General features: G+C 38.8%; 3 protein-coding genes across 12 annotated transcripts in view; 1 reads left to right on the top strand and 2 right to left on the bottom strand.

Moving 5' to 3' along the window:
* notch1a (notch receptor 1a) overlaps nucleotides 1-6724 on the bottom strand; it is a 36179-nt gene extending 29455 nt beyond the window's left edge. For both annotated transcript variants that reach the window (XM_061733735.1, XM_061733736.1), the window contains exons 1-2: nucleotides 6479-6724; nucleotides 4396-4477 (exon numbers count right to left, since the gene is read on the bottom strand). In XM_061733735.1, the coding sequence (XP_061589719.1) occupies nucleotides 4396-4477; nucleotides 6479-6536 (140 nt within the window). In that variant the 5' untranslated portion in view covers nucleotides 6537-6724. The remainder of the gene's footprint in view (nucleotides 1-4395; nucleotides 4478-6478) is intronic.
* A 27133-nt stretch (nucleotides 6725-33857) lies between these two features.
* Nucleotides 33858-64827, top strand: sec16a (SEC16 homolog A, endoplasmic reticulum export factor). 6 transcript variants are annotated; one of them, XM_061733732.1, is made up of 32 exons: nucleotides 33858-33943; nucleotides 38723-40765; nucleotides 40904-42156; nucleotides 42302-42453; nucleotides 44454-44542; nucleotides 44704-44821; nucleotides 44959-45157; nucleotides 46939-47122; nucleotides 47247-47389; nucleotides 47550-47611; nucleotides 50407-50545; nucleotides 50633-50875; nucleotides 50955-51052; nucleotides 51166-51247; nucleotides 52069-52186; nucleotides 52286-52397; nucleotides 52513-52618; nucleotides 52764-52904; nucleotides 53016-53129; nucleotides 54480-54681; nucleotides 55798-56258; nucleotides 56353-56397; nucleotides 57788-57952; nucleotides 58047-58121; nucleotides 58251-58307; nucleotides 58420-58549; nucleotides 58682-58819; nucleotides 59820-59902; nucleotides 60051-60122; nucleotides 60506-60565; nucleotides 62441-62509; nucleotides 63371-64827. In XM_061733732.1, the coding sequence occupies exons 2-32, from the start codon at nucleotides 38794-38796 to the stop codon at nucleotides 63443-63445; spliced, it is 6957 nt and encodes a 2318-aa protein (XP_061589716.1). In that variant the 5' UTR covers nucleotides 33858-33943; nucleotides 38723-38793; the 3' UTR covers nucleotides 63446-64827. The 6 variants fall into 6 exon arrangements, with proteins under 6 accessions (XP_061589716.1, XP_061589718.1, XP_061589717.1 ...); XM_061733734.1 differs by having other exon boundaries at nucleotides 38723-41040; nucleotides 41812-42156; XM_061733733.1 differs by having other exon boundaries at nucleotides 38723-41040; nucleotides 41641-42156.
* A 2764-nt stretch (nucleotides 64828-67591) lies between these two features.
* LOC133454570 (uncharacterized) overlaps nucleotides 67592-72089 on the bottom strand; it is a 10929-nt gene continuing 6431 nt past the window's right edge. For 2 of the 4 annotated variants that reach the window (XM_061733294.1, XM_061733295.1), the window contains 3 exons: nucleotides 70839-70938; nucleotides 70511-70630; nucleotides 67592-69007 (listed from right to left, as the gene is read on the bottom strand). In XM_061733294.1, coding sequence (XP_061589278.1) covers nucleotides 70528-70630; nucleotides 70839-70938 — 203 coding nt within the window. In that variant the 3' untranslated portion in view covers nucleotides 67592-69007; nucleotides 70511-70527. Of the gene's footprint in view, nucleotides 69008-70509; nucleotides 70631-70838; nucleotides 70939-72089 lie in introns of those variants that run through there. The other 2 variants (XM_061733296.1, XM_061733297.1) reach the window with 2 other exon arrangements.

The raw sequence follows: 72089 nt of genomic DNA, 5'->3' as shown, positions 1-72089 counted from the left end.
TCTCTCACGGGACATCAGCTTAAAAGAAAAAAAACACCCAAGTTGTAACTTTTTTCATGTGTAAAAGAGTGATATGCTCTGCTGTACTGGTGGCAAACTCATATAAATGTCCGTACCCCTGTCACCTACACTTTGAAGGCATCCCACCTCACACTCAAACCCGTAAAAACACCTGTCCCTCCCCTACCTCACGTGACGGGTGCCATATAACCTGCAAGGATTTGTAAAGTGATATAGGGGCATAATAAGGAGGTCCTATCTGATAACATTTTTCTCTCATGGATGTATTTAAAACACAGATAAAGACACACGCACACATATGTACCGAGGAGGTGTCAGTTCAACATCTGACAGCCTGTGCTGGTGAATGTGAACTTTCAGCACCCACTAGAGTGAAATAGCCTCTTATCTGGCTGCCCTGACAGCACAGCTTTGATTCTCTGGCTCTGAGCAACTCCAGAGCTGTCTACTTAAAAGCCAAGACATCAATAATTGTTAGAATGTGTCTCTTCTTTTTACAGTCGCTTTACGAGAACTGTCTAATACTGACCTTCCTTCCATGTTGATCAAGGAGGATTGGACCTGTCTCCACAGCTAGCATACCACAAACCTCCTGTGAGGCTGAACCAGGGGGCCCTGGCATCTTGGGAAAGGGCCCAACCAGGGGAGGTAGAGTCTGTAAACTTTAAGCCCAATAAAACCCCAAGACACCAGCAGATACACGTAACCTTGTCATGCACTTGCACTTCCTGATTCGCTTAAGCCCACATGGAGCTGAACCTTCACAGAGGCCTGCCAAGTAATCCCATAAAAGCACAAATGAAGAACAGAATTCCTGGAGGGAATTCCTGTCATCTCTTTGGTGGTGCTGGACTTGCTTCAGAGAGTGCTGATTGAGACATTATATTATAACTATGCAATACCGGACACGCATTTGCAAGGTTGGAAGGGTGTGATCACACCGACTGCTGTCTGTTTCTGCATGACGTCTTGCAGTACTTGAGACATGGATTCAGGGTTTTAGTATTAAAAGTTACAGTACCTCTTAACATATCGGCCACGCAGTGGCGTGCTTGAGGTCATGGACCTTTCAACCTTGCTATGCTCTTATTAATATAGCACAAATGGATACTAAATTTGACTCACTGTGCCCTTCCTTGCATGCCTTCAAGCTGCCCACATAAGCAGTCAGCTCGAGCTTACAGTATATAGGAAACAGGAAGCCCCGGACCTTCAAGTAACCCCGTACTTCAAAGAGTCTTGACTGAGTGCTTTCCTGTTAGACAAAACTGTGTTTCTTTGTATTTCACAACTGATTATTAAACTGTGTTTAGACTGAAGTTACTTGGATTCCCCAATAACTATTACCGTATTTTCTGGACTATTCTGGACTATATACTTTTTTCATAGGTTTTGAACCCATGCGGCTGTATACAAAGGTGCGACTATTCTGTGAATTTTTCAGGGCGCTCTAACCAGAATTAGAATCAAAAACTAAGACAATATAAATGCAAAGAAGAATACGCTACTTTTTCTTTAGCAGATAGAAGTAGGTAGAAGCAGATTTCAAACAGATAAATAGATAAATAAATACCGGTTATTTTCTCTAGGTTCTGTCCCGTTTTAATCGACAGCAAAGTTGCTGCCGTGTTAAAAGGATCTATTTAGGTACAAACATGTACATCATTTACAGTTCGAATCCTTCTGTACATGTAGTAAATATCTAATCTGACAACATAAATATCTGCGGCTTGCATATCTTTTTTTTTAAATAGAGCGGATGCGGCTTGTATGCAGGTGCGGCTTATAGTCCAGAAAATACGGTATATGTAATTCATAATTAATAAAGTGAAGTGAAGTGAAGATAACCTAATGTTTTTAAGTTGTCAGCGCAAGAAGACAGGTCTTCAAAAAGAAATATCTAACTCCTGCTAGAAGCTTTATCTCTACAGCTTCACACTGTCCTTGATTTATCGTGGTTGTCATGAACTTGTATCATATGACCTATCAAAACAAACTTCCTCTTGTTGAACATATGAAGACATTGTGTACTGTTATTGTATAATAACCCCACCCCCTTTTCTGTGTTATAAACTTAGGTCAGTAGCATTAAAATGCCATTACAGGCACCAATGGTGGTTGTAAACCAAAAGCTGAGCCCAATCAAAGTCAATGTGATAAATATAGAATAAATACAGAGAGCCTGGTCCTATTTAAGGAATGTTCAGAGTCCTAAAGGTTTAAAGGGAGGAAAGCTATTTTTACGGTATGAGGAAAACATCCACGCAGAGAGAACACCAAGTCTACACGAACACAATCTCAATAAATCCATGCATACAATTTCTGATTACCATAGTTTCTATCCCGATCCTAACCCAATTGTCTATGGCAACATGTGATATTATCCTTGCACTCATGGGAACTGTGCTAAAAGAGGATTTAAATCTATCATGCCACTCACAATCTATGCCACCATATGCTTACACGCAACAGCTAAAGCCACAATGTACGACATGACTCACAGGTGCCTTCGATATTTGTGCGCATGGGCGGATTGAAACCGTTCTTAAACTTTGAACTTTAGTTTTTTCATGCCATGATGGGAACTCTACGCCTGTATGAGTCAAAACACCTCGACCCTCATGAGAATCTGAAGCACTGCTTCCACCAGTCATTGCAGCGTCAGTGTCTTCTTATTTCTCACCGCAGGCGTATTTTCCAATCATGTCGTCAACAAACCCAAAAAGGGAACTTGATGCCTACGAACGTAGGGCACAGAAATTCAAATTTGTGTCATTTAGTTGAGGGCATTTATGGAAACCCCTCCCTGCCACAGACGCTGCACTCTGACCCCTGAATGTCCCAGTGCACCCCAGGACCCGATAGCTGCTTGGCTTGGCAGGAATGAATGATTAATGAGAAGAAAGCAAGGAGGACGAGAGGAGTGCGGGTGGGTTGAAGTGATGCCCTCATCCTTGTCTGTTTTTAATTGGCACTGAGCAGACATGGAGACCACAATAAGATCTTTGTAGGGGTGGAGGGAAAGTTTCTGTGTGCCAGTGTGTCCACACGTGCGGAGGTCTGTGTGTGTGCTGTGTGTGTGTGTGTGTGTGTGTGTGTGTGTGTGTGTGTGTGTGTGTGTGTGTGTGTGTGGTGTGCAGATTAAATATTGTGAATGAATGGCCCCGGACCAGTAGCACAGGCTCTCCAGTAACTCCCCCTGTCCCCACAGACCCAGAGCAGAGCCTATCATGACCATATGCCCCGAGGGTAAACCAGGCCATCCCTTAGTTTCTTTACAAAAGGAGACAAAAAGTTATGCCACAACTTCAAAGCAGAATACACATTTACTGTGTTCGGCCACTTGGCTCAAGATAAGCAGAAGCTAGCATCTTCTTCTCTTTTGTTTTTTTTACGCTTAAAGATCCAGAGCTTAATCAGCAGGTATTGCCCATATGACGGTCTCGTCCACAGCCTATTAACATCAGTCCCAAAGTCTAAACAAGCAGCCCACAATCTGCCTCTGTGTCCATCCCCACCTGTTTGCCTGAAAATTTGTGCTCTTTATTCCAATTAATCCTCACTCTTAACATCCAATCCAATTACATTTCACAGCCATCTGGCTTTCAAATGGAGATCACAAGAAGTAAAGTGTGTGTGTGTGTGAGTGTGTGTGTGTGCGCGTGTTGGGGGGGGGGGTGTTCATTGAAAATGAAGGAGACAAGCTTTTGTGTGGAAAATGTGAAAGGGGGGTTGTGGCAGGGCTTTGGTGTATGTTGCGGTGTTTGGGGTGGCTGTGGCATGATGGGAAGCCCCACTCAGATTAGTCACACAGCATTATTCTGACTGCAGGACAATGGGTGACGGGCGACGGGCGAACCCCAGCTGTCGCCCATGAAAAAGCAGAACAACAAGATTTAGGACTGGACGCGTCCGCAAACTTCGCAGGCGAGGGGGTCCTGCATTCATTAACAGGCTGCTGTTGGGGAGGGTGGGCTTTTGTCCCGCTACCCCTCCATCACCTCTCCAGGATTCTGGATATGCACTTTCTTTTTATTTCTTCCCTTTTCAAAAGTCCTCTCTTTTTTAGAAACTGTGTGTGTATGCAGATCTCCTACACCGGTCCTGGAGGGGTTACAGGAGCAGGACCGGGCTAGAAAAAAAGTTGAGGGCCTGTGGTTGCTGGGCACAGAGCCCACTCAAAGGCTGGAATGAAAGAGAGGATATGTGGCCCCCTTTCTTTCCAACTAAAACGGCACTTCTACTAACAAAAATTACCATGCACTCCACAACTGACACAAGAAAAACTTATTATAAGACAAAAATATAGGAGGTGTATGCAGTGTAGCATCAGGTTCAGCACATGTTGCTGGGTTTTGTGTCATTGTTACTCACTTGCAGTCTCCATTTCCATTTGAGGTGGCTTCGCATCTTCCTCCGTTCAGGCATGACTCCGTGGGTAAGGAGCATTTTAGACCTGTGGAGTGTAAATATAAAAACATACAGTGAACTCTCTGAAAAAGAAAAAACTACCGGGATTAACAAGGATTAGGGTGTTGAAATTGTTCTTGGGGATTTTTTAATCAGTTAGACCTTCCACGTGTTTAGTTTAGTTTAGTTTAGTTTAGTTTATTTGTTTTCACATACAAAAAACATTTGTAACACAATATAAAAGTAGAAAGAAATGTGAAGGAGAAAGCCTAAAAACCCTCCGGGGGCTTGAGAAGTGGCTTTCTCCATTTACATACATCCAGAGCATAGGAAAGCAGATACAATTAATAACAAATGCTGCAAATACTGCAAAAATCAATAAAAATGATAAGATTGGGTACACCTAGTTAAGTTGGAAGACCGTATGGGAAGTATTTATTGTTTAAAAGAGTTGATTTTAGAGCTTTTTTTAATTGATTGGATGAGAATTGCCATAGGTATGAAGGTAATGAGTTCCATATTTTTGATCCTCTGAAACCAATATTAAACTGAGATTGTGATGTGCGAGTCTTTGGGGGTCTGAGGTGATTAGAACTGCGTGTTGGATAGGTATGTACTTGTGAGTTGTGACTAAAAATATTATGGAAGAAAGGGGGTAATCGTTTACAGGAGTTTGATGCAGACACGAGCTGGAAGAGCTTGATCTATTGATTGATTTGTTACAGGGGGTGTCCTTGGGGAGCCTGATGTGGACACTGGTGAGGCCAGCGCGCGTGGTGCGGGGCTTTAGGCAGCGCACGCTTGTGCGGGGGAGATGCGGGGGAGATGCGCGGCAGCTGCGGGGCTCAGCCGCGGAACAAAAGAAATCAGAGTCCAGCACGAGCCATAAAACACTCTCCTCGGGCATTGTTTACCGGCAGACGGGAATAACAGCGCCTCCTCCACCCACCCCGCCCCATCCCATCCCTCACAACACTCTCCCACACTTGTAGACAAAAGGTGCCCTCCCTCCCCATCTTGCGCCCCCTTCCCCCCCGCGTCCCCCTGTTTGAACACACGCACCAACTTTCATTATCTCCAATGTTATTTCAAATCACACCGCAGAGTTATTTGAAACAAAACGGAAATTCCCCTCCAAAAAAGTTTAATTTCAAAAGAGAAAAAGAAACCAGACCAGATGGAGTTTGTGACTGATTCATAAATAAAAAATAAAAAGTACCTGCAGTCACCAATCCTTTATCAAATTCCATGGCCCTCAACTTTGGAACTGTTTAGAAAGATCTCTTAAGTTAGCGTCATCCTTAAAAATGTTTAGGACCAGCTTGGTGGGGTATCTTTTATTTAGACAAAATTAATCAGGCTATTCTTACTGAAATGAAATTGCCATTTCATGGATATTTTTGTTTGTGTACTTATTGTATTTTTCTTTGTTTCTTTTACCTTTTCTTTTTTCCTTTCTATTCTTTTGCTATTGACTGATTTGTTTTGGTGATTTTGTATTGAGGGGAGGATTTTTTATAAGCCCTTCGGGCTTCTTTTCCTCTCCTGCACAAATTATTTGTCCTTGTATGATAAAAAAAATATTGTGTTATCACTGTGCAAAAAATAAATAAATAAATAAATAAAATAATTGTTATTCTACTCTAATGGCTGGTGAATTGTTAGAAGACACAAGCTTGTGTAACCCTAATTCTGTGTCTCTTTTACCACAGACCACAAGGGAAGTTAGCAGACAGTGCAAGCATTTCAGGTCATGACTCTTTCACTTACAGTGAAGATATTCCCACGATCAATACAAACTCAAAGCCATTCAAATGTCTAAAGCATCTAAAATAATTCGCCATTATCTACAATAGTTTGATACTCATACCCGCAGATATGCATCATTACAATGTTATCAAAATATCATGGTTGCATAAATCAACTTAATGTTTTTACTTGTTTTTTTTTCCCCTTATCGTTTAACTAACTTCTTCTGATCTTGACTGCTCAAGTGTCACGTTAACATGCCCGCATCTCTACAACAAAACTCTAGGAGAAAGTTTACCTTGTGAGAGGACGAATGCCGGAATCAGAAATGTTAGTTTCACAAAGAAACGATACATTCCTCCTCCTTAACTTCACAAAAGTGGTTGACTCCCGCGTTGGGTTCGCATAGATCCGCAGTGTGATACTCCAGATGTTGGTTTGAAATAAATATCCTTGGTTTCAGTTCAGAGGTGTTAATCCAGCATTGGAGTGAGAGAGTGAAAGTTTTCAACAGGACTCAGCTCACAGATGTCAACCTGCTGCTTTCCGAGTTCTGAATGAAATCTACGGGCAAGTCTGCAAGGTCCTCCTCCTCTCTTCCTCCTCCTCCTCCCCCTCCTCCTCCTCCTCCTCCTCCTCTCTGTCCTCCCCCTCTGGCCAAACAGAGCGTCTCCATTCGTCCCACTCAATTTCCATAAAAAGTTTTCTGATAAATAATGGGGTTTTCATTTAGAAGTTCTCCGTACTATATACTTTCCATGTAGTTTTTGGTTTAATACAGATAACAGATATGAACAGTGGCATCAATTCAGTGGAAGCTAAGGTATGGCAAGGTTACGAGTCACAGAACTTAACTAGAGTATCAATCAACACGTCCAGCAAATACTCATCACAGAAGTCTGCTATGTAGTTTATCTGTGTGGTCAAGAAAATTGGAACTTTTTCAAATGCAGTCTCGCTCTCTGCAAAAACTCAAAATCTTACCAGGAATATTTGTCTTATTTCTAGTTAAAATGTCTCATTTTTAGTCAAAAAATCTCATTACACTTAAAACAAGAGTCATTAACAGAAAAATAACTTGTTATTTGACCATTTTCACCTGTTTCAGGTAAATTTTCACTTGAAATAAGTAGAAAAATCTGCCAGTGGGACAAGATTTATCTTCTCATTACAAGCAAAAAAATCTTGTTCCACTGCCAGATTTTTCCACTTACCGGTATTTTAAGTGAAAATCTACTTGAAACAGGTGAAAATGGTTGTTTTTGAGTCTTGTCTTAAATGTAATGAGATTTTTTTTAACTAGAAATTAGTCATTTTAACTATAAATAAGACAAATATTCTTGTTAAGATTTTGAGTTTTTGCAGTGTATATAGTGAAATCGATCATGTTGTTCTGATTTGCATTTGTAGTTATTCTATATGTATTAAGTAATAGAATAATCAATACAAATAGACAGAATAATTCCATAAATGTATTTAAAAAACAAACATTTACATTTTCCCTTGAAGCCAAGGTGTGGCGGCTGCCATACCTTGGCATACCCAATTGACGCCCCTGGATGGATATGAACAGATATAAATATAGTGGATTTACTCAACAAACCAAGGAAAGATTCACCAGTTTCAAACATCAGTGAGCCATATTCACTGCAGCTTCACCACATAATGTAATTCAGACACCATCACAAAACCCATCTGAGTTAACAAGTGGGCTGTTGGATAGAGTCCCACCTGTGTTTGCCCATATGGGCCGCGAGTGGGCTTTACCTGGATTTTACATGTTAATTTTACGATGAGGGACACATGTCATTGAAAGTATACGATCCTTTTGGTCCTTTCCTAGTCCCATTAAGTACACTTAGAGGCCCCACCTATTTGGCCCACACATTTGGGGCCCATAATACTGAAACAATAAGCGACCCATGACATTTGCTGCTTTCAAGCCCAAGTCCCCAAGATGGGGGCCACATGGACATGCTGGCTGGGCAGTCAATAAATCCACTGGCACTAGCACTATTCAAATCAAACTAGAGTATTTTTACACTGGCTCCCATTTACAAGCAGAAGTGTCTCAGTCTGATTAACTGATGTTACCTAATGATATAGGAAAAATGTTTTTAGTCACAATTATTTTTTTTTCTTTTAAACTACTTGAGCTTGATAATTGTTATTTGGGTGATTTTAATGGGCCAATAGCACAGCTATGCTCTGTTAAGGCTCAACACAAGCGTTCCTTGAGTAATTCTCTTTATCTTCATCATCTTCCTTTCATTTATCCATCTATACCCACATATTCCCAGCTCTCTTCAGGCGAAAGGCAGGGATAAACCCTGGACAGGTCCCCTTCAATTTAGATACTGAAAAACATTATTTTTTTTTTTTACTATTTCTATTTACTAATAAGTCTAAGTCATAGTTCGGTTAGATTTCAATGCCTACATTTTGAATGAGGACATGGTTTTCATTCTTCTCTGCATGTCTGCAGGGACCCCAGTGAACTAAAAACATCTAGTGTGTTGTTACAAGGTATTAATATGTAAACTAGCTGTAAGGTAGCACACATTTATTTTCTTTAATGTCATCATTGCACTTGAACAGATTGCATGCTTGGAAATATATGCTGATGATTATCATTGACTCATTCCTTTTTCTTTTTTTTCCAGAATAACTGAATGCTACAGTTCGGGTTGGCCCATATCCTTTCATTTTAAACAGAGGTGTCAAAAGTATTCACATTCATTACTCAGGTAGAAGTATAGATACTAGAGTTTAAAAATACTCCTGTAGAAGTTGAATTATCAACTCAAGTTTTTCACTCAAGTAAAAGTATAAAAGTACTGGTTTCAAAACTACTTAAAGTATAAAAGTAAAAGTAATGTAAGGGTAAAAAAAGCCATTAAGGACAAAAGCCATTGAAAATGAATGCATCTTAGTATAATGCAAATATATTAAAGAACCATATATGTGTACTATTGAGCATTAACATGTGTTTCAGGGAGCAGCAGATATGATGACTAGTTGCCTATAAGTATTGTAATGGTGCACAAAGTCAAACTTCAGAGGCATGTTATCATTTATCCTAACCTTTATTGGAATGTACATCCAAGTTTAGATGCAGGAATCTGAGGGAACGGATGTAAGAACAAAACTGGACAAGAACATCTGAAACAACCACAACCAAATTCACTCTATCCGGATGGAGCAATTTAACTGGATAGTTTTTTTTAAAGGCCGAAATGAAATAGAGTAACGAGGCTGTTTTTAAAATGTAAGGAGTAAAAAGTACAGATAATTGTGTGAAAATGTAAGGGGTAAAAGTAAAAAGTCGTCGAAAAATAAATACTCCAGTGAAGTATAGATAACCAAAATTTCTACTTAAGTAAGGTAACGAAGTATTTGTACTTCGTTACTTGACACCTCTGATTTTAAATAAGACAACCCATCCTCTGACTTTTACTCAAATACTGTAGCTCAGACTGAGAAAGCTGTGCAGGATCACTACACTGATAAAGTCTTAAAATAACAATTCTAGTAAAACCAAAACAATATCTATACATAGACAACTCTGCTCTATTAAATACTACACAATTGTTGATTTGGCTCTTTATTTCGATCTCCAGTTGGCCCAGACCATGTCCTGCAAGTGGCTCTACAATATTCTAATGATAATGTTGCAAGAGTGGATCATCATGACATCCATCACGGTGTCATTTTCGAGTCACTGCCATTCTTGAGTCACCTATAAATATCTCCTATGTCAAATCAGATATGGCAGTAATGCATCTTATCGCAGCTATGCGGGTGACCCCAGGCTAACTTCTACTTTTGAATTTGGTCCAACCAAATCAATCTTTTAAATCATCTGAGCCATGAAATAACTTGAATTATTTACATTTCATGCAATAAAACATGGAGGGAAGGTGGAAATTGTCAACTCTAGCAACATGGATCGCAAGTTGACATCAATTAAACACCATTATCTCAAAAGGTGATACAAATTGGAGCCCTTTTAATGCCTCTCCCTGCAGCAGGGTAGATGTTTCTATCAGCACTTTGTGGTTTACCCCAAAAGAACAATTGCAGTCATTTGGATCACTGTTGCCGAAGCTGAAGCAAAGGCCAGGAGAAAGCACTACTCCCACTTTAACCCTTAAGTGCCCCAGCAACACTGAACAGGATGAAGACTGTAGAAATTAAATAGAAATTGTCATCAGCCTGGTCTCCATTCAGACACAGCACTGGCACAATAAAGGACCCAAACATTTGACGTATTGTTTCAAATATGTCAGAATCTTATGTGAAAGGTTGAACCCCACCTTTTATGTTTTATTGTCTAAACTTACCCACACATTCTACCAAACCCAAAGCATTTTGAGTAACAGCAAAGTTGAAAAGTGAAAGACCTCTAAGAAATGTTGGGTCAGAGCTGACTCAAGGCTGAAGTGTTCTGGTTGGAAGTCCAAGCCTCATATTATCACCTTCTCCATCTAAATGAGTGTTTTTTTGTATCTTAAAAGACAAAACTTTTTTTGTTTTGATAGTTTGGTGAGGCATGTCATGATTTGTTATGTCAAATGTAGGTATATAAGGGTTATTTAGCCTCGAAACTGCTGTCATATTGTGAAATTTGAGCTTTTTATCATGAAATACAGTTTGCACTGTGGACCAGCATAGATATTCCACCTTCTTACTTGTATTGTATAATAATGTACTTATAATGAAACACTTTATAACATAAAGCGGACTGCAGACATTTAGTTGCATAACCTGAAATACATTTAACCCTTTACACTCTGAGGCTTATATTCTTTTATGGCATTTGACCCCTGTCTTGGGGGTTCCAGGGTATAAAGTTTAAGGCAGAGTTTCAGTCTCACATCATAATTCATGACATACGTCTTTTTGTTTTTGATTGGATCTTAAACACATATAATCACCTCTAATGCTTTTACTGCACAAGTGTCATCACGTATGCCTGTACGCTATATCGTGCTTTCATAGTATTTTAGCTACAACATAGATTACTGCTGTGACAGAATGCATGTCTGGACCAGAGTCCCATTATTCATTTTTTCTTCTCTCGGGGAAAGTGAAACTCTCAGGGAGTAACTGCAGAGTTTCGGCACCCCAGGGCAAAGATTATTTTATTATGAAGCCCACGCACATGCCGGTTGCTCCACTGGAGTGGCTGCCAATTGGAATCATGCCAAGGGGGGATAGGTCTCTTGAGGTGCGTGAAGTGTGGGAACACGGGGAGAGCAAGCAATTAGCTACAAATGTATTGCACAACGGAAAAAGTAAATGTGAAGTGTTAGGGGAATCTGTTGGACATATTCAAATAAAAGAAGATGTGCACAGGCACGCAGTGAAGCACGTGACCCACCGTGAGAAATGTCAGATCTTTCAGGCACACGCTCAGCTCAAGTCACGGTAGGTGTTAACACTTGCCCTCCTGCATCCCACTACACACAGAAAGGTGTGGTTTGGTTCAGAGATAGTGTGTGTTGTCTTTTATCAGTCATAAAATTTGAGTTTTTTTATTCTCTCTGAGTGATGATACTTATTCGGGTATAAAATAAAAACATCTGAAGCCATGAGAAAGTGCACTGACACGAATTCACAAGATTGAAGAGGGGAAGACCAAAAGCTAGAAAAACAAACTGTATCAGGGCTTAATATAGAAACAAAACCAAGAGAGGTCAGTGCAAAGCACAAGAAAACAGAATCTTTTCTTTGAGATTAATACGAATGTTACTGCTCTCTGCAGCATGAACTTTGACTGCCAAGGACTGCGACGTCTGACTCCGAGCACAACCAAGCCCCTTCCTTCCTTTTGTGGGACCAGAAATTGAGCGAGGCCAAAGGTTTTGATTAAAAAAAAGTAGCTCCTTTTAACGTGAACTGTATGATGTCATCCTTTTATCAGGCCTCAAAGCCAGACCAGAGTTAAAGATAGTCTTATGGGTTCACACCCAAACAGTTGCTCTGCTCCAGAGAAGCACAGTGACTGCAGTGTAGCCACGCAAAGTCACACACAAAAACCAAATAAGCTTGAATTCATCCAGTTCCTGACTACAGTTTCACAGCAAGTTAATGCTACTGTTGTGGTAAAGTGGTTCATAATTTCCTATTTCTTAGGCCCCGTTTACACGGAGCAAAAACTGAGGCGTTTTCATGCGTTTTGGCCGTTCGTTTACACGAAAACGGAGCTCAAAGTCACCAAAAACGATCATTTCTGAAAACTCCGGCCAAAGTGGAGATTTTCAAAAACTCTGTTTTCACGTTTGCGTCTAAACAGAGGAAAACGGAGATTTAGGCTTCAGAACGTCACATTATGTAACAGAAACGTCACCAGCGTCATGTGTGCGACCTGTGTTTGTAATTTTTTTGGCCACCGTCAACATTTTCTTGTATTTTACCTGTTTTATATTCTAAAGTCACACTTAAAAGTAACTCCACTTCTCTGTCACTCCAAACGAAAGACTCTCGTTCCGTCTTGGAATTAAAGCCTGAATTATGGTCCCGCGTTAAACCGACGCAGAGCCTACGGCGTAGGGTACGCGGCGATGCGCGCCGTACGGTGTGCGTCCCCGCGTACCGTACGCCGTAGGCTCTGCGTTGGTGTAACGCGGAACCATAAATCAGCCTTGACTGCCAGTTACTTCCAATACGGAACGAGAGTCTTTCGTTTGGAGTGACAGAGAAGTGGAGTTACTTTTAAGTGTGACTTTAGAATTTAAAACAGGTAAAATAAAAGAAAATATTGACGGTGGCCAAACAAATTGTAAACACAGGTCGCACAAATGATGCTGGTGACGTTTCTGTTGCATAATGTGACGTTCTGAAGCCTAAATCTCCGTTTTCCTCCGTTTTCCTCCGTTTTCCTCCGTTTACAAGAAAACGTGAAAACTGAGTTTTTGAAAATCTCCACTTTGGCCGGAGTTTTCAGAAATGATCGTTTTCGGTGACTTTGAGCTCCGTTTTCGTGTAAACGAACGGCCAAAACGCATGAAAACACCTCCGTTTTTGCTTTGTGTAAACGGGGCCTTAACGTCATACTTGATTAACAAGTCAAATCTCCTGATGGTTAAAAGTGCATTGTTTTAAATAGCGTGATATCTATAGGTGTCAATTGCAAATAAGTGTGTGTGGGGAGGGGGCTCATAACCCGTAATGATTAAGATTCGAAATGAAATCATATCCTTGAAAATAAAATACTGTCTCAGAAAAAAGATATATTGTTACTAATGTACCTTTACTTAAATTTACTAATTTAGCTAAAAGACAGTCACATCTTTGCCTCTGCTTGTCTGATTAAGCAGCTAACGGTGGGGACGGGGACTTATGTTAGTGTAAAAACAATCCCTTTGTTGGTGACTTGGAGATTTGCAACTGAAAAAGGGCATCACTCTGCCGAGCGGAGCATCACCCCCTCCTACGGTGCAGCCTCTGTTTATTTGTTTTCGTGGTCCTGGGTCATACAACAGAGGTCCTCAGGTGTTCCAATTATCACCTTCCTCCTTTAGGTTTCACATCCAATCCTCAGATGCGCCTCTCGTGTGTATGTAAATGATGCTAATGTCAAACATGTCCAGACACTTAGGAATGATCATGTCTAACCCCCAGAGGCAGGTCAGCACATACGTGGGGCAAGTTAATTTAACAGCTGACAGTATGGGATAGAATTTGAACTCCATTTACAACACATATGTATGAATTAATTGTGCATACACACTTCAAATCTTCACCTATTTAAGCTAAATTGTTAATTGGGTATTTCTTGATTGTATTTCAGAGCTTAGCATGGAGAAGAGGGACTTCTTCAGCACAAACTTAGGTGTAAACATGCATGTGTGTGTGTGTGTGTGTGTGTGTGTGTGTGTGTGTGTGTGTGTGTGTGTGTGTGTGTGTGTGTGTGTGTGTGTGTGTGTGTGTGTGTGTGTGTGTTAACATAATTCACAAAGTACAAAGGAAGGCAGGAAGTTGCCAGCCCTGTGCTGTTCATGTGGACAAGGCATGCATACCTAACAGCAGTTTTTGTGTTTGGGGTCCTTCCCCCGCCTATGTTGCCCAAAGTGAGAGGACTGCAGGAAACGGCAGCTAATTCACAACCTACTGACAGAAACGACAAATGGACGAAAGGAAATGCAGTTTAATTACTTTTACTTGTATGGGTCTTTTCCTAACATAATGCATTGCTTTAACCTTCACTTAACCCCAGTTTTTCAAAACTGGAGTCTAATCCCAAAGTTTAGGATTGAGTCTTAACATTAAATGGTTGCGGGAATACCAGAGCAAAAGTCTTCCCTATCCAAGGTCTATAAACTAAAACAAATAAAAAGTGAACACAAGCAAGCTCAACCCAAATGAAGAAATCACTTAAATCAGCAAAGTACTGGAACAAAGAATAAATTAGATTTGCTGCCCCACTAAGCAGAGATCCCTAGCCTTTAATGAGGGACACAGCCCCGGCGGAAGTTTGGCCCGGCAGTTGGTCTTTACAGGCGCAGTGATGCAAACTTTTAAAGCATTTGAAGTCTGCTCTCAGTGGGTCACAGAGAAGACAGGGCACCTCCTGTCAGCCATCACATCTATGTCTGTACCTGGACCTTCACATCAATCTTACCACTGGGCCTAGGGTTGCCACCTTTCAGAAATAGAAATAAGGGGCGCCCTGATTTCAGCAGCGCAGGAGCCAAAAAAAAAGCCCTAAAACTTCTAAACTGAATAAAAATGTGTTTATTTTATATGAAAAACAAAATGCTTTGATTTAAAGTTTAAAATGCTTTAATAGCATTGAACTTTCATGACTGTAGAGACAGACAACCATATAGCAACTGAAATAGCCTCCTATGCTACGTATGTCCACATCAGCCCAGATGTATAATATACATACAGGTGAAGAATATGGTGTAAAAGTTAATTTATTTCAATAATTCAACTAGAATATGTTGTAAAAGTTAATTTATTTCAATAATTCAACTAGAATATGTTGTAAAAGTTAATTTATTTCAATAATTCAACTAGAATATGGTGTAAAAGTTAATTTATTTCAATAATTCAACTAGAATATGGTGTAAAAGTTAACTTATTTCAATAATTCAACTAGAATATGGTGTAAAAGTTAATTTATTTCAATAATTCAACTAGAATATGGTGTAAAAGTTAATTTATTTCAATAATTCAACTAGAATATGGTGTAAAAGTTAATTTATTTCAATAATTCAACTAGAATATGGTGTAAAAGTTAATTTATTTCAATAATTCAACTAGAATATGGTGTAAAAGTTAATTTATTTCAATAATTCAACTAGAATATGGTGTGAAAGTTAACTTATTTCAATAATTCAACTAGAATATGGTGTAAAAGTTAATTTATTTCAATAATTCAACTAGAATATGGTGTAAAGGTTCATTTATTTCAATAATTAAACTAGAATATGGTGTAAAAGTTAATTTATTTCAATAATTCAACTAGAATATGGTGTAAAAGTTAATTTATTTCAATAATTCAACTAGAATATGGTGTAAAAGTTAATTTATTTCAATAATTCAACTAGAATATGGTGTAAAAGTTAATTTATTTCAATAATTCAACTAGAATATGGTGTAAAAGTTAACTTATTTCAATAATTCAACTAGAATATGGTGTAAAAGTTAATTTATTTCAATAATTCAACTAGAATATGGTGTAAAAGTTAACTTATTTCAATAATTCAACTAGAATATGGTGTAAAAGTTAATTCATTTCAATAATTCAACTAGAATATGGTGTAAAAGTTAATTTATTTCAATAATTCAACTAGAATATGGTGTAAAAGTTAACTTATTTCAATAATTCAACTAGAATATGGTGTAAAAGTTAATTTATTTCAATAATTCAACTAGAATATGGTGTAAAAGTTAACTTATTTCAATAATTCAACTAGAATATGGTGTAAAAGTTAATTTATTTCAATAATTCAACTAGAATATGGTGTAAAAGTTAATTTATTTCAATAATTCAACTAGAATATGGTGTAAAAATTAATGAAAATACGGGACAAATCGCATCCCATATTAGTTCAATACGGGACGCAACATTTTTTTCTCAAATAAAGGACAATTCCGTATTTTACGGGACGGGTGGCAACCCTACCTACCAGTCCCCCCGCCATATTCTTCAAGCAGCAAGACCGTGTGTGCTTTATGCTCTGAGTTAAGAGAAGTCATAACAGTCGGACAGCTGAAACAATGACAGTGAGAAGTGAGAATGAGAATGTGACCCCCGCATGCATTTCCTGCTGATGTGCTGCTAGACCTCAGCTGAGAGAAGAAGCACACTGAAAGTCTGAATCTGTGACAGGGATCAAAGACAAGACACAGCAGGGGAAACTAACCGGAAACTTGTGCACTCACAAGTTAAATGTGTGTGTCTGTGTGTGAGAATGTGAGGAGATATTTGTTCAGCCGCGAGGATAACATAAGATTAGATGCTGGTGCTGTGGTTCTGGGCAAAAGACATTGAAATGTAAACAAGAGCCAATGAGGGAAAAATAGATTTTTAAAAGATTCCCTGAAAGCTGCTCGCAATTAGTGGCTTTATGTTAATAAATAGGGAAGTGGGAAAATAATAAAGGGAACACAGACATTTGGCCCAGTTAAACTCAGCTGTGAATGCCGACACAGGCAACAAAAAAAGGGGTAGTTCATGCATGCAAACTATAAATTGTGAACCAGGTGAAAATAATTTGGTGAGTACAAAAAGATTCATACTGTGCCTCCTACCGAGTATCCAGTTGCAGCATTTAAGTCTACAGATCCTGTCACTCTCCACTTGCATGCATGAGCCTTTTGTATTGTTGTGAATTTGGCTAAGGGCAAGCTGTTGGAGGGCTAAATGCTCTCCAACAGTGCTCAATTCAACATCAGACTGGCTTTGAAATGTAATGCTAGCCCCTTTCCCTGAGAGATTATCCTGTAATACCACAAAGAATATATTTTGTTACGCACCATCGCTCTTCTGGTTTTTCATTCTGACCAAACTGTTTAATTAAGTGCTTTAATGTAGCGTTCTGTATGTCTAAAACAGCCAACTCTCTCTTATATGCAAATATTAATATGTAACTACTCCCTTGATTTTTGTGTAGTGATGCATCCGTCCTGTTTGTGATTTATTTTAACTGCTGTTACAATCAATAAAGACAGTGGTTATTTGTGTTTCTCCCAATCTTCCTCCATGTTTGAATTCTGAAATCAGCGCTGATCTTTTTCACATTTCAACATTTTTGTACAAGTTGTGAATCAATAAGTTACAGATAATGGATGCTAAGTGCCTTAAATTCTTTACTCTCACGCATGTTACTCAGATCAGAACAACAACTACCATCAGGCGGTGACAAACCCAATGTGACTGTTGCGGCTGGATAGAACATATTTAATGCATTACTTTCAGCCTCAACATTGTTCGCATATATCTTCTTTTTTTATTTATAGATATATTCTTATAACTTTAATTTACCTTATTTTCATTTACTACATGTCAATACTTTGTAATAGAAATAAGCTTCCATCCATCCATTTTCTATACCCGCTTTATCCTTTGCGGGGTCACGGGGGTCTGCTGGAGCCTATCCCAGCTATTTTCAGGCGAGAGGCCGGGGTTACACCCTGGACAGGGTTATCCTGTCCATCGCACATATACATACAAACAACCAGACACACTCACACTCACGGGCAGTTTAGAATGATCAATTTACCTAGCATGCATGTTTTTGGACTGTGGGAGGAAACCGGAGTACCCGGAGGAAACCCACTCGCCAGAGCCGGATTAACGCAAAGGCAAACTAGGCATGTGCCTAGGGCCCGATTGACAGGGGAGGGGCCCAGAAGGAGGCCCAGAATGCCGGTAAAAACCTAAGGCATACTATATTTAGTATATATACATATATATACGCATACATACGCATACACATACATACATATACACATACAAACCCAGTTTTTTTTTTGGGGGGGGGGTGGGTGGCATCCACTGCAAATCCAGGAAGCAGGAACACACGGAGGCACACGTACTGCAAATTTTATTTGTCTTGGTAACTATTCAATTTAATCAACACATTTAATTAAGATTTTCTGCAAAATGCAATAGCTTAAAACATTTATCTTATTTTACTCTGTTTACATAGCAATGCTGACACCTATTGGTGATTTACTGGTACTAATACCTTAACAATGACACTCGCAATCTATAAGATAAGGATAATTTAATAGCATTTAATAGAGCGGTGTAATAACGTATAAATAATAAAAATCAAAAAATAGTCTGATAGACTGTTTAATATACAACACATGACTTATTTTGGAATACAAAGAACCAACTTGACTATGACTATGCTATGTAAAATGTGAATTAACTTTTATTAGTAACTTTGGTAAGTTTAAGATTTCAATTCATAAATAACATCGATGGAGGGGGGCCCAAAAAACACAGTCTGCCTAGTGTAGTCCATTTATTTAATCCGGCTCTGCCACTCGCATATATCTTCTTATATCCATATGCTCACACGAGTAGTGTGTGTACAAACATTCGAAAATAGTGACTAGTGAGTCTCATTTGAGACTCGCTGAGCCCCTTTTTTAATTTTAGGACACACCTGATATGCAGCTTTACTCTAGTGAAGGAGGGAAACATTCACCAAGGCTCTCCAATTATGATCCAAGCCCCAGGGGTGAGTGGGTGGGGAGGGATGTCTGCAAGAGAGTGACAGGCCATACCTCAGTGATTATGATTGAAAGAGTTATGGGCACTGTGTGACCCTGTGGTGACATGACAACCTCAGGAATTTTTTCTGTGGCCTCGAGATGGTCTCGGGCATATATATGTGTGAGCGAGAGATGGGAGAGATACTGTAAAGGGGCACAGATGCTGAGATTTCAACGTACCCCCCAGTTCCACGTTCATTACAAATTTGTCTGAGCAAAGTGAATGTTAAGATGCTCCAAATTAACCCTGAGAGTGTTAGAGGCAGCCTCAGCTGTCTGTGGTATCACTTTCCATCCAAATGGTATGGATAGGGGTCGGACAACTGTCACCCTGACCTTGCTTCTCTACACTACTCTCACAGACTCCCTAGACTCTAGGGCAGGGTGGGACAAGATTACCAACATTCACAATGTCCCCTGTCTCTCCAAAACCACAGCCATCTGCCAGTCAGAGAAATACTGTTACAGTGAGGGAGAGAGCCTAACTTTCTTAACCTCTTACGATTTTTGATGTCTGTCCTCAAGTAACATCTTGAATTTATATTTAATTATATTGTTTGTGTCCTTCTTTCTACCCATAGTACATCTTAAGAAACTTAATTTACCATCTGCACAGAGAATAGGTGTGGCCTGTCTTATGATGTAGGCCTCATCATAACAAAACAACAACAATGATAAATACAGTATATGGCGGGGGTCGGCAACCCGCGGCTCTTTAGCGCCGCCCTAGTGGCTCCTGGAGCTTTTTCAAAAATGTTTGACCTTTTTTTCCTTTTTTTTCTTTTTTTTGTCCTTTTTCTTTCCTTTTTTCTTCTCTTTTTTTTCTTTTTTCTTTTTTTTCTCTTTTTTCTTCCCTTTTCCTTTTTTAATCTCGACATTTCGACTTTTTTTCTCTAAATTTAGACTTTTTTTTCAACATTTCGACTTGCATAATGAAAAATAAATCTACCCCCAGTTATAGATACACGAAGCATGTGTTGCCTTCATTCTAAGGCTGATACAAGACTTTTAACTTTTTGCGGCTCCACATATATTTGTTTTTTGTGTTTTTTGTCCAATACGGCTCTTTCAACATTTTGGGTTGCCGACCCCTGGTATATGGTACGTAAATGATAAATATGTTTTATGTTCAGAAATGCTTTAACAGTTGGGTGTAAATAACTTGAGGAACTCTGATGTTTTGATGAGGAGATCTGCGGTACACAGCTTTTATGCAATATCGGATCAGTGATTTTGTTCCTGTGCATTAATGTTTAATACTTTGTACTACTACTAATGGTAAATGTAGGTATAACCTGAATTAACTTTTAGCATATACTCTTGCTGTGTGCTTGATGGAAAAGTACTGAGTGCTTGACATGAAAAGTACAGCTTTTCTCTTTTCCTTATAGCGTTTCTATCCTTAGCCAAACTGTGACTTTGCGATGGGGTACGACTCACAGCCAGGGAACTGTTAGAGTGTAAAAGCTCTTAGTAACAAAGAATAAGATCATCCTACAGGGTGGTTCCTGTTTCTGGCTATGATTGTACGCACGTGTATGTCTAGTGCAGCTTCAGAGTAGCCGGGGCAAGATCGTTTTGACTTGTACTTGTGTGAATTATGCAAACTTAATGAAGTGGAAAGTGAATCACATTTTCTGTTTTATTGCCCTCTGTATGATGAACTGAGAAATCGATTATTTTCTGAAATGTTTGTTAAAAACCCAGAAATGTTCTGGTGCTCTGACGATGATAGAATGGACGGGTTGTTTAACGTCAATGTTTTTAAGTTGGCTCATTTTGTTTCTGAAGCCTGGATAAAGCGTCAGGATTGTTTATATGTTTAATTGGTACAGGGTCTGTTGTCTGGCTTTCATTTGCTTTATGTTCCTTTTTATTTTTTTGGTGTCTTGTAAGCACACTCGGGCTGGGCACGTCATGTGCATGACACGTAAATAAAAAGTTCAATCAATCAAAATCAAAATCAATGTACTGTTCCTCTCCTTTGATCAAAGAATAAATAATTTTTCTGAATTTATGTCGGGCTTCTCCCCGTGCTTTTGTTAACAAAAATTTCCAGCCCAGTACTCAAACACATTTTGAATACTGTGGTGGAAGGATTTAATAAAGAAGTGATTTCAGATATAAGTCAGCACACAGTAACACCTATGTTTGGCTCTACTTTTGCATAGTGCTGCTAGGGGCGAGAAACATGCATTTATATATTTAAGTGTGTTACTAGTTTAACATTGATTTATCAGTACTGATATTTACTGCCGTTTCTTCATAAAGCAAAGTACCGTATTTTCTGGACTATAAGCCGCACCTGCATACAAGCCGCATCCGCTCTATTTTAAAAAAAAGATATGCAAGCTGCAGATATTTCTGTTGTTAGATTAGATATTTACTACATGTACAAAAGGATTTTGAACTGTAAATGATGTACATGTTTGTAAATAGATCCTTTCCTAACAGTGTCTTTTAACACGGCAGCAACTTTGCTGATTAAAACGGGACAGAACCAAGAGAAAATAACCAGTATTTATTTATTTATTTATTTATCTGTTTGAAATCTGCTTCTACCTACTTCTATCTGCTAAAGAAGAAGTAGCGTATTCTTCTTTGCATTTATTTTGTCTTAGTTTTGATTCTAATTCCGGTTAGAGCGCCCCAAGCGGTGGAAGGAAAATCCACAGAATAGACGCACCTTTGTATAAGCTGCATGGTTAAAAACCTATGAAAAAAGTAGCGGCTTATAGTCCAGAAAATACGGTAGTATACATTTTTAAAGTTTCATCAGTTAGTGGGATGTGAGAGCTCATCAAAGCCAGAAAATGTATTCCTTAAGAAACCTGAATGTCATGACGAAATATCGTTATATTACATTATATTCTAAGATATGGAAACTGTCATATCCAATGTTACACTGAACATTTGTATTGGATTTCGGTGGTTACATTTGTCTAGACAAGAAGTAAGAGAGGTCTCCTGGAAAATGCAGTGACAATCCTACCAATGACAGACACGAGATTAGCTTTTGTTGAGAGAGAGGCCACGGTGTGGAAATGTCCACAGGATTGGATGGTCCTTTTTTCCTCTGAGTTTAACAGTTCAAGCTCAAGCAACTTTTCTTGTAAACCAAGTACCAATCAGAAGCCATTAATTAAAGTAAAAACCGGGTCTCCCCATTAAGCTGGTATCTGATATCCCATCAAGGCCACTGGATTCAGCCAAGGCCAAGTGAAGTAAAGCGAGGAGGAGGGCAGTGTCCTCTGGGGATGCTAGAGGGTGTGTGAAGCAGTGGCGTGCGTGCCGTCGGCCAGCCGCCCAAGGGGGAGGCACATGGTGCCAACAGCTGCCGTGGTGAAATGCTAACCCCGCTAAATGCTCCGTCCAGTAAACAACATTGGAGTGAACACATGCCAACGGGGGAGCTAGGGTGAGGAAGGGGAGGAAAAGGGTGAATAGAGTGACCCAGCTGACGCCGTGGAGAAAGGAGAATTGACCCCTGTGAAATGGATTATGAAAGTGTGGTGGTCACCATTCTGGGGGGGCACAACGTAGGACATGACAGTGAATGAAACTCAAAACCCTCTTTGGCAAACTGGACATGGTGTCGTTCATAAGCTGCAGACAAGAAGCCCCAGATGCAGGAGATATTTATATTAGAAGTATTAGCACAAACGAAACGCCCAACATGCATAAAATACTGATGACAAGTGCTTTTATTTTCCGTGCTCCACCCAAAGCCTATTAAAATCAGATGCCTGTATGGCTTCATAGACCGTTTAAATGGATAAATGAAATACACTTCACAAATCCTGTTGCATCTATTGGAACTGGTGCATGTTCCCATGCTCCTGAGCACCCTAGGGATTGGCAGGAACAGATGTGACGTCTTCACTCCCCCCCTCACTCTGTCCCACCTTCAGTCTGTCCCTCTGCTGCTTGTAAAACAATCCTCCATCCACTTGTACAAACATTGCTCTCTACTGCAATTGTCTCTTCCAATAACTCTCACTTTGAGCAGCGAGAAAACAAAATTAGGCCTGATTTTGGGATGCGCTAATTGCATCTAGTCCTAAGTGATGGTTGAACATGATACAGGACGGTTAAAGTAATGTAATAAGTGCTCCTCAAGCTGTCATTTCATTTCACTCAACATAAACACTAAAGATGTGCACTCAAGCTTAGATAAACTATCTGCAGTTTTAAACTTCTTTCTCTTATGTCTAATATTTATTTATTTAAAAAAAAGATAAAATTTAATCAGCATAACAGTCTGGTACTTATAAGCACCATCAAAGCACTTCTAGGAGATATTTAGCTTATTCAACTTTAGCCATATGCTTAGTAAGGATAGCAACGACATCACCACCTGATGCTGTTTTAAAGGGCTTGAAACTGGTTCATATTGGTTGCTGGCTCAGCATTTCTTTCTGTTACTTTACAAATCCTCTTAAAAATTATTAGAAGTCTTTGTCCATATGACTCCATATGCAATGCCTATAGCAACAAATACAGTGTATATAAGACTGGTGTACTGCAGAGGTGTCAAGTAACGAAGTACAAATACTTCGTTACCTTACTTAAGTAGAAATTTTGTAATTATTTTTTAGACGACTTTTTACTTTTACTCCTTACATTTTCACACAATTATCTGTACTTTTTACTCCTTACATTTTAAAAACAGCCTCGTTACTCTATTTCATTTCGGCCTTTAAAATAAAAATTAAAACTATCCAGTTAAATTGTGCCATCCGGATAGAGTGAATTTGGTTGTGGTTGTTTCAGATGTTCTTGTCCAGTTTTGTTCTTACATCCGTTCCCTCAGATTCCTGCAACTAAACTTGGATGTACATTCCAATAAAGGTTAGGATAAATGATAACATGCCTCTGAAGTTTGACTTTTTGCACCATTACAATACTTATAGGCAACTAGTCATCATATCTGCTGCTCTCTGAAACACATGTTAATGCTCAATAGTACACATATATGGTTCTTTAATATATTTGCATTATACTAAGACGCATTCATTTTCAATGGCTTTTGTCCTTAATGGCTTTTTTCCCCCTTACATTACTTTTATACTTTAAGTAGTTTTGAAACCAGTACTTTTATACTTTTACTTGAGTAAAAAACTTGAGTTGATACTTCAACTTCTACAGGAGTATTTTTAAACTCTAGTATCTATACTTCTACCTGAGTAATGAATGTGAATACTTTTGACACCTCTGTTGTACTGCTACATTATATCATTTTAATTTCTTAAGAAGAGGAAATCCAGAACTTATAACAAACAAGTAAGTTCTTTGAACTTGTCTATTTTTTTAGGGGTTTGCCACAGCAGATCCGTGTGGTGTGCGTGTTGGTTTTATGTTGGATGCCTGCCCTGAAACAACCTTCTCCATTCACCCAGGCTTTGAACCGTTTGACAACATGAACCTAGTCTTGTGGCTGCTCAGCGGATGGCGATCAATCCAGAAACCATCAAGGCCCCTAACTCTAAACACTTTACCACAGCTGTTGACACTCGGGGGTACAATTTCAACAATATTTCATGTCAGTTACAGCATGACAACTTTATGTGCAAAAGATGATGAAATTTAATATTGCCACTAATCTTAATCAAGAATCAAAGGATGTAGGCTCTAAAGCCAACTTAAAGCAGTTTAGAGGACATTTCTGAATAAGTGTAAGAAAACATAACGTTGGTTCATCTCCAACATAATGTTTGCTTTACATTTAAAACCTTATACATGTGTGTGTGTGTATTCTAAATGATATTTTACAACAAGCACTTTTATTTTGATTCCTCTGCAGACTGCATCTGCACAAACAGAGAGATATAAGGGTGATGAGTCTTGTGCAGTCAAAGCTCAGTAATGGGGTCCTGGTTTATTATGAAGGGATGTGAGATGGTTTCTGCAAGATGTTCTACTATCACCCTAATCTGTACATCCTGTATTGTAAAACCAGGTCCACACCTGCCCTTGCAATCTTTTTTATCACATGTTGTTTTTTTAACCACAACTGTGTGTGGGCTTAAATCATCTCAGGCAGGACCAGTTTGAGTTTTCGAACTTTAACCCCTTAACCCTTGCAAGGCGTTAAGGGTTAGGCAAGCCCTAGAACTGAGGACCTTCGCTCTGGCTTGGGTCATTTTTACCCAAGTCTTAGTGCCTCACAAAGGTTAAACTGGCTTTTTAAGGTTCAAAAATGGTTTAAGGGTATCCAGAAATTTAGCTTTGATTGCAAAGTTCATTAGGCCATATAAACATGTTTGAGTGTGAGACAGAAAAAGATATAACAAATAACAAAGACAAAGAAAAAAGGTATTTAAGATTAGAAATATTTACTATCCCCTTCTTTGACTCTTCATGACATCTCTTTGCCTAGCTCTTATCTCAGCCATCAAACACCTGCCTGACCCGACATCTGAAAACAAACATACTTGGCTTAGCAAGAATGAACTCACTCCACTATTATCCGGAGACCCTGGATCATTTGCAAACCACAGGGCTCAGGTTTATATTCAGGGTCTTATCAGGTATTTAGACAGCGGTTAACCAAATATTAACCACGTAAACATGACATTAATGACGGGGTAGACAAAGTCCCTGAGAGCAAACACTGTTAGTGCATTAACATCTCTTTTTTTCCTCACAGGATGTGACAGCCACACATACTTCTCTCATTTGAATGAAAACAGCATTTCTGCAGCTTCAGCTGTTAGTCATTAGTGAAAACAATGGCAATTTTCAAGATTTTCTATCAAGTTCACATGAAACAACTAGTTTTCAATGCATACAGCAGTTTATTCTTCACTGATGCATAAAAACAGTGATCAATATTTTGCTGATGACTGATGATAGGGAAGATAAAACATGAAATGAGACAGGGTGTGTGTATTTCTGTAGATGTGGTGGTGTTTGTATGTGTTGTTTACTGTGTAAATAGAGTGTGAGAAACAAAGCCAGTGCATTTATTGTAAGATGACACCTAAAGGGAAACCCAAGCCCCAGTACCACATCCTGAGTTATGTGGTTGAGACTACAGATTTAGTGCATCATGTGATCATTTTTCATATAGCTGTTTGTTTCACAGGACTTTTATAAACATGCACAAGCTAAACACGCTGATTTTGGGGAATGCATGACAGATAACATGTAATGTCCAAATGAAGATGGCAAGATTGTTTTAAGTACATTTTTACTGTTTTTACAATCATTAACAGATACGGTAAGTTTGCCTTTTTAATTAATTTATATTTCGAAATGTATGACATCAACAAAATTTGGTTATTGTTTTTTTTTTTTCATCTTCAAACACCTGTCTGGTATATTATATTTTGCTCTTATTTATGTTTTTTTTTTTCCTGTTTGTACGATAGCACATTGGGGAAAGTTGTTACATTATCAACAGATAAGGTTTCTCACAGGAGGAGTTAAGGATTACACAATACTTTTTTACCAAGAAGACTTTTTTTCCCCTTTTTTTTGGCATAAAACACGTAGGTGTGCTCCAACCTGCCTCATGGCCTGTAGTATCCAGACTTAGTGTAATGGATGGGTGGGTTTCGGTTGACAAGTCTGAGCGAAAGTAGACAAAAAGGAGGTGTGTATACAAGACACAGTTGTACATGTATCCGCAGGCTGTTGTTGCATTAAAGTAATGTGATTTACCAAATACACCAACTGAAGTTAAATCAAAAAATGATCTCAAGCATATGTTATTTAGCTCCGTTAAGGTTCTTGGTTTCAGTTTGTCAGCATGCATTAAAACAAAATATATAATCTTAAATTAATTTAAAGCATGGCTTTAAATACAAACATGTAAATGTGAAGTAAAGGTGATTCACAAAATTCAAAAGTGTTTCAATCCATGAACATGTTTATGTAACATAGCAGACTGTTCACCTGATTCATAAATGATCTGCAAAAAAATTATTCAAATTTTGTCCTTCATTCGACATATTCAAAAATAGCATCAACATTACAGATGTAAATATGGAACATGATTTTTTTTTTTATCTGAAGTAAATATGTAATGATCCAACAATGTACTTTGATACATTGATTAATGATGAATGATCCAGAATGATCAATTAAGTGACCTCTTGTAGTCTACAGAAACAGATCATTTGTCAGTTAACTGGTCAGGTAAAAATGTAAATTGACACTTTAGTCATTTATTGTGATATAATATGAAGTATTGTGATTGTGTTTAGTCTACATATAAGATTACTGTCTCATATCAATCACTAGCTCCAAAACTGTATAAAATCAAAAGCTTATTGTGGCAAACAACAAAATCTTTATTCAGTTCATGAATGCATTTTGATACGATTTACACCCTTAGTAGGAAAATCCTTTTAAATACCTTCCTCCACTCTATATCTTCTTCTTTCAGTATCTGCAATGGGAATTTTTAGACTTCTTCCAGTTCTGCACACTTATCTCTTCTACGACCCTTGTGTTCTACACATCCATATTTCACAAATATTTCACAAGGATAATCAACTAAATTGCAATGATCCATCCATCCATCCATCCATCCATCCATCCATCCATCCATCCATCCATCCATCCGACTTAGTCAAGGCCGCTTAAACCGAGACCAAGACACTATCAAGACCAGAGAGTATCAACGCCAAATCAAGACCAAGATTAGTTTAGCTCAAGACCAAGACCAAAATAAATCTAGTTATTTCATCATCTTGCATGAGTTGTAGAACATCAGCACCACCCTGGTTCAGCTGCTTAGTAAATATAAGGTTGTATTCAACTGCAGCTCAAACACAGAGAAGTGGATGTCAAACTCACTATAAATGTTTTCATCAATCCGCTGAGATCAAATATCTGTGGCGACTGCACTACCGCTATTTCTATACTATTGGAGGATTGACTCGAGTGATTTTAAGGATTGATACGACTACTAACTAGTCATCTAACAGAATAACCAGCCTCCAACACCCCCCTCCACCTCAGAAAAGTATGATGAAGAGTAAATGTTACTGATTTAAATTGTACTTAATTTCTAGAGGAATCGTGAATCTTAAATATTAAAGATACACACAATTATTGACTTGAAATTGCATTATTTACCATTATAGTAACTAGATCACTCCGTATATCAGCATTACTGCAATGGACCTGATGCTTAATCAGTTACAACGATATGCAAATTATTCATATACGGTATTTATTCAAACAGGGCCGTTATAAACACAAAACTGTAATTAAATACAGACACACATGCAGATGCACCATCTATCTATCTATCTATCTATCTATCTATCTATCTATCTATCTATCTATCTATCTATCTATCTATCTATCTATCTATCTATCTATCTATCTATCTATCTATCTATCTATCTATCTATCTATCTATCTATCTATCTATCTATCTATCTATCTATCTATCTATCTATCTATCTATCTATCTATCTACAGTGGGTATGGATAGTATTCAGACCCCTTTAAATGTTTCCCTATCTGTTTCATTACAGCCATCTGCTAAAATCCAAAAAGTAAATTTTTCTCATTAATGTACACTCAGCACCCCATCTTTACAGAAAAATTAGTGTCACAGCTTTTTTAATTTTTTTTTTTCTATAAAATAAAATAAGAGAAATAAAATAAACTTTTTTGATTTTAGCAAATGTCTACAAAGAGGGACAAAATTAAAGGGGTGTGAACACTTTCCGGACCCACTGTATATTCCTGTGAACGCCATCCGTCGACACACGGATGGTAAAATACTGCCACCCAGAGGGCAAATGTATTGCTCACACCTGCACTCCCATATGCCTTTAATGTTTGACATTATGAAAAAATACATTTTACATACCTTTATATACGTAACTTTTTTTGTTTATTCTTTAATTTTAAGTGTTAATTTAGCTGTATATTGATATTAAAAAAGCAATCCCAATTTTGAATTTAACAGTTTTCTAAGTAACATTTTTTATATCTTTTCGATACTACGTTTATCTATTTCATTTGTGTTTTGATATATATATATATATATATATATATATATATATATATATATATATATATATATAGTGTTGGGGTAGTTACTTTTTAAAAAAGTAATCCCTTACACTACTTAGTTACTGGTTGCTGAAAGTAACTAGTTACATTACTAGTTACATTACTTTTGGATTACTCTGCAATATCACCTGAGCTGCACCATAACTCGATTACCAATGAAAAACATATACAGGACTGTGTCAGAAAATTAGAATATTGTGATTGTCTGAAATGCAATTACAAAAACAATGCCATACATTCTGGATTCATTACAAATCAACTGAAATATTGCAAGCCTTTTATTATTTTAATATTGCTGATCATGGTTTACTGCTTAAGAAAACTCAAATATCCTATCTCAAAACATTTGAATATTCTGGGAATCTTAATCTTAAACTGTAAACCCTAATCAGCAATATTAAAATAATAAAAGGCTTGCAATATTTCAGTTGATTTGTAACGAATCCAGAATGTATGACATTTTGTTTTTTTAATTGCATTACAGAAAATAAAGAACTTTATCACAATATTCTAATTTTCTGAGACAGTCCTGTAGTTGGAACCTTATTACTGCAGTGCCCAGATCAGCACAAATGTGTATTCGTAAAGTCCTGTAAAGTCCCGTAAAATCCCGCAAGGTCACGTTAAAGGCTGATTTATGGTTCTGCGTTACACCAACGCAGAATTTACGGCGTAGGGTACGCGGCGACACGCAACGTACGGTGTGCAATTCAAATTTATTTTTATAATGTCTATTACAACAGAAGTTGTCTCTATGCCCTTTCCAGAGACCCAGAACATGACCCCCGAGCAATTATTACATAAACATAACATAAACAATGCAGGTCAAAACTAATGGGAGAAAAACTTCAAGCCAAACAGTGGCAAGGAAAAACTCCCCTTTAGGAGGGAAGAAACCCTGACCAGGACCTGGACCATAAGGGGGATCCTCCTGCTGCAGACCAGCTGGACAGAGCAGGAAAAGAGAAAACAGACAGAGAGAATGAAAGGAAGAAACGAAATGAAATGAAGATACAAACAGAAGTAGACAGCAGACACTGAGGTGCTGGTTGGTCAGTCAGCAAGCATATAGCATACATCTACACAGATAGGTGGAAGCAGCAGTGGGATGATCAGAGGGGGGGGGGCTGCAGGTCAGCATGCAGCTGAAGCTCCGGCCTGCAAACATACACAAAAGAGAAAAAAAGAGTATCCAAATCTACATTTGGATACTCCAGCAAGATGTCCTTCCACTGTTATGCTGACGACACACAGCTTTACATAAAAACTGCCCCAAGCCCCTCTGCAGCCATTTCATGTCTCTTTCCGCCTGTCTTGGGGAGATAAAGACATGGATGAGCAACAACTTTCTCCAGCTAAACAGTAGCAAAACCGAAGCCCTCCTTGTTGGCACTCCACACCAGGTTCAGTCATCCTCCATAACTCACCCCACCTTCGATGGTCAGGTCATACCCCTCTCCTCCACAGTCACTAATCTGAGAGGTAGGTTTGATCCTCACCTGACATTTAATGACCATATAAAAAACCTGTGCAAAACCTCCTTTTATCATCTCAAAAACATCTCCAAACTCCGCCCTATTTAACTCTGTCAGATGCAGAGAAGCTCGTCCACGCATTCATCTCCTCTACACTGGGCTACTGTAACTCACTCTTCACTGGGATCACTGGCAAGAACATCCAGAAACTGCAATACATTCAAAACAGCGCTGCGAGGATCCTGATGAGAGTCTGGAAATATAAGCACATAACACCCGTTCTCCACTCTCTCCACTGGCTCCCTGTCTCAACCCAGATTGAATACAAAGTCCTACTCCTCACCCATAAGTGCATAAATGAACATGCACCTCCATACCTACAAGAACTCATTACTCCACAAACCTCTACCTGCACCCTCAGATCTACTGCTCGCTCCTCCGGGTTCCCAACACCAAGTTCCGCACCATGGGCGACCGGGCCTTCTTTTTTTTAAAGATTATTTTGTGGCTCTAGTGGCCCTTTATTCAAGTTGCAGACAGGAAGGGGATAGAGAGAGAGAATGGGGATGACATGCAGCAAAGGTGCGCAGGCTGGGATTCAAACCTGCGACCACTGCAGGAGGACTGTAGCCTCCGCATATGAGCCGCTTGCTTAACCCACTGTGCCACTGAGCGGCTCCTATGGTGTTTTCTGGGAGATTTTCTGCCGAACAGAAATGGTCCATGTGTAAATTTACTTAGAATCTCCAATAAGAACAACTTGAATTGAGAGAAGTTGTCTGTTTGAACTCCTCCCCTCTGGACGGCGCTACAGAGCACTGTACGCCAAAACCTCCAGACACAGAGACAGTTTCTTCCCCCAAGCTGTTGCTCTGATGAACTCTCATCACTCATAAGAGTCTCGGTGAAATCAATCACAGTGCAATAATAATAATAATTAAAGCTGCAAGCAGCGATGAACGGGACCTTGCGCGTGCAATTTTCACCAATTGAAGTCAAGGGCTCAAAACCAAGTCTGATGACACCACCCATGACTCTTTATGTCAAACCATTCAAAAGTTATGGCAGAAAATAGGAACTATCAAATATCGACCAATCAGAAGAAGGGGTGGAGCTAATTTACACCAATTATGGTCAAGGACTCAAAACCGAGTCTGATGACACCACCCCTGACTCTTTATGTCAAACCATTCAAAAGTTATAGCAGAAAATTGGGACAACCAATCAGATGAAGGGGCGGGGCTAATTCTCACCAATTATGGTCAAGGACTCAAAACCGAGTCCGATGACACCACCCACGTCTCTCTATGTCAAACCATTCAATAGTTATAGCAGAAAATAGGGACAACCAATCAGAAGATAGGGCGGGGCTAATTCTCACCAATTATGGTCAAGGACTCAAAACCGAGTCCGATGACACCACCCACGACTCTCCATGTAAAACCATTCAAAAGTTATGGCAGAATCACATATTGATCAATCAGCTACTAGTATCACTTCCTGTTTAGCGTTGAAGTTTGACACGGCGCCACGGCCACGCCATTTCACAAAAACTCATGATTTTGATAACTTTTGTGTCTCTTGAGCGAGTTTTATGTCGAACGGACGATCCTGCTAGGAGGAGTTCGTTAAAGTACGACACATGAAAATGGCATAAATTGCGCCAAAATTACGCGATTAATTCAAAATGGCCAACTTCCTGTTCGGTTTCGGCCATGGCGCCAAGAGACTTTTCTTTACGTTGCGACATGATAGCGGTGTGTACCGATTTTCGTGCATGTACGTCAAACCGTATTGTGGGGCTTGAGGCACCAAGTTTTCTAGGGGGCGCTGTTGAGCCATTAGGCCACGCACCTTTTTGATACCATTAGAATACGTAATTTCTCGCCACATGGGACGTGCGTACCAAGTTTCACAACTTTTCGAGTAAGTTATGCGGCTCAAAAACGCAATTGTTTTCAGATAAAATAATAATAATAATAATAATCGTACCGATTTCAATAGGGCTTCGCACAAGCCTTGCTGGTGCTCGGTCCCTAATAATAAAAATTCCTACAGATACAATAGGGCCTTCGCACTGTCAGTGCTCGGGCCCTAATAATAATAATAATAATAATAATAATAATAATAATAATAATAATAATAATTATTATTATTATTATTAATAATAATAATAATTAATAATAATAATGATAACCACAATCTGCTGTAATATGCTGTAACAATGCACCTTTCATTAACCATGTCTACCTCATACTGCTGCACCTTTCACTTTTTTTTTAATTGTATATATGTTAATAAGAGCCATTTGTCTTTTTACTGTACAGTGAGCGAAACAAGCGGAGTCAAATTCCCTGTCTGTTATGTTCAAACTTGGCCGATAAACCTGATTCTGATTCTGATTATTGAAAACATGCTTTGTAGCCTTACAATGCGCAGTATGTTTGCAGTCTCCACACATTTTTCCAGAGGTGTCAAGTAACAAAGTACAAATACTTCGTTACCTTACTTAAGTAGATAATTTTGGTTATCTATACTTCACTGGAATCATTATTTTTCAGACCACTTTTTACTTTTACTCCTTACATTTTCACGCAATTATCTGTACTTTTTACTCCTTAAATTTTAAAAACAGCCTCGTTACTCTATTTCATTTCGGCCTTTAAAAAAAAAAACTATCCAGTTAAATTGCGCCATCCGGATAGTGAATTTGGTTGTGGTTGTGGCACAGATGTTCTTGTCCAGTTTTGTTCTTACATCCCTCAGATTCCTGCAACTAAACTTGGATGTACATTCCAATAAAGGTTAGGATAAAAGATAACATGCCTCCGAAGTTTGACTTTTTGCACCATTACAATACTTATAGGCAAACTAGTCATCATATCTTCTGCTCTCTGAAACACGTTAATGCTCAATAGTACACATATATGGTTCTTTAATATATTTGCATTATACTAAGATGCATTCATTTTCAATGGCTTTTGTCCTTAATGGCTTTTTCCCCCCTTACATTACTTTTACTTTTATACTTTAAGTAGTTTTAAAACCAGTACTTTTATACTTTTACTTGAGTAAAAAACTTGAGTTGATACTTCAACTTCTACAGGAGTATTTTTAAACTCTAGTATCTATACTTCTACCTGAGTAATGAATGTGAATACTTTTGACACCTCTGCATTTTTCACAATAGTGAATCTTGTCTCTAAGAATAAACACCTGTTGTACCTGTTTGACGTCCTCCAAGGAAACCTTCCAATGTGTTGTACTGAGTTTGTCTCACATTAACCTAAAACGAATTGATGAAGACATCAACAACACCCAGTGGACAACATAGTGGACTTTAAATAAACCCCGCCCTCCGTGACGTAACCGGTGTTTGCCTCGTGACGTCACTTGTACACGTAGCCTATTAGGATGTGCTCATTGAAGACGGCGGCTGTGTGTCAGACAGTCCTGCATATTTGTAAGAATTTATTTATATCTGCACACACTTCCCGAACTGGGTAAGAGTAAATATACAATACAACTGAGTGTTATTATTATTATTATTATTTATTGTTGTTATTGCTCCTGAACTTTTAGAAGCGGCGTGTGGAGGCTGTGTGTGAGTGTTCCTGGTGTTAGCAGCGGCTAGTGGGCTAGCAGAGCTGCAGAAGTGCTGCTAAGGTTAGGCTAGTGGCCAGCCCTGCGGGATCCGACCAGGGAGGGGGGGTTACCTGTCACAACCGAACAGGTACGACAGCAAACCGCTTTCACGAACAGTCTGACCCTTTGAGGCGTCACTGTGTCGTTTGGGAGGAGTGCAACACCGCAGCCTGCCCGCTAGCCGCTGAGCCAGGCAGCCAGGCAGCCAGGACCCCTTCCTCACTGGCAGCTTCATGACGCTCATTTACACGTCCACGCCGGGCTAAAGTCTCGCTTATATAACCAGCCAGAGTCAGATATCAGAGATGTGTCGATGACTGAGATCAAACTTTGTGAGTTTCTGTAAGTTGTGTTAAAGGCGAGGCTAATGCAGCTGGGAAGATCCGGGATCAAGTGTTCAAAGTGTTGTGTTCTCCCTGGTTGGTGTCAGAGTCCCCCAGCCCACCTGGATTACGAACATACACATTGCACTGTTATTGTATTGATTGATTCAGGGGTGCAGATCCGATGTCAGGATTGGGGGGACACCAACGTGATTTTAATTTTTAATTTTTTGCCAATATGCAACTCATACCATGCCATAAATTGGTAAAGGCTCGCCAAAAAATACTGACCAGGGAATCATTTATTGTGCTTACCTTTCTTGTTTATTTGTCCTAATCAGCCAACAGTGTGTGTCACTGCTTACTTAACTGTTATATTCATAAATCATAATGTTAAGGGTTTTGGGCATGTAGTGTCTACTCATCTCAAATTCTTCTCACCGTCTTCCTTTTATCCTATGGGACTACTTTATGCACGATCAATTGATATATATGGATGAAATATGGAGCCCATAACAAGTACAAGTACGGGCAGTTACGAATGTAAACAGAACGTTGACAAAAAGTAATTGTCGAGCCCGTCAAAAATTTTAAAAATATCAATTCAGACTAAAAAAAAAAATGTATGGAGTAGCAATACTTTCATTCTGTAACCTCAAAACGCACCGTGGATGTATTATATTTTTATAAATATATTTTTAATAAATATTTTACATGTTCAACCTTTTTTTTTTTTTTTTTTTGAAAATATTTTTATCCCGGTTTTTTTCCCATTTTTACCACCCCGTGCTCCTACCTACTGACAGTCCTGGGCATTGCCATCCTCTACCAACCCCGGGAGGGCCCTGCACTGAGCTCAGGTCTCCTCCTTAACCTGAGGAGTGAGCAGGCCGCATCTTTTCACCAGACAGGGTGGGGTTTCTCCGGCCGAACGTAGCGCGTGGAAGGATCACGTTATTCCGGCCGGATCCTCCCCACCCCATCTGGCGCCCCGGTTGGCCAGAGGGGGCATGTATAGCCCAGGACTGTGTGCATGTTTTTGTGAGGGTAGCTCACACTAGCTACCCAGGGGAACACGGGGAGAACATACAAACTCCACACAGAAAGATCCTTTCGCCAACCCCACCCAGGGTATGGGCACTGAAGTCATGGGGGAACTAACACGCACTTCAGCACCCACAGCGTCCCCCGGCGGGAATCGAACCCAGGACCTTCTTGCTGTGAGACCGCTGCACTACCAGCTGCGCCACCGTGCCCCCCTTTTACATGTTCAACCTGAAAAAATCTGAAAATACATTTGTTCAATTTGGAATAATTTAGGGTATTTTTATTGGGGGGGACAATTCATGTTTTTCAGAAATTGGGGGGGACATGTCCCCCCCGTCCCCCCCGGGATCTGCACCCATGGATTGATTGATTGATTGAAGAATTTATTAGAAGAATTGCATAGGATCAGGTACAGTTTCATGACAGTACAGATTCGCTGATACAAAGTCAACTAAAAGGCATTATTCCAAGAAAACATTACACTTGTTTACATTGGAGACCTTTTTTTTAACTCATATAACATTGAATGACATACAGGTAAGAAGCAGTACTTTGTAGGGAAGATTGTAAAAAAAAAAAAGAAAAGGGGGGAATTACTGTTATTTTGCACCGAGAGAGACTAATAATAATAATAATAATAATAATAAAAAATAACTATTTATCCGTTAGGAACTTCATTTGTGGAAAAGCATCAGCATCAGTGCGTGTACAGATAACATATGCAACAGGACAGTACAGAAACAAACCAAACAATCAATATAAAGCAACATACATTGGGTAATCACAAATACTGCTGGACTTAGATGCTGTAAAACCATAGCATAGATAAAATACGAGAGAAAGAGAGATAAAAAATATAAGTCCCCCGTTAAGTGCGTGATAAATACAAGGTTTTTTTAAAAATATGTATAAAAGCGGGTACAAAAATGAATAGGTAAGATCAGCTGTTTATGAGTCTGATGGATGAGGGCACGAAAAAGGTGATGAGACAAATAGAATAAGCTAGGTAATACAAAACAAAAGCAGAAAACAAAACAAAAACAATAATCAGAAGGAACAGCGGGATGTGCAGTAGAGGCTTTGATTATTCCCAGTTACGAGTAGCAGCCTCCTGTAGGTGGCTTTTTAGGGCAGGATTGAAGGAGATTAGGGATTTGTTCTCTTTTATGGCTGTCGGTAAGGAATTCCACATGTTGGTAGTATAGGATGCAAACGAATTTGAACCTTTCTTGGAGTTAACCCTGGGCTGAAAGTGATTTGTGGAGCTCAGTGTCAGAGTCCCCCAGCCTACCTGGATTACGAACATACACATTGCACTTGTTATTGTATTTGAAAAGGTAAACAGAATATCATCAGGAAATGGTCTGGTGCCTTCATGAGGGCAGAACTTATGTTTAAGATGTTGTTATTCTGCTTAACTATAGCTGTGTAGTGGCCACTCACTAGCAGGACACTGTAGTTTCAGTGGGTTAGAATTCACAAGAATCTGGCCCTTATTACTGATGATGATGTTCTGTTACTGTTGGTTACCGGCAGTTGAAGGATAGACGGAAATAAACAACACAAGTTTTTCCTTCGTCCACAAAAAGCGTTCTTCAGCTCTTTTGTACCCAAACTCCTACAGCTTCATAGTTGTGAGAGGACTCAGTTTTCACTGTTAGTGGTTTGTGAAAACCGACTGTCAATATTGCCTTCTGACATGAATAAATAAGTGCTTTCAGCATTACAGTATATGCAGCATGTTTATGTTACCTGCTCGTTTCCAAGAAGACACTTAATAAGAAATAAAGTTTAATCGTATATTTAATTTCACATTTGTGTATTTACATATATATGAGCTTTTAAAGATACATGTACGCATATGTTATGTTAATATAAAACAATATAGAATGTAGTGATCACTTTTACTTACGTTAGGTATTTTAAGCCTTCGTGCTTGTTGATATGAGAAAGTAGACACTTAGTTAGAAATAAAGACAAACAATCAGAATCAGGTTTATTGACCAAGACAGGGAATTCGACTTATTTTACTCACTGAACAGTATAAAAATGACAAATGAAAGCTCTTGTTAACATATATACAAATTACATACATATTGAGAGTCTTGATATCTTGGTATTAAGTAACCTCAATCAGAAATGGCTATGCAACACAATACATATGTGCTTGTAAACACAATTGAGACTGAAGTACAGAAAGAAATAACATCAGGAATGCAGACACATTGAATGACCAATTATATGAATTGCAGCACTGAAGACAAGAACATCAATGTGGTATCTAACTTTACATCAGATTTTCTTGCACTAGAGTCTTTTAAGGTTTTCTTTTAAATTAGTGTAGTGAGAGCAGATCCTAAAGAGTGATTTACAAGTGGAGAGAGCAGCATGTTTATTACAGCATGTTTATTACTTACTTACTTACTTAAATAAATAAGATTAGGACTCTTGAGATCTTGGTATTCGGTATAACCTGAATCAGAAATGGCTACGCAACACAATAAATATGTATTTGTAAAAACAATTGAGACGGAAGTACAGAAAGAAATAACATCAGAAATGCAGAAACATTGGATGACCAAATATTAATTGCAGCACTCAAGACAAGAACATCAATGTGGTATCTAACTTTACATCAGATTATCTTGCACTAGTCTTTTAAGGATATCTTTAATTCATGTCGTGAGAGCAGTTCCTAAAGACAGATTTACAAGTGGAGGGAGCAGCATATTGAAATCCATTGTTCTCAATGTGCTATGGGTTTTGTTGACAAATAAAAGGAATAAATCATAGGACCACAGACAATAACAAGTACCGGTAGTTGAGGTGCACAAATAATACATCGGTGATAGATTTATAAAGAGCTGGATTTTTTTAAATATATAATTAGAAAATAATGAATTATAACAAAAGTAAGAATTTCTTGTAGTATATTACATTAATCACATAAACTTTCTCCAATCTTACATAAGTGTAAGCATGATCTTTTTCTTTTTAATTTGAGGCATGGCAATGCTGTCATATATTATAATCAGGCATAAGTAAGGTTCTCAGAGTAAAGCTGTACATCAAGGAGCAGTCAAAAGGCAAACTTAACCACTGTCAAAATTATTATCTACATCTTTGTTTATGTAGCTTTCAAAATGTCTAAGAGCTAATGCAGAAGCTGCCACGTTGTACTGTTTACACAAATAAAGGTGTGGTCTTATCCAGCTAAGGAACATGTGCAAATTCTTGTTAACCAATCCTTATTTCCCTTCTTTCCAGCTCCACCTGACTTCGGTCTCTTCAGTGAAATCTGAGTGACTGGGTCCGTGCACTAGTGGGCTCAATACAAAATGCAGCCCCCTCCACGGACGGGACCTCCAGGAGCCTCTGGCCCTCCTCCTGCTGGGCCTAATATGTTCCGTAGGCCCAAGGCTCAGAAGTATCCAGCAGCAACAGCAGCAGCAGCAGCAACACCCACACCCACAATGCCTCCTCCAACCCAGCCCATGACAGATCCATTTGCTTTCAGTAGAACTCCTCCCCCGTTGGCTGCAGGTGGTCTGCCAGCAGTACCGAACGAAAACCTTCCACAAATGCAAGCCCCTCCCAATGCCATGTATCCTCATCCTGGATCAGGACTACCTCCACAGCCACAGACACTGGAGAATGTTCCAGCTGCGCTACCTGGTCTTCCACCATCGTCTCTGCCAGGGGTGGCCCTTTTCAACCCCCACAACGTAGCCTCCCCTGGTGTTTTCCCAATGCAAAGTCATCCAGGTGGTTATGCACCCTCAAATAGGGAACAGGGGTATTTTAATTCAAGAGATCAAACACCATCTGCGTCAATGGAGTCACCAGCTATGGCTACAGCCGCAACACCTGGTCAGACACATTTTAACCAGGATTTTCAAGGACAGCCTCCTCCTCATCATCCTATCCCCTTTCAGCCTCTGCCTCCTTCCGCTTCTTCTCAGTGGGCCCCTGATCATACAAGTCGCCCTCCTTCGGTTCAAAACTATTTCCAGCCTACTAGTGATCTTCCACCGCAGCCTTTAAATCCAGATCCACAGCTTCAAATGTACCCCTCTCACAGTCAGTCACCCCATAACAATGCCCCCACCCATGCAACACAACCTGGACATGTCCAGAATCCAAACCCTGTAACGTCTCCTAATGATCAGTGGCAAGACCCAAATAGACCCCAACACCACAACTCTCATTTCCAAACTCAGAGTTATTTCAGTCAGAGCTCTGCCCCCCAAGAGTCATGGTTCAATCAACCTCCACAGGACTCATGCTACCACCAAATGGGAACTGGCTTTGGCCATCCTCAGCCTCTGACTGATTCTGCTGGACCTGGATCTGTGCCTGGGCCAGGGCCTGGACCTGGGCCTGGGCCTGCCTCTGCCCCTACTACAGATCCAGACTACCAGGAGTCTGGTACACTCTCAATGTTTTTCAAAGACAGTGGTGTGGAAAATGAGGAATCACTTGCTGGAGAGAGAAATAAGTCAGTAAATGGCGTTCCTGGATCTTTTCAGCATCACGGGAACCCACAGGCCCACAGTAGCCATGTGGATCTTTCATTGGATTACCAAGAAGCCCCTCCTCAAGATCTTTCACAGCTACCGTATATGAATGATGGCAGTCATCCGTCACCTGCAAGTACCCAAAAGCCTCTGGATACCCAGTTCGACCATGAAGAGAATTTGGAATGCGTCCCAAACCAGGAAGTATTACCCAGTGAAACCCTCAGCAATCCAGCTGCTATTGCACCACATGGAATAGACCTGTTTGAAACCGGGCCCAACCTGGAAACTCCAGATTCAATTCCAAGACCTGTGAGATCCGCAAGTGTGTCATCCAACTACAGCAACATGAGCCATGGAAGTGGAACTGGCACTCGTAGGCACCAGGGAGTCAAAGGCACTTTTATTCAGCAGGAAAGCCCACGTCTCACTGAAGATCCTAGCCTGTCTGGTGCTACTGGAGGCTACTTTGAGCAGATTGATACTTCTCCAGCGGGAGATACAAGTGTGCAACCGAGCCCCGTAGAGCAGATGTGGCTTCCCACACCAAGTCCTCCCAAACCAACTGGGATTTTTCAAGCTAGTGCTAACAGCTCTTTCGAACCGGTGCGTTCACATAGTGTTGGTGTGCGTCCTGCTGAGGTTGATAAGGCTAAAATGGTAGTAGAAGGGCGAACCGATGGCACAGCTGGAAATTTAGAGCAACCACCAGATAATATGGAAAATATCTACGGCTCAGGGCACCTCCCGCCCGCTACTGCTGGAAGTGGAGCACCTCATCTCACACACCCAGGTATTCCTTCTCATTCTCGGCCTTCATCCCGTGCATTTGGGGCCAGTCGGCCTTGTGAGAGCCCTGCCACTACTCTGTGGGCTCAGAATGACCCTGCGAGCTTGGGTGCTAACATCCTCCTTGCTCCTGCTGCTCCAGCAGTTTTGCCCCCCTTACGAGAACCTAGTGCTGATGTCATCCAGCCTCCGGAAGATGGCCCATTGGACCTGCAGCCCGCCCAAAGAATCCAGCCGGTTTCTCAGCCACACTCAGAAAACCTAGAGAACCCGCCAAAGGTGAGTGACGCAGAGCCGGCTGACTCTCAAGGCAACCTGGGCTACGCGTCTCTCCTTGTATCCGGCTCGCTCCATCAGCCTGTTTTAATTGCCCCGCCTGTATCCAATTACAGTGTGATTCCTCCCGCTACTCCTGCTCAGTCGTCCTTTCAGAGTAGTCACATGGAAACTACACAACCTGAAAACTCCATTACACAGGGACAGGGCGCCAGTATCTCCCAACCACCTACTGATCAAAATCCACTCCTGTCTCCTGCACCGATTACTTTGTATTCTTCCACCTCAAATCAGGGACCGCTTAATCTGACACGAAATAATACCATAGATTCAACATCAGAAATCCAGTCTGGGCCGCAGTCTCAACCAATCCATCCTCCTCTTACAAGGGGCCAATCATCAAGTGGAAATGTCCACTCTGCTGTCCAAGTTAATTCACAACCTTCTTCTCTCATGACTCCTCTTGTCTCCAATCATAATCTATCATCAAATTTTGAACTGCTTGATTTTTCTATGCATCAATCGCACCCTCCAAGCCAAGCGCCTGGCCCGCCTTCTTCTCTTCATGAACCTTCACAGTCTAGTAATGGATTTTACCTGCAGGTCACCAATGATGCACAGCAGCGGTCACGTGTGGAAGGGAATACTTCCACCCAAACCCCAGCCTCTTCATCCACCCCACAAATTCCACCAGCAGCCTCCCAAGCAGCTGCAAACACCCAGAACACTTCAAGTGAACCTCCTATGACAACAGAGTCTCACGCTTCTCTGCAGGGACAAAAAGCTGCTCCTTCTGTTCCTGTGAGTGAAGCACAACCTTCTTCAGCTCCAGTGCAGGGGCCCGCTGGAGGGAGGACCCCTGTTCCTGATCCCGCATACCCTCCAGGGCCACAAGGCTCATTGCCTCCAGGGGCTTCCCAGCCAGCTCCAACAGAGCCTGCTCGACCACCTTCCTCTGCAGGCAGCCATCATGGTTATGGACCTCCTCCTGCCACACCAGGCCAGGCTTACAGTGGATATTATGGCAATTATGGAGAATACCAAGATGGCAGAGCAATGTATCCTCCTGGCCAATACCCACCTCCACCTGGGGATCCAAGAACACAGCCATATTATCAAGCAAGTGCTAAAATGTTTTTCCATGCTAGCTTTAAATATCAATCTGCCTGTTTTGTGAAAGCAGTTCACAATTCCAAAGAAAGGATAGTGATCCCCTAATCTATTATTCATTTATATCCTTCACCTCCTGGTCTTTTCAACTCAGGAGGGTCCGTATCGGGGCAGAGCAGATCCTTGGTATGGCAGATATGAGGGGCAGACTCCAGGTTACCGTGATCCAAACTACCAGTACAGGGAGCCTCAACCTGATCGGCCCAGTTCAAGGACCAGCCAGTACTCCGACAGACCCTCGTCAAGGTTAGCCTTGTTTCATGATTTATTTATTTTATGTTTTTATGTCTTTTATGTCTGTCTTTTATGTTTATGAATCACTGGTTGTTGTCTATCTGGTGTGTTTTTATTTCGTGCTTTTATGTGCTCTTATCTATTTTACTCTGTTTTTAGTTTTTACAATTTTATTATGTCTTGCTTTACTCATTGTGCAGTACTTTGGTAACCTTGTTGTTTTTAAAATGTGCTATATAAATAAAGTGGATTGGATTGGATATTTACACTACAAAATATTCTACAATTACTTGTGCACTTGGCATACGTAACTCACAAAAGTGACTATCGCATGTCAGTTCACGAGCTAGTGTATCGAGAAAGATACAAAAAAATGTCACGTTTTTTAGACATTTTTGGCTCCTTTAGTTGACAAATTGGCTTTACATCCATCAACTTTGAGGACAAACTGGCAGTGCTGTACAGCGAAACAGATTTTTGTCCTCTAATGTTGGATTTCACTTGGGAGACTGCAGTATCTAGTAAGATATACCGTATTTCCTGGACTATAAGCCGCACCTGCATACAAGCCGCATCCGCTCTATTTATAAAAAAAAAAAGATATGCAAGCCGCAGATATTTATGTTGTTACATTAGATATTTACTACATGTACAGAACAATTTTGAACTGTAAATGATGTACATGTTTGTACCTAAATAGATCCTTTCCTAACAGTGTCTTTTAACACGGCAGCAACTATGCTGATTAAAAAACGGGACAGAACCAAGAGAAAATAACCAGTATTTATTTATCTATTTATCTGTTTGAAATCTGCTTCTACCTACTTCTATCTGCTAAAGAAGAAGTAGCGTATTCTTCTTTGCATTTAAAAAGTAAAAAAGTAGAGGCTTATAGTCCAGAAAATACGGTGTGTGTGTGTGTGTGTATATATATATATATATATATATATATATATATATATATATATAAAATTATATTATTTCTCCCCCTTCTCAGTTATAATCTAATGCAGTGTGAGGGGAGAAATGATGATGAGATGGGACACGGGCTGTGGGTCAGTCACGGGACAGAGGTTACATTCCTGTACTGAACTGAATTCCTCCACAATGCTTTGCATAGCTGCTGCATCTGTGATGGAGCAGGTGGTGCACATCTTTGTTTGTGGGATAACAATTGAAACGGTCGCTGTATTAGTTGAAACACAAGGCTTCTGTCGGTGGGTGCTGTCTTCCAATTAGTTGCCCAGAAATGTCTCAGATGTAGTAAAATAAGCATGGATCTTCACAGATAAAATGATTCATGCACACCTGTATTGAGGCAAAACATTTTTTTAGAGGGATTATCCTGGTATTGGTTTATTTCCCTTTTGTGGAATGACATATGTAACATGTATGGTTTCATCCATGTGTTTAAAGTAACTGAAAGAGCAAGCGGCCAGCTGGATATTGAAAGATTTTTTTACATGAAAGTGGGCTGTTCATCACATGAGTTGTATTTCAAAAAAGCTATTATAGGTCCATTACCTTTTTAACGTGACAAAGCACCATTGGATGGAAGTGTATGTTAATACGTATTTACGGCACATTAAAGCTGTTCATCTGCACCGTCTCAACTGTCACCTTTTACTGAGATATTAGCATTTATCATATTCCACAGATTATCTTCAAAGTTAAATCAAGCCACCACCATGGATGTCTATTAATTTTTTAGTAGTTCAGAGTTCTGCCATGTTGAAACTGATATGTTACTGAGTTTGACCTGGTAAAATTGCTGCCACAGAATGTCAAAGGAAAGCCCCAGTCATTCTGCGGGATAGCAATTTAAACTGATCGCTCTTTTAGCTCATAATTGAGCAAACATGACAGCAATATGCTCAATTATTTATTTATTTTTATTAGCCTTTATCCATCCCACAAGGGGAAATTATTCTCTGCCTTTTACCCATCTGTAGTTGGACTAGAAGCAATATCTTGTAAATCTGATGGTTTTTTTTTTTCTGCTTTTACCCTAGACAAGGCTATCCTGAAGATAACCACCGTGCAAACCGGAGTGCCTATAATGAATATTATGCAGACTATCCAAAGCACTATGATTATGGAGGTATGAACTACACAATTATTATGTAACCACTTCTTGGTACTGTTGTAATTATCATGTAACAATATGAAACAAAATGTTGATTAATAAAGAACTTTGTCTTGCATATATTAACATTGTATTAGATGTGAATTACCTTATTTCTTATGTTTATCTTTGAAAAGCATACAACTATGGACAATATGACCCCCGATACAGAGGATACTATGATCAGTCCTACTGGTCTTATTACGATGAAGCGTACAAAAGCAGCTACTATAATCAACAAGCGTATCCTGCCAGGTATGCATCCAGAAATCCTTTGCACATATTGCAAAGTATTAATTGTTGTGAACATTTGGCAATATGTAATGTAAGAAAGAATGATCATGAATCTCATCACTTGGAGCTGTTTACAAACACTGTGCCTTAATTTTTAGGAAAGAAGGCTATGAGGACCAGTGGCGGTACTATCCTGGTTACGATTCCAGTTTCGATGAGGAAAACCGCCGTAGTAGAGACGCGTATGGTGATGACTTTGACCGACGCAGCATCCACAGTGAACAGTCGGCACACAGTGTGCACAGCTCCCACAGTCACCACAGCAGACGGAGCAGCTTCAGCTCACGATCACAACAGGTAAAATATTTATGTGCAGAAGGACGGGCTTTTTTCTTTGTAACATTTTAATCAGTGTTGCCTTCAACCAAAAAACGTTGGTTTGTGCCGGGCTCTCGGTTGCAATACAAAGAAGTAGGAGGGTAGTTCAGGCTATTGCGCCCTAAGGGCTTATGCATTGATTCATGCTACAGCTAAATTTTCCTTCAATCAAAATGTTAATTATCAGTCACGGCAGGGGACGCTGATGCTTTCTGTTTCAGTTGCTGAAATCTGTTTTATATATTAACTGCCAATTATGTTCCGGTCTTGAATGTTTGACCTTTGACCTCATTCATCCATTTACACAAACATTTTTTTTCCTGCAGAGTAATCATGGTCTTTCTAGTATTTGGTTTTACTAGTTATAATACAATTAACATTAATGCCAACTGTCAATGATCTGATGCCCCAACAGCATTTCATTGCATAAATACCCCCCCCCCCCAAAAAAAAACCCAACAAAACATCATATTTTGTATTTTGAAGACTTTAATGGCGCTTTTACACTGGTACCTACTCAGCGCGCCTCTTCTCGTCCCCCCTCGTCTCGCCTCCACTCGTCCTCGTTTGTTTTTAAACACCCAGATGAGAAGTGGGCGGGTTGGAGCGAAGCTGCTGTGACGTATTTGATTGTGTGATCTAAATGGAGAAGACAACAACACTAAAGATGTAGAACCTAGAGGAGATGATATATGTGCTGCTGGGTCTGTGACTTGTGTTTGATATCAAGTTAAAAAATTAGAGTGAAAGAAGCTTCAAGCGGCAACGCTTTTTTTAAAATTTCGTTTGTGTCGGCGCTGCTGAAAAGTCAGCTGGGAGCCGCAAGCAGGGACGGACTGGGACTAAAAAACGGCCCTGGACTTTGACTAGGCCCGGCCCAAAGCAATCGGCGCACGGAAACTCAACAACAAGAACAACAACAATAACGCCTGGCATGAGTGTCACAATACTTAATTGTGGCTCATGATACTATACCATCCAAATTATAGCAATAGCACTGATGTTGACTAGATCTTGTGTTAAGAGCATAGTATTCTAGTTTAACTTGAATACTCTTGCATAGAAATCAAGGTGTCACTGCAGTCCCTCTGGTTGAACCAATACAAAACAGGTATCTGAAATACACAACACTGTATGAGTTATGATAAATCACAATTTAAAGAGGCTGTAAATATACAGTTTAACTTGAATACTAGAAATGAAGGTTGAATACTAACCTAAAAAAAACAAACCAGCAATGCCATTTTTCTCAATGTTTGGGGATAAGGAGTTTCTTCAACAGGTCTCTGCAACTCTGTCTATGACCAAGTCATTGTCAAGGGACATGAGGATCTTTCTCTGTGGTGATAAGCATGAATGCTTCCAGGTGTTCTTGTGACTGTGTGCTCCCCCCTCACAAAAGAAAAATAGAGAAACATATTTTCTCATCAACAAAACATGTTATTTTTATTGTCTGAAAGATGGTTCAAATGTTATTTTGTTACTTGAAAAATTTAAAATATGTTTTGCTGATGAGAAAATATGTTTCTCAATTTTTCTTATTTTTGTGAGGGGGGATATATATTGTTTTTCGGCACTACCTTGTTCTCTATAGCTGATATAACATACAGAAAAAGTATCTACTCGGCACGCCTCCACCCGCCTCGGCCCGTAGTGTAAAAGCGCAAAATGGGGGGCGTGGCGAAGTAGGTACTAGTGTAAAAGCGCCATAATTGTTCTCTGTAAATAATTTATTTTTGCTGTTTAATCTGACACTACAGAGCCAGGTGTACAGGAGCCAGCCTGACTTGGTGTCTGCAGTTTATGACGCTTCACAGTCTACTCTGGCTGCAGACTATTCCTATGGGCAGTATCCAAATCAGACCGATGCCTCGCAGAACTACAGCCAGTACATCTATCCCTCAGATTATACTGCGGACAGCACGTGGATCGCTCCTGAGCAACGTCAGTGCACAATCCATAGCTTAAGTATTGTTTTCAAATATGAATCATCTCTTAAGTGCACACAGACCCTTTATCTGAGTTCAGTTAAGCACTTCTAGTCTGCCTCTTTTATTCCTCCTGTTAGCTCCCCCTCGTCCTGCAACTCCAGAGAAGTTCACAATGCCCCACCGCTGTGCCCGTTTTGGACCTGGTGGTCATCTGGTTCAGATTCTGCCTAATCTCCCCTCAGCTGGACAGCCAGCTCTGGTTGATATTCACAACATGGAGGTACTTTTTTTTGTGAACTCATTTCGTTGAATTATTGTTTGGAGCTCTTTTTTTTTTTTTTTTTTAACCCTTTTTAAAAGTAAACATACCACTTCTTCAGACATTTGAAATATAATAACTTCATGTAACAAACACATTTTATTGTATTCATCTATTTCAGACGATGCTCCAGGATACCTCCGATCAGGGTGAACTACGAACTTTCCCTGGCCCTCTTATAAAGTAAGTATTTTCTATTATCACAAAAAAAGTAAAGTAAAAAGCCCATAGGATCTGATTATTTAGTCTTCCATAACACTTACAAAAAGATGGTCAGAAGAAAATAAATACTTGTCAGTTAGGGCTCTGCATTATTCAAATTTTATTGTGGGTCATTTTTTTCCACATATTTTGTCGAGTAGTATATACAGTAGTATATATACGTCACCAACTGCAATTCATTCTCTAATGTGGCAAAATTCTGAATACATGTTTAAACCTTTCAGTAGTACAATGTGACGGTACACCAAAATCATATGTGAGCAAAGTTATTTTGGTCTAATTAAAAGTTTTCAAGAGATCTGTTTCCATTTCCACTGAGCAGTAGAGTTCAGTTTGAGTCATTACAGTACAGTTTGAAACGCTAAGCTTTGATGTAGTTTACATCTCCAGTGTCAGGCGTGTTGAACGGATGGCTGTAGCTTCCTCTGCTACTAATGGTAATTAGGGATGGGCGGTATGGACTAAAAAATGTATCACGATAATTTCTGGCATTTATCCCGATAACGATAAAAATGACGATAAAAAAAATACCAATTCAACTCCACCTTTTTAAATATAAATCTATCACCACATTCAGTCTTTGGAGCCTCCAAAACACTGCTCTAAAAGATACTAAATGCTACTAAACGTCATCAATGGGAATTTATCTTTCTTTCTTTCTTTCTTTCTTTCTTTCTTTCTTTCTTTCTTTCTTTCTTTCTTTCTTTCTTTCTTTCTTTCTTTCTTTCTTTCTTTCTTTCTTTCTTTCTTTCTTTCTTTCTTTCTTTCTTTCTTTCTGGCTCATATCTTCCTTCCTTCCATCCTTCTTTACTCCCTTCCTTCCTTCCTTCCTTCCTTCCTTCCTTCCTTCCTTCCTTCCTTCCTTCCTTCCTTCCTTCCTTCCTTCCTTCCTTCCTTCCTTCCTTCCTTCTTTATTCCCTTCCTTCCTTCCTTCTTTCTTTATTTCCTTCCTTCCTTCCTTCCTTCCTTCCTTCCTTCCTTCCATCCTTCTTTCTTTACTCCCTTCCTTCCTTCTTTACTCCCTTCCTTCCTTCTTTACTTCCTTCCTTCCTTCTTTACTTCCTTCCTTCCTTCCTTACTCCCTTCCTTCCTTCCTTACTCCCTTCCTTCCTTCCTTCTTTCCTTCCTTGCTTCCTTGCTTCCTTCCTTCCTTCCCTCACACGTACGTTGTGCTTCAAATTAACGCAGAACCATTAATCAGCTTTACACAAAAACGTCATCAACAGGAATTTATCATTTTTACCGCGAGATGACAAATTCTTACCGTGGGGAATTTTTTTGACGGTTTATCGTGAACCGTAAAATATCGCCCATCCCTAATGGTAATATAATAATCATACCTGTGGGACCGAGTTTCTCCAGTCAATAAAATCAAGGAGTATTAACACAACAGTGTAGGAAATCCAGCACATCATATTCTTTCTTTTTAACAAGAGATAGTTAGACTTTGAGAAAAAAAGACTTAAAAATGGTGCATCATCTCCATCCACACGTAAGTGCCGATCCTACTGACTACTCAGCTGACCGTAGAGTTATAGTCTCACCGTAGCGATACTTTACCAATGGTTTTGGTACAATTTAGAAGTTGTATATAGATTTAAAGGAGAATTAAAAAGGTTAGGTGAGAAAATCAATCCAAAGTTTCAAGTTTTTATGCTGGCAATTCAAAAAAAGATTTGCAAACTGCAGTAGAGGCAACTTTCTTCTTTTTTTTTTGTGCATGACCAAAAAACTGGAATTATTTTTATTGAGCATGTTTTCGTCAGTTCAAGGAGTTATTTCCTCTCATAACTCTTTGTATTAGTTGTAGGGCTGGGCGATATGGACCAAAAGTCATAACTCGATATTTTCTAGCTGAATGGCGATACTCGATATATATCGATATTTTTTCTGTGCCTTAATTGGGGTTTCCCCCAAAGCATTATAGCATAGCATCTCTGTTACCTTCATTTTTTCTGAGGCAAACCCTTAAAAAAACAGTCAGTTTTAATACAATGCCTTGTGCCAAATGTCACACAGGTACCTTTATTAACAGAGGTCTGCACAATATCAAAATGTATAAAACAAATGAAATAAAAATAAACGTCCTGCATATATAGAATAAAAATGCTTCTTGAATAAAATAAAACAAATATCCCTTTCCTGCATAACAATTAAATTCAAATACACTGTGCAATAAATACAATGTAAACAGTAACAGGCAGACTTTTTCACTGAGGTTGACAGTTGTATAAAATACAACTAACATACATATGTTATATAACATACTAACAACATAACATACAAATAACAAAACATTTGTGCAAATCTCAAATAAAACATTCAAGTCAATTTGTCACAAAATGAGCTATATCAAAATCATCGTAATATCGTACCATATATCGTTTGAAAATATATCGATATATTAAAATCTCGATATATCGCCCAGCCCTAATTAGCTGCTTAGGTTATACTAAAATCTTAAATCAGTAGCTCCTCTGTGAAATCCCTCAGATGTTGTAGATGTGGCTATGTCACAGATGAAGAAAATGACACTTAGAAGCTCCATAAACGTAGGACATTTTGCAGGCGTGTAGTCTTGGACTACACTACGTTGTTGCTAATTGCTTATATTAAAGTCAACATCAAACTATCAGCATTTTACTGTTAAAATACTGAAATATTTTTTTTTCCTTTTATTGGAGTTTCTTGGTTTCACTGTGGATAACATAAAGCAGTGGTTAGAATCATCTCTGTTGTCTATGTTGTGCTATCAGGGAGGAAACCCATAAGGTGGATGTGATAAAATTCTCCCAGAACAAAGCACTGGAGTGTGCCCGTGACAACAACCTCTTGGACAGAGACTCTTCCCGCCTGCTCTGGGACTTCATTGTACTGCTGTGTAGACAGAACGGGGTAAGACTGTGCAGATAGTATTTTTTGAGAAACAGAGCTAACCCAAAACTGAGACTGAGACTTTCTTTTCATTCTTTATTTCTTTAGACGGTTGTCGGCACAGACATCGCGGATCTCTTACTGAAGGAGCATCGCTCAGTGTGGCTACCGGGCAAAAGTCCCAATGAAGCAAACTTGATTGATTTTAATAACGAACCCCTGGCACGAGCTGAGGACGAGCCAGGGGCTGGGCCGATATCGCTTCTGTCGGACACTTTTATGGTCGTTCCAGAAAATGTTGGCAGGGAAACCGAACGCTTCAGGGAACTGCTGCTATTTGGCCACAAAAAAGTTAGAAAAGTTTACTATATTGCAAGCATTTCATTTTAATATTTGAATTCTGAAATAATTGAGTGTGTCTGTGAAACAGGATGCACTAGAAGCAGCCATGAAGGCAGGTCTCTGGGGTCATGCCCTGCTGTTGGCTAGTAAGATGGACAACAGGACTCACGCACGTGTCATGACGAGGTAAAAAAACATCTATCTAAAAGGTTGTGACTTACGACCCTGGTTTTTCTTCAATTAGTAAATTTTCTACGGACATTGTTGTTGAAGACTTTTTTTTTTTCTTTATTGTTTAGGTTTGCCAATAGTTTGCCCATGAATGATCCTCTCCAGACAATATACCAACTGATGTCAGGAAGAATGCCTGCATCAGCCACTGTAAGTTTTGTTTTGGCCTTGTAGTCTTTTTTCTTAAGTGATTGTGAAAGCTTTATTAAGGAACTTTATTCCAAATGTTTAGACTAGGGCTGGGGATCAATTCAAATATCAAGAATCGATTCGATTCCGATTCTTAAGATTCAGAATCGATTATCACGATCCGATTCGATCCGATATTGATTTGGGTTACTGTTAATAAAACTCTTTTTTTCAGCTGTTGCATGAATTATATGACTGTCTAGTTATGCAACATATTAATACTAGTATTAGTATTATTATTAGCTAATGATGCTGTAAGGACCAATCAGCTCCCAGAATGCTGATAGAACTGCTTTCAGAAACATTGTGTGGGTCAGAATTATCAAACAAATCCAGGGAGGAAACAGAGGACGAAAGAAAAATCGCTTTTATTTTTTTCCCCATTTATGAGAATTTGGTTTTTAACATTTATGCAAATGTAACCCCAAGACAGTATAATAAAGCAAAGAAATATAGACAATGTATGCAATTATAACTGAAAACTTTAATATTTTCATACCCTTAAACATATTTAAAGGCAAAAACATGGCACCAGTTATTTTCGTGTCCAACAAAATATTCCTTTTTTGGGCATAAACAAAAATGTACCAAAAGTTGTAATGTAATGATGAAAAAAAAAAAGATTTTTTTTTTTTAATCGATCTTTAGACATATGAATCGATTTTTAGGAAATAATATGAGAATCGATTTAAAATCGGAGAATCGATTTTTTTCAACACAGGCCTAGTTTAGACCTCTATTTCCCTTTTGCAACCGGATTTGAGAAATGTGTTTGTGTACAGTGCTGTGGAGAGGAGAAGTGGGGTGACTGGCGTCCTCACCTTGCCATGGTGCTATCAAACCTAACGCACACCCTAGATCTGGACACTCGCACCATCACCACCATGGGTGACACTCTTGGTAGGATCATCTTTAAAAGCTTCCATGTACCGACAATTCACCTCATTCTTGGTGGCAGCTAATCCACTACCTCTAACTCTGTTTTTTCTCTTGGGTCAGCTTCTAAGGGATTGACTGATGCTGCTCATTTCTGCTACCTTATGGCCCAAATTGGTCTGGGAATTTTCACAAAGAAAAGCACCAAGATGGTCTTGATTGGCTCCAATCACAGGTTAATCCAACAGTCAGAAACATACCAATTTGAGTGGCTTTTGACCTAACAAAATTTATGGAAATCACAGCAAACATGTAACTGTCTTTTTTTTTTCTTTTTTCCCCTGAATTAGTTTTTCCTTTAGACAGTTTGCCACCAATGAAGCAATCCAGAGGACTGAGGCGTATGAGTATGCTCAGTCGCTCGGTTCCAAGACTTGCTCACTGCCTAATTTCCAGGTATGTTTATTTAATAAAAAAAATTACCAGTCAACCCACAAATACACAAAATACTAGGTCTTCCATGGCTATATGATAACATTAACAGTTTAGCGTTTTATACATTTCTGAGGAAAAAGCTCTGCTCTTCATTATCTTCCTTTAGGTGTTCAAGTTGATCTATGCATGCCGCCTGGCTGAAGCAGGACTGTGTGCCCAGGCCTTTCACTACTGTGAAGTCATCTCCAAGACCGTCCTTACACAGCCCTCTTACTATTCTCCTGTGTTGATCAGCCAGATCATTCAGGTTTGCTTTTGTCCCTCTTCACAACTTTTCAATCCGTTTCTTATTTATAAATCACACACAAAAAAAATGTTGCCATATGAGAAATGTCATTTTTATTCTTTTTGCTCACAGATGTCGGAAAAGTTGCGATTCTTTGATCCACAACTGAAGGAAAAGCCAGATGAGGGGTTGTTTATTGAGCCTGAGTGGTTAATTCAGCTCAGACAGCTGGATGGACAGATTAAGGTAAAGATAATGAAAAGGATTTTTAGTTGTTTGAGGTGGTCTTCGGTTTACACTGTACTATTTTTTTTATACACATGTGTTTATTGATTTTCTTTTAAATCAAAACAAAACAGTATTGCACATAAACAGTTGCACATAAAGCATAAAATTAAGCAAAAACCCCACCCTCCCCCCTCCCAAAGGGAAATCAGAAAAAAAAAACACAAAAACAAAGAAAAAACAAACAAACAGGCAACGACATTACTTGTTTGAAATATCAGATAGATGATGCAGAGGTTACATCAATATTTCCAAATGAATATATCCCCTTCAAGTTTCTAAAAATTCTCCAAGATCACAGTTCTCCAAGAACGAAAGAAAGGGATTCCAGATCTCATGGAATTTGGCTGATTTCTTTTTCATCGTGTGCACTGTACTATTTTGTATTGAAGTTGCCTATCTGTTCTAGAGATCGAATATATATATATATATATATATATATATATATATATATGTATACACACACACACACAGGGTGCGATTTGCCGGTGGGGATTTCCCCCCCCTCTGGTTTACACGTCCTACCGGGAGCGAGTCGCGCCCACAGAAAGCAGTTTTATTTTGAAAACCAACCGGATTTTCTTGCATTCCAAAAGTTCGACTTCCGGCCCGCCAAAATAATAGATACAGTCAGTAAAATGAATGAAAAAATGAAAAGAATCCAGAGCAGCATATCCTCATATTTTACAGGATCACAACCAAAAAATCCCGAGAAAAAATGCGACAGAAGATGAAACAAGATGTGACATTGCTGATGGGATGGTGGACAGCAGCCTCTCCCCGGCTGAGGAGAGCTCACATGTTTTCTGTTAAACTGATATCAAGAAAGAATTAAAAAAAATATTAATTTTGTTTATTTATTTTTATTTGGCACATTTAAAAACAATATTAGGAGAAAATATTTCTGCAAATGCAGTGGTTCAGTTCATGTTCAAAATAGGCCTACCGCCTACGTTATGTAGCTTAAGTGTAAGTTTTACACAAGAAACAAGTTTTCATATAGCCTATACTGTTGGCCCGCTGTTGTGTGGTAATTTTTAGGGATAAAAATATTTCTCAAAATTATCCCCCCCTCTGGTTTTTTCACAAATCGCACCCTGCATATATATATATCATAAATGTCTTAAAAATACCATAATTGAAGTTATAATTAATTATTATTTGGAAATTTCCCCTCTGGGGGACTATTAAAGGATTTCTTATCTTATAGTATGTCAGAAGATTAAGTTGATGTGTTTAATTTTCAAGTCATGTGGTAATTTGCATCCATATAAATGTCAGATGCTGATGTTTTCCTGTGTCTTTACTCAGACCGGTGTGATCACGTTCAGCATGGCGAGAAGAACTCCGACTCAATTTGACTGCAGCAGTGAAAGTTCTGACTTGGACCAACAGACTCCTCCTGAACCTTACAGCATGCAGTTGGAGGTGGATGGCCCAGCCCCTGACAACCCACTCATGAGCTCATTACTGCCTGGGCCTCCACCACAAGCAGTGCAGTTGATGCCTCCAGGTTTGTGCGTGTGTGTGGATGTGTTAGGGGTGTAACAATATATCGTGCCACGAAATTTCGCGATACAAAAACGTCACGAAACGTGTCGTGGAGGTGACAAACTGTATCGCGATATTGGGTTATTAATATTAATCTATTGTGTTGACTAGTAACGCGCATCCGACCGCGCGTGCCGACTGCGACTCGACCCGCGGACCAAAATGTCACTCCTCTCAGAAGAAACTAGTACCATTTTGCGGTCCCGTTTTGAGCTCTGAACCTTTACTTATGTAAGGCTGGTGTAGAGTTGAGCTTTACCTTATTAAATTAAACCTTTTTAGTAGGATAAACACGGGGCAACTTCTGCAGAGTTCGATTGTCCCTCAACAGTGTAGGATTTTAGAACATCAACACAGCACCTAGTGCCGTACTGTCGTATCACTCCGCCCAATCTAAAACAGACTAATCACTACAGATAAACTGACTAGTGTCATTATAGTCCCTGATTTACATCAGAATATAAAGAATATATTTATAAAATAATGAACCCTGAATTACCAAAATAACCTTCTAAACAAAAATAAATCTCCTCTTACACTTATAAGGTGAGCATGAATCAATATTTTTGATGATGTAAAATTGTATGTATTTATTTACTTAATTTTAGTTGTTAAATTTCTGGAAAAGAAAAAAGTCAAATCATACATGAGAGAAACTATTCAGTTTGTGGCAAAATATTTGTACTTGTATGAAACTGAAGATGCATAATGCAAACCTGACATTTACTTTTAGTTCAGTTTGTGTAAAATGGTTGGCCTGGCTTTCTCTTTAAAACTTAAACAGTTATAAAGCATTACAAACTGTAACAATAGGGCAAATGCACAGTATTGTTTTGTATTTTGTGTCTTTCAAATAAGACAATTTTTTCCAGTCATATGTTCCTCATTCAAGGTTGTTAAAAAAAAAAATACTGCTATAATATCGTATCATATCGTTATCGTGACCTCAATATCGTTTATCGTACCGTATCGTGAGATTAGTGTATCGTTACACCCCTAGGATGTGTTCAAACTTTGGTTTTTTAATCCGCAATATTGGACATTTTTGAATTATTATTTTTATTTTTATTTTCTTTAGCTCCCACTTCCATCCTCCAAGATGGGATGGCTCCTCCTCATCTCTTACCCTCCGGTGATGTTCCCCACTTCTACCCAGTACCCCCTAGTGGACCACAAGGCCAGATCCCTAACCCCGGTTACCCTCAGCAGGATCATGCTTTTGTGCCTCCCTCCTTCCAGCCTCAATCTGAGCAGTCGGAGATGTATCCAGGAGCCCATCAGCAGCCCTGCCCTCCTCCTCAAGTTGGCCAAATGACACCACACATGCTTCCTTCACAAATGCCACATTCACCTGTGCAGATGAACCCTCCACCATTTCAGATGCAGCAGCACATGCCACCCTCTCCTGGTCATATGCCACGGATGGAGCAGCCAGCCCAGCCTTTCCTAGATATGCACACTGGTCAAACAATATCATCCTCCCCTCCCAGGGGCTCTTTCACACCTCAAATGGACTTGTATGACCACTTGGCAAGCACGGTCAGTCTGAACACCTTAAATACCCTTACACAACCACCCTCTAGTTTATGAAATGCCACAAAATGCTTACTCTGTTGTCTCTGTGGTTGTACAGGTACCTGGGAGAACACGGACTACTTCACAGTCTTCAATGCATATGGTATGTTTGTGAGAGTGAATTAAAGGTCCTTTGAAGTAAAGGAAATGTTTATTCTTCAGCAATAACAGCAATAGAAAAGATCTCAGCATGTCTAGAAATGTAATTTACCGTATTTTCCGCACTATAAGGCGCAAATTCAACGAATGACATATATAAAAACTGTTTCCATATATTAGGCGCACCGCATTATAAGGCGCACTAAATATATGGTAAAATACCGTACTATAGTGGCTGGGGTTGAGTTACGTATCTACCTGATGTAGCTGCGCTACAGGAAATGCTACAAAATCCTACAGCAAATGCAAAAAAAAAAACCAAGAAAAGTACCGTATGTCAAACTTTATTAACAAAATAAAAACCAGCTTTGCTCCGTCTCGTCAAAGTCGCCATTATGCGAGTCAGCGTCGCTGCTGTTGTCTTGAACGTCTGTGACGATTCCTGACGTTTTTAGCGCCATTACTTCGGCGACACCAACTACATTACCCACAATCCCCCTGACTACAGTAACAGAAATTACTGTAATGATCATACAGGGCCGCCGCATGGGGTGTGCAAACCGTGCGACTGCACGGGGCCTCGCGCTATGGGCCGTTTTTTTTTTTTGTTTTTGTTTTTTTTTCAAATTTTTTTTTTTTTTCTTTCGTTTTTTCCCTTATAAATATCAACAGTCACGTTCCATTACAGACCTAAATGTGTACTAGTCTGTGCATATCAATAAATATATGTGCAATGATGCGCGTGTCTGTTGTTCAATACAACTGATCAGACCAAGCGCAGACACAAGCTGCTCTGATCCAGACGGTGGAGTTGGAACAAACTGTCACACAATGTCGAGAGAACGAGACAGATTCAGAAAATTTCCATCAGGGGATGAAAAAAGAAAAAAAAACTAAAGAAAATGGAAGAGTTCAATGCCTCTCTGAAAGGCTCGTTTGATAAATTTGTTTCAAAAATCACCGATCCGACCGGGTCTCAAGCAGCCGTGGGGCCCCGCGTCGAGGCAAGAGATGATGATGAGGCAGGGCAAGGTATCCAGTATTTTGCTAATTGGAGAGTTAAAATTGCGCATATAGACACCCGATCCGACCCGAAAAACCCAAAAATTTTGCACGCGTGAGCCCCCCCCCCAGCCATTTCGCACAGGGCCTCGCAAATCTCCCAGGCTGCTCTGTGATCGTATATAAGGCGCACTGCATTAGAAGGCGCACTGCCGGTTTTTGAGAAAATTAACGGCTTTTAGGTGCGCCTTATAGTGCGGAAAATACGGTATATGTCAGTTGTATGTGTTTACAAAATTATCAGCCTGAGTAGTTATTAACATGAATAATTTAAGACTCTGTCTTAGTCAAGGCATGGAAAAGGTCGCTTATTAGTATTTTCAATTATTCAGGCATCAGGACGCAGCTCTCGCAGAGCCTCTGAGTCGTCTACGCACTCCGGTGGAAGAGAGCGGAGCAACTCTGCTGTGAAGCAATCCTCTCCTCCCCCACCCTCGATTCCTGAACAACCTCGTAAAGAGGAGGCCAAGAAAGCAAAGAAGGACTCCCCAAAAAAGGTTTGTATTTTGCACGCATGTTGCGATATCTTCATTTGGTGCTTTTACAGTGCTCAATGTTGTGTTTAATGCAACACTGCATTCCTGCACACAGAGTCGTGGCTTGCTGGGGTGGTTCTTTGGGAAGGGGAAGAATGAAGCTCACTTGCCAGATGATAAAAACCCATCCGTAAGTTCTAGCTATTATGTATTAAATTCATATCATCTTCACAACTTTATATCCACTTTATCAAGTTTGCATCTCTGTATTTTAATACATCATCAGTACTGATGAAAGCACTTTGATCGTTCTTGTCAGATTGTGTGGGATGAACAGAAGCAGAAATGGGTTGACTTGAACGAGCCTGAAGAGGAGGTCAGCAATTACTTTTAATTCTTTTACAGGATATGTATTATATGTTTCAGCAAGCCTAAAAACTTCACAAACTAACTAGTTCTCCTGTATTTTTCTCTATCTAATCTGGTAGAGACAGCCCCCTCCTCCACCTCCCTCTGGTTTTCCCAAGATGCCTCAGATGCCTGGTCCTGGTGGCCCTGGTGGTCCAGCTGCTCCACCAAACAGCGGACCTCCAGTAAACATGTTCTCCAGGAAGGCAGGTGAGATGAGGGTTGCATACATCAGCTATTGGGCTGCACAAACTGTTCACAACTTTGCATGTTGATGAAAAGGCAGAAGTACTTGCTGTTTGATACAAGTGATGGCATTGAGATGTGTTTTTGCCTTCTCAGGTACTAGGAGCAGATATGTTGATGTTCTGAACCCGAGTTCAACTGCTAAACCAAGCGGATTGGCCCCTGCTCCAACAGACATCTTTGCTCCTTTGGCACCAATGCCCATGCCTGCTAATCTATTTGTGCCTACTTCAGGTGTGTATCACATGTTAAACTAAGTTGAATGAGGATTAGGGATGGGCGGTATGGACTAAAAAATGTATCACGATAATTTCTGGCATTTATCCCGATAACGATAAAAATAACGATAGAGAAAATACCAATTCAACCCCACCTTTGTAACTATAAATCTATCACCACATTCAGTCTTTGGAGCCCCCAAATCACTGCTCTAAAAGATACTAAATACTACTAGACTACACCAATTAAATGAGTCCACCTGTTCATTGTTCGTTCGTTCTTTCTTTCTTTCTTTCTTTCTTTCTTTCTTTCTTTCTTTCTTTCTTTCTTTCTTTCTTTCTTTCTTTCTTTCTTTCTTTCTTTCTTTCTTTCTTTCTTTCTTTCTTTCTTTCTTTCTTTCTTTCTTTCTTTCTTTCTTTCTTTCAGGCCCATTTCTTTCTTTCAGGCCCATTTCTTTCTTTCAGGCCCATTTCTTTCTTTCAGGCCCATTTCTTTCTTTCTTTCTTTCAGGCCCATTTCTTTCTTTCTTTCTTTCAGGCCCATTTCTTTCTTTCTTTCTCTCTCTCTTTTTCTTTTTCTTTCTCTCTCTCTCTCTCTCTCTCTCTCTCTTTTTCTTTCTTTCTTTCAGGCCCATTTGTTTCTTTCTTTCAGGCCCATTTCTTTCTTTCTTTCTTTCTTTCTTTCTTTCAGGCCCCTTTCTTTCTTTCTTTCTTTCTTTCAGGCCCATTTCTTTCTTTCTTTCTTTCTTTCCTTCCTTCCTTCCTTCCTTCCTTCCTTCCTTCCTTCCCTCCCTCACGTACGTTGTGTGTCGATTTAACACAGAACCATAAATCAGTTTTACACAAAAACTTCATCAACGGGAATTTATCGTTTTTACTGCGAGATGACAAATTCTTACCGTGGGGAATTTTTTTGACGGTTTATCGTGAACCGTAAAATATCGCCCATTCCTAATGAAGATTATAAAATTGTTTATTATATATATGCCTAACTATTTTGTCTGTTCCTTGTGAAGCTCCTGATGATCATCAACCTCTGGAGGGCAGTGAAGGAGGAAATCATGAGCAAAATTCACCAAACATAAACGCTGCTGCGCAGGTTTAATTAATAATATGGGATATTGGAACTGTTTTTATTTCCTCTACTGCTAAAATGACATTTTCTCAAGCCTATTCATATCATATAAAGAACAAACCCAAAGTTCTTATCCAGAATCTCAAATGTTGACTTTGATTCATCTGTTCAGATGTTCAACCCAACGTTGTTGCCCCCTGCTTCAGAAGGTCCTCCTATTCCTGATAACTCTCAGTCTGGGGAGGTAAGAGGCATCAATCCCTGTTTAACTCCCAACAGTCATGCCACCAATGCAACGTGATGCTTGAGGGTTAAGAGCCTGCCTGAGTAGTTTGCTTACGTTTAAGTTAATGTGAGAAGGAAAGAACTTGAATGCATTCATTTCAACTTAACATATTCCCTCATAATCATGCTAAACGCTTGGAAAATTACTACTACTTCTGTTTCATGTACTGCTGTAATAATTCTTTCTGTTTTTCTCAAGAACCTACAATTTTCTATTGCTGTTTAATTTATTTTCATTATGAACTGTCGGATAGTGGAAGCAGAACTAATCAAGTGCATGGGAGCTCATTAATATGGGTTTGTGTTTTTTGTCTGTTTTATTTCCCTTCTGCTTTTTCAAAGCTTTCACGTTCTAGCTCAATGAGTTCTTTATCACGCGAAGTGAGTCAGCATTTAAACCAGGTACCTCTAGTCAGGCCTCAGAAGGTCCATCCTCACCCCCGACTGCAACCCTTCTACAGTAGCTCACCGCTTCATTAACAGCACGCTTCACCATTTATACCTAAAGCTTCACTGCCCATTAAACCCAAGATGTCTGCTTGCTCCAGCATTACTATCATAAAGCTGTAACTTTTGAAGGAGAAGAGAAAAAAACCCAACATGACTGAAAATGGCCAACTGTCTCTGAGCTAATAAAGATGCAGTGGCTCCTATTTCTTACGGAGTAACTCTGTAGGTTGGATCTCTACATTTGACCAAACTGAAAATTAAAGTCAAACTGTTGGATTGATTATCCTGATTTTTTTGGTTTATATAGTCATTATGTCTTAAATTTATTCTGTCAAGTAGCAATAGCTTTCCTGCCAGCATCCGTTACTGAATTAGTTCAATATATTGGTTTCAGACCAAATACCTGGGGAAAAAAACAAACAATTCTCTTCTGTCAGCTCTATTTTTGGTCTTAAATTACAATACTAAGATTCTAAATCTGGCAACCATTATACCAACTGAGCAGCATTAAACCGTTAGCCATTAACCTGGTTGTAGTAGTAAAAGGTTTTTATTAAAAGCCATTTCAAAGGTGGAGACTGTTGCAGGAAAGTTTCTTTGCTAGAAGTGATGAAAGCTCACAGCCTCATTAACCTGACATATACAGTAATGTGAATAAGAAAGTGTATCCTCTTTCACTTCTAATGTTGTATATATTGGAACATTAAAAAAAAACAACGCTGGTATTTATCAGACTGTAAAAATAGGTAAATGGAACCTTTGATGAAAAAGAGAACAACGTATGATACTGTGATTATTATTTCTTTTACAAAAAAAAAGCAAAAATGTAAAATTAGACAATTCCTTTGGAATTAAGATGGAAACATCAGCCCGACAATGTTAATCTGGGAAGAGTGAGATGACCATCTCTGAATAATTTGGAGTCCATCATTCTACAGTAAGGAACAATTATTCACAGTTCATCATCCCAACAGGTTCAGTCCCAGGTCAGACCATCAATGCTCAGAAACTGCAAACAACCCAAGAGCAACATGTGAGACCCTACAGAAGTAAAACCTTGTGACAGAAAATTAGAAAAAGACTGAAAAGGCCAATTTGGAGCAGACAATAGTGAAATTGATGCTTAAGCGCAGTCGTAGAGGAGTTATGAGCTCGGTTTGCAGTCATAGGACAGTAATTTAGTGGACCATGAATGATTTATATGCTCGGATATTCTGAAGTAAATATCTGAGGTCATCCGTCCCATTTTTTTTAAAGACTGACCAAGGACACCAGATAACAACGCAATGACTGAGAAAGAAAAGAGTCCTTGCAGTGGTCTATTCAGCCCAGATCTCAGTCCAGTTGAATATACTTAAATCATTGGCAAAAAAACATAAATGAGCTAAAATTCCTCCACAAATATGTCAGAGACAGCACAATCACGGCACAATCAAATGTAGTTATTTAATCACGTTTTCATTTTGGCTTTTAAAAAAAAATAAAAAAATTACAGTGTCATGTGCTGGTGTTCATCTGGGTCGTATTTACCTAATTTAAGACCTTGTAAGGACCAGTTGTGTCCTGATATGTACAACATTACCTTTGAAAACAGGCGACTTGCTTTGTCACGACTGTAGCTTGCATGGCTACTAAAATAATGACGATAGTTGTTCGTAATGCTGCCTCACTGTGGTTCCATTTTACATTACTTTTCCCCCAGTTTTCCCTGGTTACTGTCTTACAGTGTTGCCAGATCTCACTGTAACATCTAAAGTGAAAACCCCAAACTGTTTCTGTGCTAATGAAATGTTGCACTAACTAATATTGCTGCATGTCCTTGGACAGAGTCACCCTCCCCAGGGAGCTCCACCCGCTGGGGGCGTCACCTTTTATAACCCTGCACAGTTTGTACAGGTATGTTTTCATTAAAAGAAAATGTTTAAAGGTCCTCAATTGGTCATATTTTCAAGCTTTACTTTTTTTTTTTTTTTTTTTTTTTTTATGTTTCTTTATTGGGTAGTCCATGTAGATTATATTACACAATAAACATTTTTTTTAAAGGGTTCGACAGAGTACCCCGTTTTATATTTTACCACACAACAAACAAACAAAAAAAAAACGAATAAAATAAATAAGGACACAAAACTTAACATAACAAACACCCCAAAACACACACACTGTAAAATACGTAATTATAAACAGGTCCCAAAGTAAGTACCGATTACCAAACAAACTCTGACTGAAGACAATAATAATAGGAAAAATAAAGTAATAAAATAAAATACAGGACACTCAAAACAACAACAACAAAAAATAAAAATAAATTAGAAAAAAGAAATAGGATAAATAAATAAAAATTTAAAATAAACAGACATAAGAGGAACCCTAAAAAAAATTAGACATGGTTAGCAATATCATAAAGAAAGAATAGGTTCCCAAATATAAGAAAACTTATCAGAGCAACCCCTAATACCGTATTTAATTTTCTCTAAATATAAAAATGACATCAGGTCTTTCAACCAAGAATTGGGAGATGGAGATTTTTGGTCCTTTCATTGAAGTAGAATACGTCTACGAGCTACAAGAGAGGAAAAAGCAATTATATTAATCTCCTTCTTAGTAAAACTATTAAAATCTTCAGGTACCCCAAAAATAGAAATTAAAGGGCTAGAAACCACTGGTTTATTAAGGGCTTTTGAGAGAGTATTATAGAAAGATGACCAAAATGAACATAGCTTTACTTTTGTTGCAACGTGTCTTGCTTTTGTTTTCCAGCCAAGTGCACCATCAGGAGGTGGACTGCGCTCTGGCCGGTTGGGAGGACAGCGCCAGTACCCGGTGTTGAAGTGAAAGTCTCCAGCAAAGAGATTTGCGTGATCAAACTTGGACAGAGTTGGCTCATCGTTGGGAATAAATGAAGCACACGGACGTTCTTCTCTCTGTCTTAAGGACTTTGTTTTGCCTTCACTTTAGAAGAGCGTAATCCCATCATGTTGGCATTTGTCCAACAGTTTAACCACTTCTTTTTTCCTAAGCCCAGTAGATGTCACTGATGCATTTTTAACTGGCACAGTGTCTCCTTGAAGGGCTAACTCCTGCGTCCAACAGGAAACGGAATTGAAAACTGAATTTTGTGACGCGTAAAGCGTCATCAGTGGATGCATTCATTCAGAAACTATGTTCTTGTAGGTATAATTACATGTACAGTAAATGCTCCACAAAACTGCCCAGCTTCCCCTCAAATCTAACTCTGTTAACAGATTGATCATCCCACATTAACATTTCTCCGTCTGATGTGCCCGTATGTGTCCATATGTCTTGTCTGTATGAGTGAAGGATAAAAAGAAAGTGGAATCTTTTTAATTTCATCTTGCAGACTCGTATGTGCAGCTGCTCTGTTCTTCAGTTAATTGGAGATGGCATTTTGTGTGAGATTGATAAGTGTCCATACTGCTTTGTCTTGCTGTGCTTAACTTTTCTTTCGTCACTGCTGAAAAGAAAGCGTATTGGTTGAAACAAAAAGTCTGCAGTGTGGAAATGCCGCTCATTTCAGATATTTATTTGAATGTCATTCTCCCGATCTGCGCTTCACATTCAAAGATGTGTCCGAGTCTCTTGTCTACATGTAGCTGTTGAATCTCTGGAGAAATCAAAATAACCAACGGATGGGTGGCGATCAGAAAACCAGGAGCCAGGATTAAAGATGCATTTTAAATGTCTCTGAAAATAAATATATACAAATATTTGTATATCAGATTGATTGTATTTATGAACTGTAGGCAGAAAGGTGTGTGTGTGATCGTGTGTGTGTGTGTGTGTGTGCGCGCATGGAGAGCAATTAATTTTTTTCTGATGGGCTTTGACTAAATAGATCTATGATTGATGACATGACAAGAATCATATTCTGATCACTTGTATTGGCTGCTTCTGCATACAAATAAATCTTTATCTAAATTGTGATCTGAGCTAGTTGTACTCTGAATACTTTTTGACATTTTGATAGCTTACCAATGTCCTTTATTCAGTCGTTTGTCATCCTAAATGTCCGATTCAATAATTTTGTCAATTTATAAGTTTGACGTCTGTATAATTTTTAAGGCACCTTCCTGTTTCTGAGGTGGTTGTTTGTTCGTGTTTTAAAACAACTCATGTAATTAATGACAAAAACGCATAAAGGGTAGAAAACATGGTAATAAATGTATTTTTTGCGCTCTGTAGCACTTTCAAAGAAATGTCTTATGGTTTCATTGATTACATTAAAAGGTTGGTTTTTTTTCAACCACACAATTACATTTCAAAAGCACATATAATGTGAAACAAATAAAATGTGCTCAGGTGTTTTTATTTTTATTTTATTCTTCATTTTTTAGCTTTATATATTAGCCAGAAGATTAATATTTAGTTTTCTACAAAATACCTATTTCAAAGAAATTTCTGTAGATTTTATCATTTGTAAATTACAAAACAGAAGAAAAAAGATTATTTTGTACTTTAAATACATGGACACAACCATAAATATCTTTACTCTTAATTGATCAACACGTTTTTAGTGTACATTAAATTATATAAAACTGGTTTTAAGATTAAATTGATCAAAAGTTCAAGTTCTAACAAATTACGTGAGCGAAAAAAAAGATCCTGAAAAAACTAAATTATTTTGTTGACATTTTTTTGCAATAATTGCAGTGTACACTGATCAGCCATAAGGTGTATTATTCACTTTTCATGCCTGGTTAAATATAATAGAAATAAATAAACAAAATTATTATTAGGGAAAAAAAGGTAAATTAAAAGTGATACGATAAAACAATATATTCAAAATGCCTGAGAAACATGTCAGAAGCATTTTTAATGAGTTAATGATTTACAACTCTTTATTAATAGAATTGTAGTATCTCTAATAATCCTTGACCATTTCACTATGAACAAGCATTTTTTTTCAAAAGCAACATGACTAGTTATTGTGACTTTGTTTTAATTAGCAGTAGGATTATCGGGGGGGGGGGGGGCAGGAACTTCTTACCAATAAGACAAGCCGGGTGCATCGTATCAGTCCTCGTGTTGTGTCCTGAATAAATGACAATGAACTCCGGGAGGAGTTGCATGGTTTGTCTGTGCGGGCACCACAGCTACAAACACTAACAAACACTTTGGTTTCTGTTTCTCTTACAGGTTAAATGGTCAGAAGTGAATGTACTGTGATTATTTATTTGATATCTTTTTTTTTTAAATAAATTTTAATTTTATTTACGTGTGACTCTGCATAGATGGAATTTTGCAGGTTTGCACGACCCAACTATAATGCACTTTGAGCACTTGCATTTTATATATAACATTTCGTTTTTTTTTATACTTTGTTGTTCACTATGTTGTAGCATTCCCTTTTTCCAAGCCAAGTCTCTCCTAAAGGTGACAAATCATATTCAGACTAATCACTAATAAACATTTGTATGAGACATGATTTTAACTTACAACAGTACCAACAGTGTAGTCTGCTTTTTTCTGGTCTTGTCTGATTTATTTTTTTCCAGTTGATTAAAGTCACACAACAGACAGACTTCATGACTTCATGAGCAGCTGAACACGTGAAAGTTTCCTGGACTGAGCCGGCTGCTGTTGACAGCATGAAACTAAGTGTCTTGTCATTCATGTTATTGTTTTTTGAAAAAGTATGACAAAAAAACAAAAACAACTTTGTGGTTGTTAAATGGTATTAAATATTTTCTTTAGTGCTGATACAAAGTTTGAAATGATAGTACTAGGACAATCATAGTAATGAGATTACATATTCCCAAATAATTGTATTTCATTACAACGAAACAATGGTCACTATAAAGTACATATTAATTAATAATAAAAAAAAAAAAGAAAAAGTGCAAGGAAGGCCAAACAAGGTTGACGTCATTCAAAAATGATGTCATCTTCACCAATGACCTGTTCAACTTGTTAACATAAATAACTAATCAGCCAATCACATGGCAGCAATTCAGTACATTTAGTGATGTAGATATGGTCAAAAGGACTAGCTGACATTCATATTGGGCATCAGAATGGGGAAGAGACGGGCCGGGTCAGCCCGCTTGGCCGGTCTGAGTATTTCAGAAAATGCACATTCGCTAGAATATTCCTGCACAATCATCCCTAGGATTTACAGATAATGATCTGGGGAAAAAAAAGAGTAGAAATCCAGTGAGCTGCAGTTTTCTGGACGAAAATACTTTGTTAATGTCAGAGGAGACGACAGAAAGGGAACAGTAACTCAAATGACCACTCAGGTGTGCAGAATATCATCTCTGAATGAGCAGTAAGGTGAACTTTGAAGCAGGTGGGCTCCAGCAGCAGTAGACTGCACCTGGATACCTGTCAGCCAAGAACAGGAAACAGAGGCTACAATGCTCACAGGCTCACCTGTCGCCTGGTCTGAAGAGTCCACATTTCAGCTGTGACTTTCAGATGTTAAAACCAGAATTTCTCTTAAACAACATGAAAAGCCTGGATTCATCCTGTATAAACAGTTCAAGCTGTTGGTGGAATGATGGGGGGAATATTTTCTTGGTACACTTTGGGCAATTGGCCAAAAGTTAAAGCAACAAACAACCAAAGCTGATCATTTCCATCCCTTTATGACCACAGTGTACCCATCTTGTGATGGCTACTTCCAGCAGGATCACCAGATGTCAGTCCAACTGGGCATATTTGAGATGCAGTGGAACAGGAGATGAATGTGTAGTCGGCTATCTGCAGCAACTGTGTGATGTTATCATGTTGATATGGACTAGAACAGGGGTCGGCAACCCGCGGCTCTAGAGCCTCTAGAGCCTCTTTAGCGCCGCCCTGGTGGCTCCTGGAGCTTTTTCAAAAATGTTTGACCTTTTTTTATTTTTTTTCTCTTTTTTTTCCTTTTTTTCCTTCCTTTTTCCTTTCCTTTTTAATCTCGACATTTCGACTTTTTTCTCGACATTTCAACTTTTTTTTGAAGTTGTACTTCAACATTAATCTCAACATTTCGACTTTTTTCTCGAAATTTTGACTTTTTTCTCGAAATTTCGACTTTTTTCTCGAAATTTTGACTTTTTTCTCGACATTTCGACTTTTTTCTCGAAATTTTGACTTTTTTCTCGACAATTCAACTTTTTTCTCGAAAATTTGACTTTTTTCCTCAACATTTCGACTTTTTTCTCGACATGTCGACTTTTTTCTCGACATTTCGACTTTTTTCTCGAAATTTTGACTTTTTTCTCGACAATTCAACTTTTTTCTCGAAATTTTGACTTTTTTCTCGACATTTCGACTTTTTTCTCGACATTTCGACTTTTTTCTCGAAATTTTGACTTTTTTCTCGACATGTCGACTTTTTTCTCAAAATGTCGAATTTTTTCTCAACATTTCAACTTTTTTCTCGACATTTTTACTATTTTCTCGACATTTCGACTTTTTTCTCAACATTTCGCCTTTCGGCATTTGCCTTCATTCTAAGTTATACAAGACTTTTCATTTTTTGCGGCTGCAGACATATTTGATTTTTGTGTTTTTGGTCCAATATTGCTCTTTCAACATTTTGGGTTGCCGACCCCTGGACTAGAATCTATGAGAGGTTTTTGCAACACCTTGTTGAATCTTTGCCATGAAGACTTAAAGTAGTTCTGAAAGAAAAGGTGGTACAACCTGGTATGAATTATTTACATGACTTATTCATTGGCTTTAACCCAATACTTCTGACTTGGTAGGGATCCCATGATTTGAACTGTATTAATATGTACAACATTAGAAAGACGGTATACTTTCTTTTCATCTGACTGCATAAACTGCTTGTCTTATACAGAATGTTCTGATTGTAAACACAGCTGAACCATTGGGGCTACAGTAAAAAAGCAAAACTAAAAAAAGCACGTTAGTTGGCAGTCCTTAAATCAATACTTAATTTAGAGTCTTAAGGAAATGCTCTCATTTGTATAGCTTATACTTTATTAATGTAAACAAGTCCATCAAGGAGCGATGGGTTCAATCTCTTGGACTGGAAGTTTGGCTCTGATGCAAGAAGGAGCACTGATGGAAAGTCTTTTCCCCATTAACCAATGACACACATTTGGTCAATCTGAAAAATAAATAAAACGCAAAGTTGTTTTTTGATGAAATGAGGCCTTTCAGACTTGTACGTTATCTTCTGTCCATCCAGTCAAACTTTTTAAGCAGTCCACTCCACAGTCACTTAAAACCAACAGAGGATTTTACCTGCCCGACAAAATCTGGGTATAAAAGTTACTTATTAACAAATGTATTGTTTTGTTGGACTTGAGAAGGCTCAGCTCTGGGGATCCAGTGCTTTTTGTGCTTTCTGAACAGCAGCCTCCAGCATTGTGCGGTCACTGAGCAGCTGTTGGAGAACAGCTGGGTCCATCTCCAAGAGCATACCTGTACACAGGCACAATAACACAACTCAGATATCTTTAGAGTTACGAGAATTTAATCCATATCAATACCTCATAAGGCCCCTAGAGTAGGGATGGGCGGTATGGACTAAAAAATGTATCACGATAATTTCTGGCATTTATCCCGATAACGATAAAAATGATGATAAAATAAATACCAATTCAACTCCACCTTTGTAACTATAAATCTATCACCACATTCAGTCTTTGGAGCCAAAACACTGCTCTAAAAGATACTAAATACTACTAAAACTACACCAATTAAATTTAATTATAAAAAACCAATTATATTAGTACCACCTGTACTGCAAAACAGGAATGACTCAGATCGCCCATGTTTGTTACACAAACACGTATCAACCGGAATTTATCCTCTTCTTTCTTTCTTTGTCTTTCTTCTTTCTTTCTTCTTTTCTTTCTTTCTTTTCTTCTTTCTCTTTCTTCTTTCTTTCTTTCTTTTCTTTCTTTCTTTCTTTCTTCTTTCTTTCTTTCTTTCTTTCTTCTTTCTTTCTTTCTTTCTTTCTTTCTTTCTTTCTGCTCATTTCTTTCTTCTTTCTTCTTTCTTTTCTTTCTGCTTTCGCTTTCTTCTTTCTTTCTTTCTTTCTTTCTTTTTCGTGTCTTCTTCTATTTTCTTTCTTTCTTTCTTTCTTTCTTTCTTTCTTTCTTTCTTTCTTCTTTCTTTCTTTTCTGTCTTTCTTTCTTACTTTCTTTCTTTCTTTCTTGCTCTGTCTTCTTTTCTTCTTCTTTCTTTCTTTCTTTCTTTCTTTCTTCTTTCTTCTTTCTTTCTTTCTCTTCTCTTTCTTCTTTCTGCTATCTCTTTCTTCTTTCTTTCTTTCTCTTTCTTTCTTTCTTTCTTTCTTGCTTCTTCTTCTTCTTTCTTCTTTCTTTCTTCTTTCTTTCTTTTTCTTTCTTCTTTCTTTCATTTTCTTTCTTTTTCTTTCTTCTTGCTCCTACTCTCTTTCTTCTTTCTTCTCCTTTTATTTTCTTTCTTTCTTTCTTTCTATTCTTTTCTTTCTTTCTTTTTCTTTCTTCTTTCTTTCTTTCTTTCTTTCTTTCTTTCTTTCTTTCTTTCTTTTCTTTCTTTCTTTCTTTCTTCTTTCTTTCTTTCTTCTTCTTCTATCAGGCTCATATCCTTCCTTCCTCCTTCCTTCCTTCCTTCCTTCCTTCCTTCCTTCCTTCCTTCCTCCTTCCTTCCTTCCTTCTTCCTTCCTTCCTTCCTTCCTTCCTTCCTTCCTTCCTTCCTTCCTTCCTTCCTTCCTTCCTTCCTTCCTTCCTTCCTTCTTCCTTCCCATCCGTTGTGCGTGGATTTAACGCAGAACCATAAATCAGCTTTACACAAAAAACATCAACGAGAATTTATCGTTTTTTATCGCCAGATGACAAATTTTTACCGTGGGGAATTTTTTGACGGTTTATCGTGAACGATAAAATATCACCCATTCCTACCCTAGAGACCTTGTATTTTGGATAACGAATGTCCAGTCACCTGTAATATCATTTGCATTAACTGGATCCATCTCTTCCACCAGGAGAAGAGCTTTTCTCCCAGCCGGTCTGCATCATTAGCTCTGACGAGTCGCTGACGTCCACCTCCTCCACATTCTGTCTTAAGGAAGGCATTATCACAGGCAGTCAATAACACTGCTTCTTCAATATTTTATAATACAAACATTAACTTCTATTGACCTGGATAAATCATGGCTGGGTTAAAAAATAACATAGGGAATTCTGAGCACTGAAAAACAGAATAATTCTTTTAGGATTTTAAGCAAGTGTGAGTATAAATATTCTACAGACAGCGGTAAGATACATACTCCTTTAGTGTCTTGAGAGCAAGATTCACCTGCTCCTCCAGGTGTTTGGGGTCTGAAAGAAGATGTAAAACTGCATCTTTGTGCTGCTCCAGAAGCATTCCTATGAACAAACAGGTGATCGGTTTTTTAAACCAGTACTAATCAACTCATTTCTGAACAACGGGCGTAGACACAGTAGGGCTGTTCGATTAATCGATTTTAAATCGTAATCGCGATTATGTAATTAGAACGATGTTAAAACGTGAAAATCGTAAAATCGATTTTTCACTTTTTTTTTTTTTTTTTTTTTTTTTTTTTTACCTTGTCTGCACACATATTAATGATTGATACCACATTAATAATTGATGGAAATACCTCTCAATACCTGTGACAAGTGCCCCATCGGAGAGGCTCTTTAGTGTAGGAGAGGGCGTTGGAACATGCCACCGGGCATCCCTCAAGCCAGATGCGGTAGACCGGCTCGTGTTCCTTGCAAAAAACTTGCAAATGTGAATAGCAAATGTAATGACTGACATTACACACCTCTACCTCCTTCATGGGTTGCATTATTATTTAGCATGCAAAGACCCAGTTTAGTTTAATTAGAAAATGTCTTGTTTTATCTATTGGAAATATAACTTACTGTATGTTTGCAAGTGCTGATTTGCTGATTTTTTTTTCAGAGATGAAACTTTATATTTTATTATATTTTTTAAAACTTTTTTTCAACTTATTTTACAGAGTTTTGCACTTTATTCATTCATTTTTGGTTTAATAAGAGCAAAGTTTGCACTTAAAGCCCAATGGGGCAAATTTTCAATAAAAAAACAGCATATTTGAAATCATTTCTTTGCCTTTTGTCAATTCACAAAATAATCGTAATCGTAATCGTAATCGAAAATCGGATTTTGAGAGAAAAAAATCGAGATTTTATTTTTGGGCAAAATCGAACAGCCCTAAGACACAGTAGTGCTTTCAGCGACATGATGACTAGGCAGGTACATTTTGAGACAATGAGATCCAAAGTTTCCTAAGGTAGGTCTCTTTGGGTGTCTGTGAATATACTGATCTAAGAGTGTTATAAAGCAATAGAAGAGAGTTTCATACCACTAATAGGATATACTAATTTAGCAGAACTAAGACAGTTTGGATAAACAACATCCCATTTCAAAATGAATACTTAATACTGAATTTATTAATGAATGGATGAATGAATGATACATTTATTCATGATTAATGCAATTACCGTATTTTCTGGACTATAAGCCGCTA

This window comes from Cololabis saira, chromosome 11 (assembly GCF_033807715.1).
Source record: "Cololabis saira isolate AMF1-May2022 chromosome 11, fColSai1.1, whole genome shotgun sequence".
Lineage (NCBI taxonomy): Eukaryota > Metazoa > Chordata > Actinopteri > Beloniformes > Belonidae > Cololabis > Cololabis saira.
This window is presented reverse-complemented; position numbering and strand designations above follow the sequence as displayed.

Excerpts from the sequence above, each read along its gene's own strand:
- sec16a (XM_061733729.1), top strand. The coding sequence starts at position 38,794 with ATGCAGCCCCCTCCACGGACGGGACCTCCAGGAGCCTCTGGCCCTCCT. Across the intron at positions 54,682-55,797 it reads AGTGCAGTTGATGCCTCCAG|CTCCCACTTCCATCCTCCAA; the intron begins GTTTGTGCGTGT and ends TATTTTCTTTAG. Across the intron at positions 57,953-58,046 it reads AGAAGGACTCCCCAAAAAAG|AGTCGTGGCTTGCTGGGGTG; the intron begins GTTTGTATTTTG and ends TCCTGCACACAG.